The sequence below is a fragment of the Podarcis tiliguerta genome (genome assembly GCF_965153285.1).
Source record: "Podarcis tiliguerta genome assembly, chromosome: 4".
Taxonomy (NCBI): Eukaryota; Metazoa; Chordata; class Lepidosauria; order Squamata; family Lacertidae; genus Podarcis; species Podarcis tiliguerta.
The window spans coordinates 35,701,481-35,762,428 of NC_139537.1; the positions used below are offsets into that span (position 1 = coordinate 35,701,481).

Below are 60,948 nucleotides of genomic sequence, written 5' to 3' on the forward strand. Positions count from 1 at the left end.
CCCTCCTGGTTTGAAAACAAGGAAGTTGTTTTTGCCACATGCTTGCTCTGAGGCCATTACAGAGGCTTCTGAAACCTGCGGCCTACTTCTCCATATTGCTCACCTGGCTACCAACAAGACCATCGCCACTGTCTCTGCCGAGCGTACAACGTGTTGTGCACTTGGAGGTGTCTGTCTTTGTGCCTTCTTTCTGTTCTTGCGCCTGTCTGAGGTATAGAGGACATCCAGTGAACTTTGTGTGCCACGTCTCACTCACAAAGCTTCTGAATACCGGTTGCTAGGGAACAAGAGCTAGAAAGGTCTGTCGTCCTCTGGTTCTGCTTGTGGGCTTCTTGGAGGAATGCTGGTGGTGACCACCATGAGAACAGAACACTGGAAGAGAAAGGCCTTTGGTCTGATCCAACAGGGTCTTTCTTGCATTCACAAAACCTGTGAATTGCTATTCTTGACTCCGACTCTTCGTCCATCTCTCTCTCACACACACACACAAACTTTCCCTGTGGGGTACGTGAAGTAGCTTAGACTCAAAGATTATGGCTCACTAAATGCCACCCAGGGATTTTCATGGCTGAGCAGGAATACAAAACCAGAGCTCTTCGATCTAAGTCAGGGGTCAGCAACCTTTTTCACCATCCCTCAAAGCATGTGGTGGGCTGAACTATATATATATATATATATATATATATATATATTTGCTTTCGTAGATTTTCACGGGTACAGGAATGCAGGTTTTGGTGTCCTCGGGTGTCTTCCCGTGTAAAAGTTGGGGTGTCTAGGCGACGTTTCGACGAGGTCTCACTCGTCATCTTCAGGCTGGTGCTTTCGGCTTCTTGTTACTGGAACAGAGCAGGATCTTAGTGTTTGAGTTCCTATAAATACTGTTGAGGAGGTGTGGTGTATAGCCTCCAATGTTCTGGGCAGAGAGGAGGTTCCCAGGCTAGTGTGCCTTTTCTTCTTTTGTTCCTTAATTACTTGAGGGATATCTTGAGTGATTTCTTGAGTGATTTCCTGAATCCCACTTAGGTGGGTCATTAGGTGTGGATTAGTTGCTAAAGCCTTCGTGTCTTGAACTCTTGAACTTTGTGAAGAGTTTTTCTGAGAAGATGGCTGTACTGCACTTGGTTGTGCTCTGGCTTGGCTTCGTGTATAGGGGCGAGCTGTGGTTTTGTGGCCTGTGCCAGCCAGATCTGTGTAGGGATTGCAGGGGGGTGCAGCATCCGGAGGTGCCACCCTGGTTTGGCTACTGGATGGTGTCTGTAATTTATCTGTGGAGAGGGTCTGGGTTTGGGTCTGGTGTGGTTGATTGGTGATGGCGTTCTGTGTGCCTCTGGATCTGGTGTCAGATTTTGTGGGGAGGGCTAATTTCCAGATGTCTGGCAAGCGGGATGTGTCGTCACGCTTGTTCATGTTGTGAGGGTGTTTCTCTATCTCGATGGCTTCCATGATTATTCTCTTGTGGTGATGTTCCATGTTAAAGAGCAATTTGGAATCTGCAAAATTAATTTCGTGTCCTGTTTCTTTCATGTGTTGGAAAAGAGAGGAAGTTTTTTCTTCTTTTTTGACGGCATTCTTGTGTTCTGCGATACGTGCATTTATTCGTCTGTTTGTTTGTCCAATGTACGTGGCTGGGCAGACTTTGCAGGGTATTTCATAGACCCCTTGGTTTTCCAACTGAATTTTATCCTTGGGGTTTCTGAGGATATTGGCTATTTTTTGGTTGGTGCAAAAGGCTGTTTTGATATTGTGTTTATGGAGGATTTTGCTAATTTTATCTGTAGTGCCCTTGATATAAGGAAGGAGGGCTATGCCATTGTTTTCTTCTGTGTCTTGGTTTTTGGGGGGTGTTTCTTTTTGGATTAGCTTCGTAACCCTGTTTTGCTCTTTAACATGGAACATCACCACAAGAGAATAATCATGGAAGCCATCGAGATAGAGAAACACCCTCACAACATGAACAAGCGTGACGACACATCCCGCTTGCCAGACATCTGGAAATTAGCCCTCCCCACAAAATCTGACACCAGATCCAGAGGCACACAGAACGCCATCACCAATCAACCACACCAGACCCAAACCCAGACCCTCTCCACAGATAAATTACAGACACCATCCAGTAGCCAAACCAGGGTGGCACCTCCGGATGCTGCACCCCCCTGCAATCCCTACACAGATCTGGCTGGCACAGGCCACAAAACCACAGCTCGCCCCTATACACGAAGCCAAGCCAGAGCACAACCAAGTGCAGTACAGCCATCTTCTCAGAAAAACTCTTCACAAAGTTCAAGAGTTCAAGACACGAAGGCTTTAGCAACTAATCCACACCTAATGACCCACCTAAGTGGGATTCAGGAAATCACTCAAGAAATCACTCAAGATATCCCTCAAGTAATTAAGGAACAAAAGAAGAAAAGGCACACTAGCCTGGGAACCTCCTCTCTGCCCAGAACATTGGAGGCTATACACCACACCTCCTCAACAGTATTTATAGGAACTCAAACACTAAGATCCTGCTCTGTTCCAGTAACAAGAAGCCGAAAGCACCAGCCTGAAGATGACGAGTGAGACCTCGTCGAAACGTCGCCTAGACACCCCAACTTTTACACGGGAAGACACCCGAGGACACCAAAACCTGCATATATATATATATATATATATATTTATATTTGGGGGGATGAACAAATTCCTATGCCCCACAAATAACCCAGAGATGCATTTTAAATAAAAGGACACGTTCTACTCATGTAAAAACATGCTGATTCCCAGACCGTCCGTGGGCCAGATTTAGAAGGTGATTGGGCTGCATCCAGCCCCCGGGCCTTAGGTTGCCAACCCCTGATCTAAGTTCAATATCACATTACACTATTTTCAGAAGGGGACCCCTAAGTATGTGCACCACAGAGGATGACTCGGGCACAGAATACACACAGTAACAAGGGTGACGGTGCCTCTGAGCATGTGCAGGGTGCCTTTCGTTTCCCATTCATTCCCCTACACAGGGGCATCAGGAAGTGAAGTTTTCAAGTAAAACAGCATTGCACTCAGCCTCTGCACTGATTTTTTTTTTTAGGAACCATTGTTTCAGCAGCTAATTGTTCCATCTGGAAAAAGTTATTTTTAATGCCATCAAAAATACAAGCAAACAGAATAATACGTATTGCAAGAATCGAATCCCTGTCAGTCAGCAGATAGCCTGCCTATCTCGTACTTCTGGCCAGCCAAATATAAATGAGAGACAAACCCTGATCTTTAGACAGCAGCTGTATTTCAGTATGGGGTGAAAGGCACCAGTGAGTGGCATTCAGGGTTAACCTGGTCAGCACTAGAAAACAGAAGTCTGTTTGTGTTTCATTTGTTTTCACATGCCCAAGAGGAACAGATAAGCAATGGCACCATTGTCTGCAATCTGTGTGTGCCCATCCAGTTGAAAACACAGGATGGCATGGTGAGAAAACAATTAACCCCTGGTTAGATAATAATCCTGGAAGCGCTACACAGGTTAGCCCTCCTCTGGCATCCCATCAGCATGTTAAATGAACACACAAGGAGCAGGCAGCTGTGAGGACAAGTATGCTAGCACCATCCTCCAATGTATTGGTATTCCCATCAACTTCCCTGAGCTGGAGGGCAACTTTGCAAAGCAAGAGCTCATGGAACCTCCCAGCTCATTTTAGAACCCTGATTTTTCAGGATTCTAAAATGTGCAAGGCGCCTCCGTGAATACAGGAGGGGGGCTATTGGGTTGTTGTTTTTATTTTTATTATGTATTTTGTGGTTTTAGATCTTGATTTTATTCTGTGAACAGCTCTGAGACCCCCGGGTATAGGGCAGTATACTTTAACAGGCACTCCCCAACTCACAAACAGTAATATGAATTGTGGGGCAGAACTTGCATGCTCAATCCAGGACCCACCTTAATCTGTTTCCTGAACAGGCTCACATAATTTCTGAAAATGCTACAGTCTGAAAGCAATGAAAGACAAAGGCTTAGAATATACAGCGATGGTTAAGAAATATGCCTTTGAGAACTCATGGTGATTATTACCCCTTTTCAGTTAAATATAAAGTTGAACAGCATCCTGTAATTACTGGAGGTGCCAATGGTTTCTCACTAGTCCAAAATATATATTTGCCCAAATCCATCAGCTCAGCATCTTTCTCTCACTTCAGAAGCAACTTGGGTACCTGCGTGCCATTTATTAATTAGGAGCAGAAAATCACCCACTTTGTCTTCCAGCAAAATTCTAATTTAGGCAATTATTATTTGTTGTTGCTTTTGTTGTTATTAATCCAAATTAATTGGAACAGATGGAATTTAGCAGCATTCGCTCCATCTCCAGAGTCAAAAATTGCTACATGTAAGTTGCTGAAAGGTTTGTAAGTCTCATGGGTAGACAAAGATCTGTCTGGTTTTATTATAGGTGTGATCAGTCAGTGCGCTGTTTCTCAGATATCAGTGGAGTTTTGTTGGTGCCTGAGGGTTTCCAAATATGGAAGAAGAGAGGAGCGATGAACATACAGGCCAAGAAATAAATAAGATGGAAGAGGCCAGAACAGATGAAAAAAAAAGATGTTAATGTTTCCCCTCACTTTTAAAACTGACTTTACTTCTTGCAGCTTTCCCAGAGCATTTCTGTGGGAATACGCACCTACAAAGACTGCAAGCCAAGGCTATTTTCCTTAAAAACTATGGCTGATGGGCCTAATTCCTCCCCCCCCCCCACAGCCCCCTACCCACACCCCTTGCTAAAACAGGGAGTTCCAAGAGGGGAACTATTACCGGTACTTCTCAAAGCCCCCCCTTCCTTATCTACCACTGAGCAAATTCTGCAGGGGCAAAACAAGCCATGCAGAGAGATGTTACCGGAAAAATCCGAGGGCTCCCTTGGACAAAAAGTAAAGACACCAACCAGAGTAAATTGGAGCAAATCAGCAGCCTGTAGGCTTGGCCTTTATTGTACTGTTGCAGCAGGGTGTTCCCCTCACTCGCAGGAGAGAGGAAAGACACAGAAAAATGGTGTGCAAGACCTTATAAAAACTTTTGAAATTCCCCTCCTCTAGGTCAAGCCCACCCCCAGAAACATCATGCATACATTACAGAAAGGAGGGGTTGAGGGAGGAGTTGTGGTGGTAACCTGAGTGTCCTGTCACCTGGCTCGTTCCCTTCTCCCCTTCCACATGAGTCATTTCCTGAAGACAAAAGGTAGTCGCAGTTTCCTGCCCCCTGAGGGAAATCTGATCATGCTGAATCCACTCCCATATGCAAGTTCTTTGTGATTTTTCATTGTCTTCTGTCTGGGACCATCAGGGTTGGCATAGCAACTGGGCAGGGCTCCTGTGGATGTGCTGCTATGCTCAAGGGATTATGGTGGCCTGTATCAAACCTTCCCCATTTTGTAGTCCTTCCTTCATGGAGTAAAATAAAAGTGGAACAGTACAAATCTGATGTATGGTTGATTTTCTATGAATTTATAACAGAAGTGTAGCGTATGTGGTGTGTGAGTGTGAGTGTGTGTGAAGTCTGTACAAACTGAATGATGGGGGGGGGGGGTTCCTGCTACAGAGGAGGACCCACTGAGAGCATCTTGCCCCAAACCTGGAATTGGCACGGGCTATGTCAGTAACCCTCATGCGGGGTTTGTTATGTATACAGTGGTACCTCAGGTTACATACGCTTCAGGTTACAGACCCCGCTAACCCAGAAATATTACCTTGGGTTAAGAACTTTGCTTCAGGATGAGAACAGAAATTGTGCAGCGACTGCACAGTGGCAGCAGGAGGCCTCATTAGCTTCAGGTTAAGAACAGTTTCAGGTTAAGAACGGACCTCTGGAACGAATTAAGTACTTAACCCGAGGTACCACCGTAATTGGTTTAATTCACACTGAAATGTGAACGCCTGTGTGTATTGCAGAAAGGGTTTAGCTGGAAGATTCAATTGAAGCCAAATGAAAGCAAAAAGGGCTCTCTGGGCTGCCTTGATGGGTTGATAATTAACTGTTATTGTTCTCTGGTAGCTCTGAGGTGGCTTTTAACCTTAGCTCACATGAGAGGTATTGAATTGCAAATTCACCACCTTGGAAGGGAGGTGGCTGAAGGTCTTTGTTCCCAGGCTCTGTGAGAGTAAGGATGTAAATGAAGATCTCCAGGTAAACAGCCTAAGCTAGGATGCAGGCTGGAATGCAGGCTGTCGGAAGAGAAGGACCTCTGCTTTTAGGTCTGTTGGAATTATTAAGATGCTGAGGCTATGCCTTGAACTGCCATATGTCTTATGGAACTGTTTGGATGTATTGTTTGATGTTTCCCTTCTGTTTTGAAGAAAGTTCTGCAAGTAAAGTTTTGAAATAAACTCATGGGCCTTGACAATGTTTTATTTCCAAAAGGGCTCAGTTTTTATGCCTCCAGTCGCTTCAAACTGTACAATACTAATATCCGCAATAGGGTTTCGCGTGTGAATTAAGCAACACACCTTTCTAAACTAAAACAATGCCTGGACCCTATGAATGGGATACAAAGAGAGCTCTTCTTACTGACAGGCCAAACTCATTGACAGTCGTGTGAGCAATGCTAGTTCGTTGAAACAAATGAAAACTGTGCCTAGGTATATGGATGCAGAAAGTGCGAGCTAGCCTGTTGCTGTACAGCATGTGAAGTGCATTTCCCCCACTTATTAACACAGAATGGCCTCTTTATAGTATGCAGACCTTTTAAAACAGTCTTTAAATAACGGCGTTTTTAAAGCTCTTGGCAACATAGAGATGCTGTGAAAACACTAAGTACCCAAACAGAATAATCTTAAGAGGGAAAACTTATGGTGGCAAAGCAGCCAGGAACGAATAGCTTACCAGAAATTTCAGTTTTATTGCCAATACATTGAAATGCCAGAAAATTGTGCTGAATCAGCCCCCACAGAAGAGTAACTGAGGCCACTAATATCATATTGGCCCCTCCATACAGTCATGGCTGTGCCTGCTGAATAATAACATAAGACCCATGAGATTTACAAACCTTTCAGCAAGTTACATGTAACAGCAGTGGTGGGCTTGGGTACTATGGAGCCTTGTAGATGTTGAATTTGGCACCCTCCTCCCAGTCTTTGTGATTCCAGAGAATCTACACAATGCTCACCCCAAACTTTTGCATTCCTATATATTCCCCCATTTCTGCCCCTCCCCCCCCCACAACCCAAACACAGATTTTTAGCTTATATTCAATCTTAGGCTAATTTTCTGTAATTGGAAGGATTTATCCTTGCATAATGACACTCCCCACCCCCTTGTTCCCAGCTCTTAAATATCTTCTGCAGTTTCCTCCAACCCTCTGGAACAGATTAAGTGGTAGTCATGCATGAGGAGCACTACTGGCAATCCTTTTGCATACTGAATGCCACCAATAATCTTACGTAACTGTAGCACAATCTTTTTCTGGTGTCCACAAACTCTAGGGATATTGTCTTACCTAGGGACAGAGAAATGAGTTGTGTTCTTGGTGAGAGCACAGAATCCCACCTCTCCCGTTCTAGGTAAAGGGACCCCTGAACATTAGGTCCAGTCGTGACCGACTCTGGGGTTGCGGCGCTCATCTTGCTTTATTGGCCGAGGGAGCCGGCGTACAGCTTCCGGGTCATGTTGTCAGCATGACTAAGCCGCTTCTGGCAAACCAGAGCAGTGCACAGAAACGCCGTTTACCTTCCCGCCAGAGCGGTACCTATTTATCTACTTGCACTTTGACGTGCTTTCGAACTGCTAGGTTGGTACGAGCTGGGCCGAAGCAACGGGAGCTCACCCCGTTGCGGGGATTCAAACCACCGACCTTCTGATGGCAAGCCCTAGGCTCTGTGGTTTAACCCACAGCGCCACCCGTGTCCCTAACCCGTGTCCCTAACCTCCTGTTCTAGTAACCCCTGAATTTTCTTTTCCACTGCCATTTTCTTCAAAGCAGTGTTGCATCTGACAACAATCCCTCCCAACCCAGTCTCTAGCACTAGCTCAGGGGCGGCACTTATTTCCACTTCTGAAACGAAGAATTCACAGGGAAGGGAGGGATCATGTGGGAAACATGTACTAACCACAAGGCTCCTAGGGTTTGTTTGGGAATTTCTCACATGGTTTGCCCCTCCTGTTTTTATATAGTATGGTAGTAGTATATAGTAGTATGGGGTGAATCATCTGGAGGCTCTATCTATACTGCCAAGATGCCATACTAATCCTTTTCCCAGCTGATGTCGATTGCTGGTCATAGTTTAGTGGTAGAACTCAGTGGCAGAGCATGAACTCTGCATGCAAAAGGTCCCAGGTTCAAGCCTCAGCATCTCCACATAGGTCTCGAAAAGACTCCTGTCTGTAAACCCGGGGCAGTCAGTGTCAATAGTACTAAACTAGATAGACCAATAGTCTGACTCAGTTCAAGGCAACTTCCTATGTTTCTGAATGTTTCGAGTGTTACAGGCTCAGAATCAATAAGAGCATAAGTCCATTGAACTTGCGTGACATAATTGTTTTGAATTTGGAAAATAATTATGTAGCTCACCCCAACTGGAATTTTGCCCAGAACCAAGATAAAGTGAATAACCTTTCAAAATTATAAATTATCTCATGCTTCAATGGTATTAAAATGGAACGAGATGCCAAAACACCCAAGATATGTGTGTGTGTGTGTGTGTGTGTGTGTGTGTGTGTGTGTGTGTTAGTTAATGACTAAGAAAACTGGTCTTTGGTCTCTTTAGTGATCAGAAGCGATTTTTTTTTATTGAATTCAAAAGAGCTATTAGAGTCTATTCTCATAGGAAACAGCTGCAATCTCTCCATATTTTTCCATAGCAACTGCCCAGAGCTGACTGCATAGCTGTTCCAAGTCTATTAAGAGAATGAATTTTCAGATATCAAGAAACCTGCTTGTATCCGCCTTGCATTTGATGAGCCTACTGGATTATGCTGGGCCTTGTAAACCATCCAGGAAAAAATTAAAGTTGTGGATATACCTGGAACCTATCACTGGAATCTGTTTCACAATTTGAACTAGCCAAGGAAATAAATCTTCAAAAGGATAAAATTCAGTAAAAATCTTAACATTTAGAATATCTGCATTTGAAATCTGATCATTTCAGCCTTGGAATTCTAAGATCATTTGAACAGTGGTCCACAGAGGTGACGTCAGGACTGAGTTGTGGGGAAGACATCTACCCATTGCCAGCATAATGAGTACGAGGCTGTCCCACCCCACCCCCACCCCCCACCCCCAGGCAGCAGGGCTCATTTACCACATTGTGAAGAGATACACATTGCCATCTAAAGAGCTTCCTATTCCATAATATCAATGTTGAATGTCTAAAATTTCCTGACTGTACCATTGATGGCCAACATTGCTGGAAAGTTCCAGGAGATGGATTTTTGGACTGTACAAAATGATACGAGCCACAAACAAAAATCATAATTGAACTGGTAAGAACAGAGGAATCTCTATATTAGAGGATACTTGGTTCCAGATCTATGTACAGGCAGTAAAGCAGCACACACCATTCTTGGGAAATGCAAGTGCACGCAAAAAATGGTTTTAGTGGGCAACAGTAGAAAATAGCACCTAATATGGTGTACAAGTCCTTCCCAGGGTGGAGGTCTGGAAGTGAAGGTCAAAGTCTGGTTTGCAAATGTCCCTAAAGGGAGTTTGGGGGCATGCCTGGGTTTGCTTTTTGTGTGGTTAAGAGCGGTGGACTCGTAATCTGGGGAACCGGGTTTGCGTCTCCGCTCCTCCACATGCAGCTGCTGGGTGACCTTGGGCCAGTCACACTTTTCTGAAGTCTCCCAGCCCCACTCACCTCACAGAGCGTTTGTTGTGGGGGAGGAAGGGAAAGGAGAATGTTAGCCACTTTGAGACTCCTGAAGGGGAGTGAAAGGCGGGATATCAAATCCAAACTCTTCTCTTCTTCTTCTTCTTGGCAGCAAGAGTGTGTCTCCAGGTTAGGTGGCTCCTGGGAAGTCCGGCTTTGCCAGAGTCACAGTGACGTAAGGGATGTGGTATGGTGCACATGAACTGGACTGGTTTATGCTTGTCATTGGAAATGCACTAGAAATGGCTGCATTCCATGAACCTTCAAATTCATTCAAACTTGCAAATCAAATATGGAGGCCAGTGTTTCTATCAAGAGCTATTTGTCACTGGGTTAGGACAGGTCTGAATGGTTTAAATCACCCAAAGCAGGAAATATTCAGCCTACTGTAAATGTATTTTGTCTTACCAAAATGTGCCTTGAGTATGGAGTGTATGTTTGATCTTCTGCGTGTTTTGATACTTGCATTAAATAAATTAGATTTTTAAAATGATACTAATAATTGGGCTCTTTGGTTCTATACTTTGTTCAGAGGACAGGAGTTAGAAAGCATCTGCCTGCCATTAGATAACAGAGGAAGGATGCTTAGTTCATATTGCCTTGGAAATGTATGTGGCAGTTTTCTCTTTCTTTGCTTACAGAACAACGTATTGTTCCTTGATCTGGAGTCATCATTACCCAAAGAGTCCAGCTATTGCACATCCCTGGTTGATCCTCCGGTTGACCCCTATATGGTGCAAGCAGAATGACAAACAATGAATGGGGCAGACTTGGAAAATCATTTGATTGCCAGATACTGCACTAATTGCACAATATCTGCTCAGATGTAAGGCCCACTGAGGACCTTTCACATGGGTATGATTAGCTCCCTGTAGTTTTTTTAATAAGCCGCTTATGTTCTTCCAGATATCTCTGTGTTTTCCTTAAGCTTTGATAGTATGTTTCTTTTCAGAAGCAGATCTATTCTTTCCCTTGAAAGTTTTGTCGCTTTCCTGGTGATTGACTGCGGTTTAGCGTTAGGGCGTTTTTCACACCTGGCCTTTCAAGTCGTTCTTGTCATGCCGGCGTTCAAGCTATATTAGCCAGCATGCTCATTTGAATTACAAATGTAACTTTTCCTGCTTTCTGTTCTGCATCAACAACAATCAGATGTTCACACAAATGAACACACTTTCAAAGGCTTGAAAGGCGTTTAAGTCTCTTGTATGAAAATGCTCTTCATCTTGAGATGGGGAACTCTTATGGAGTGATGCCGGTCTAGACTCTCTTTCCTGCCTATATTGTTACAAAAGTTGCGTGCCACCCCAACTTCTGCAGAGCGGTGCATGAGATTCCAGGGGGTTCCAGGCCTTCACCCAAGGTCAAGATACAGCAGAGACTGCAGTGCCTCTGAAATATACAGTGGTACCTCGGGTTACATACACTTCAGGTTACAGACTCTGCTAACCCAGAAATAGTGCTTCAGGTTAAGAACATTGCTTCAGGTTGAGAACAGAAATTGTGCTCCAGCGGCGTGGCGCAGCAGCAGCGGCAGCGGCAGCAGGAGGCCCCATTAGCTAAAGTGGTGCTTCAGGTTAAGAACAGTTTCAGGTTAAGTACAGACCTCGGGAATGAATTAAGTACTTAACCCGAGGTACCACTGTAGTTTATTAACACACTTAGGAATAGGCAAAGTGAGTTTACAGCATTCTCAGCTCAGCAGCAGCTTGTTCTTCATAGCAGCCCAGCATTGCAGACAGAGACATTCTTCTTCTTTTTTTAATTAAAGATTTTCTTGATTTACAAAAGTGTGTGCAATGTCTCTCGCTCGTATTTTTTTCCTCCATGTAACATTTTTACAAATCTGTTTCATTTGTTGATACATTAGGAGGAAAAGGGGGAAAGGGGTGGGGAGATGGGTGGGGGTGGGGTCGGGTGGCGATGTTTCTATTTTACTTACTATATGTGGGATTTGGTGTCAGCATTGCTTGTGCTGTTCACTTGTGTTTCTTTGGTGGTGAGAGAGGTTGGGGTTGGCCTAGGGTGTGGTTGTTCATTTGTGGTTGGCTGTGGTGGTCTTTGTTTTCATGTGTGAGTGGGGTGAGTGGGTGTTTTGGATCCGATTAGCCATATTGATTTGTATGCTGTTGGTGGATTTTTGTCGTTGTCTTGTTGTGCTGTGTATTGGATAAAGGGGAGCCATACCGGGGTGAAGGTGTCTTTTTCTATTTGTCCCCTTGCCAGTTTCAGTCTATTGGTTAATTTTTCTAGTAGGGCTCTTTCCCAAGACAGAGACATTCTAAGCACCATCCCTGCTTCCCAGCCAGCTATAATAGCTACAGCTCTTCAGCCCCCACCTGGTATTCTCCCTTTGCTCACCTTCTCCTTCCCAGAAAACCCCTGCCAAACACAGTCCCTTCTCTTCGGCCTCAGCCATTCCAAACCTGGTGCAAAAGGCCAGATTTTCCTGTTACAACCACGCCCCTTCCTGTCACCTTGGCAACCCCTGTCCCCCCCCACCACCTCAGGATTCTTCTTGGAAGTGATAGTAACTTCCTGTGGTAAGGCTAATTGCTTCCTGGTCCAGGAAACTGGTCTCACCTATATTTTAGCACTTTGCTAATTCCAACATCTGGCTCCAAGCATTTATTAAATTTACAAACTTTGGGGAATCTGCCCACCACCTCCAGAAACCTACACCACTTTATTCAGGAAGACTATGGCTGTGATACATTATAAACATAGGTTAAAGAAACAATATCCCCAGGGCCTAATCTGGATCCTTGCAAATGGAGAAGATGCTGATGATAATAATCACTGCCACCACAACTATTTCTTAAGGAGCACTTACCCAACCCCAACCTTACCTAAAATTTAACTAATGTTAAATGTGTTTTGAATTAGTATATACTGTATATTGTTGCATGCCACCCCAGTCTCTGAGCAGTGCAAGATTCCAGGGGTTTCAGATGATTTGCGATGAGGCACAATGCAGACTGCGATGTCTTAATGATATATACACATGATATATGTGTATATATAATATATACCTGAGCCTGCAATGGAGGGATTCCAGCATCTACACCCCAGGTGAGTCTTGCTTCTTCCTAGGCCATAGCTTTTGATTCCAGCAGAAATCCAACATGGCGCGCTCTCTCTCTCTGTCACTCCAGCATTCTGATTCTGCATCCAGCTTTTATCTCACATACCGGTAACTCCAGCCTCCACTCTGGCCTTTTGACTTTCTAACTGACAGGTCGAGGGACGGGGACCCCTTTGCCCTCTAGCACAGATCCACTCCCTTGGTTACCTTAACAACCTATATTTAATATGCCAGCTACGGTGGATCCAGGAATTAGAGGGGGCAGGGCTCGTGCATACAGCCTACCCCCCCGTAAACTCATAACAATACAGAGCATTTGGAAATGTCTAAGGCTCACTTAAGACTGCCACCCGCTCTGTATGCAGCACAAAGATAGATTGGATGACCCATTATTGTCTGACTCTTCTTTCAAAAATCTCTGTAATTCTATTTCAATAAAGGTTTGAAAAAAAGCTTACATTTCATAACTCCATCTGAAATTCAGGGGATAAAAACGCTTACAAGCAATTTACAAGAAAGCAGCCGCTACTCTTTTAGTGACCCAGCCGCAAAGTATTTTTCACAACTGGAGGGTTGTGGAGGCAAAGTCATCCTAGGGTAAGAGTAAAATTATTCCAGTCACAGCAGGAATACCCAGTCAAAGACTCAATAAAGTGTGTACCAAATAGTGTGTTCACAACACTCTCACAATTATAAGATTTCAGTGTGCATTAGCTGGTGTTTGGTGCCATAAACAACGCAATCTGTGGTAGCATCTGTTTTTGTTTTCTGTAAACTTGCTTGGGTCACATCTGTGCCATGCTTATAGTGACCTGGAAGACTTGCCATTTTAAATATTTTAATATGCATAGTTAATTTCAATTTAATTTCACTCTGTTGGCACTGCCTTAATACTGTAAGTGTGAGGACCAGTGCATCCATTGGGCAGCTTAGAATGGCGTCCAAGATGCTCAGTCTTCAGATGGCTTTTCTTCCTCTTCCTTATCTTCTTGCAATAGATGGTTTCACAGGTTTTTAATAGTAATTGCAGACCCTCATATTCAACAGCTTCAGTGGCTCCGGAGAAGGAAGGAACCAGAGGACTCTGTGCAGCACAAATGGGACCTTCCGACAAACTGTGGTGGTAACTCAACAGTTAAGAGAATTGCTTTGGAAAGAGTGACAGGCTGTTGACTGGAGCCCGATGGCAAGTATGTGATTCCCAGGTTACAGCAACTACATAAATCCAAGTGCTGGTTATGCCGTATAAACAGTGGCAGACTTTCAACAATGCCCAGTGCGATGCTAAAATTTGGCACCCCTGTGCCTCACGCTCCATTCTACAGCATTGTTGTAACACTCCCTGCAGTGTGGTGCCCAGTGTGGCCAAACTGCTTACACTACCCCAAACCTACCTCTGCTATGAAGTCCTAAATGGCTTGGACCCAGGATATCTGAAGGATCACCTTCTCCCATACAAGCCTGACTGGGTGATGAGCACTTTTGGAGAGTCCCTTCTCTTTCTCCCAATAACATCTGATGTGTGTGTTGGTGGGAACTTGATACAGCATTTTCTCAGTGGCTATGCCCAGACTTTGAAATTCCTTCGCAAAGCACCTTTCTTGATAGCCTTGGCTGTTTATTCCAGCTGCTCTTATCTGAACTTTACATTATTTTACATTATTTTACTGTGATTTATTCTTATGCTACTTAATATTTATCATGCACCAGGTTTATTGTTAGCTGCCTGGGGCACTTTTTCATGAAAAAGTGGGATATAAGTGTAATAAATTCTCACTTTCTTTGGAGTGATTGACACTGGCCATCACAGTTTTTGAAATACAAGTCGCACACCAAGTACCATTCTTGAAGCAGAGACTTACAAAATACATACTGTCATCGCATAATATACATGTAACAAAAGTAATAATATTGCAATGCTATGTGCTGTGGCAGCGGCATAGCTTCATAAATGTGAGATTGGATTTGGAAAATAAGCTGGTGCCAACCGAATACGTGGAATGATAAATAGGCAAGGACCCCGACTTTCTTTAACTCAAAACAGGAACTGCTAGAGAAAGGGTAAGTGCTGCTTTGTTTTGCTTTGAATGATGAACACTTAAATTACTCTGCATTCATCTTTTCATTTTCATTTAGTTATGTTGCAGGGACTCGCTGAAGAAAGAAAATAAAATGACAACTCTGATTTTTTTAAAATAAACCAACAACAACCACGAGCCAAGACATTATGAAAATACCTTGTGCATATTTACTCAGCGGGTGGCGCTGTGGGTAAAAGCCTCAGCGCCTAGGGCTTGCCGATCGAAAGGTCGGTGGCTCGAATCCCCGCGGCGGGGTGCGCTTCCATTGTTCGGTCCCAGCGCCTGCCAACCTAGCAGTTCGAAAGCACCCCTGGGTGCAAGTAGATAAATAGGGACCACTTACTAGCGGGAAGGTAAACGGCGTTTCTGTGTGTGGTTCTGGCTCACCAGAGCAGCGGTGTCACGCTGGCCACGTGACCCGGAAGTGTCTCCGGACAGCGCTGGCCCCCGGCCTCTTGAGTGAGATGGGCGCACAACCCTAGAGTCTGTCAAGACTGGCCCGTACGGGCAGGGGTACCTTTACCTTTACCTTTAACTCCCATGTGTGCAATGGGACTTACTCCCAAGCAAGCTTGCACAGTTCCCAGTATAAATCATGACATTGCAAACAAAAGAGTAACTTCCTGTTGCACAACAATCTCTGACTTTTCCAGTTTTCAACAGACGCTTCTTCTTCTGAAGAGGTAATATAGATTAACTCTGTTGACCTCCCATAGAAGCCAAGATTTTCAGAAACCTTTTGTTTACCTTGAATAAGCCTCACATTCCCCTGTGGGTTCATTAACCGGCTTACCTCTATGGGTATATAAATGCCCACAGATAGAGATAAATCGATACATTTCTGTCATGTCTGGCATGGTATGTGCCAAGTGTGAATAGCAAATGTATAAAGGGTATTGACTGAGGAAATGTACTTGATAAGGAGGGTTTTAAGACATATTTATATATGTATGAAGTTGGCTTACACTGAGTCAGTCAGTTGACCCATCTAGCCCAAGTGTGGGGAACTTCAAGACTGGTTCCCAGATAACTGACCCTCATAACCATACCCAGACTCACATCTCTTGCTGGCTCTTCTTTGCATTCAGAGTGTTTTCTTTTGCTGGAAAGTCTCCTTGAACTCTGTCCTACTTGCCTAGATGGAGCCTAGAGAGGCCGGTGTGTGTACAAACCATCTTACCATACAAAGACTGCTCCGCCCATTTTTGCCCCTGGCCCTGCCCACCACTGGCACACGGCCCTCAGAAGTTTGCCTAGAAAGGAATGTGGCCCTTGGGCTAGAAAGGTTCTTCCCACCAGTGAACCGAAACACAGACATCCTTTGACATTCACGCTTCTCTGAATTTTGCAATATGGTTTGCCAGCTAAGTAAAAGGTAAAGGGACCCCTGACCATTAGGTCCAGTCGTGACTGACTCTGGGGTTGCAGCACTCATCTTGCTTTATTGGCCAAGGGAGCCGGCGTACAGCTTCCGCGTCATGTGGCCAGCATGACTAAGCCGCTTCTGGTGAACCAGAGCAGCGCATGGAAACGCCGTTTACCTTCCCACCGGCGTGGTACCTATTTATCTACTTGCACTTTGACGTGCTTTCGAACTGCTAGGTTGGCAGGCGCAGGGACCAAGCAACAGGTGCTCACCCTGTCTCAGGGATTCGAACCGCCAACCTTCTGATTGGCATGTCCTAGGCTCTGTGGTTTAACCCACAGCGCCACCCTCATCCCTATTGCCAGCTAAGTAGCATGTACCAAAATACATATTCAGAGGTAAAGTTATGCACATAAATGCATACGTCAGAGGAAATAACTTACAAAAATGCATTAGATATGTGTCTATTGGGCAAATACGCATACAAACATATTTCTGTTAGGAGCAATTCACACCTGAATGTTGATGAATTTTTATGAGGAGTGTTTCCATTGCAAACAGATACACAGAGAACTGAATTTACAAGTGGAAGAAGGAGAAAATGAGGGAATCCAAAATTAACAAATTAACCAATCCCACATAAAAGGAGACCTGCTTGATCAGACCAAGGACTTGTATAATAAAGGCTCAGGAAGCAGATGAAGCAAAATAACTTTGCCTGAGACTAAGGGGAGCTGTTGTCAGTCAGAAATGCCCCCAATTTGCATTTTGTGTGTATGCTTAATTCTAATCTTATTTCAGTCGTATTGTCTGTCCTTCTGCCCATCCTTTTCTGTCTATCTTGCGTATGTCCTTTCTTTCTTTTTAAAAAAAGTAGCTTGGCGATGTTCTGATGTTAACAGGCTCCATGCTGTGCCTTTCTTCAGCTGCTAATTTCTTCCCCAAAAGATGCTCTGGAATGCTCAAGAGCAAACCAGGCCAGATTATTTTCTGCTTCGTTGACAATGCTCCTTTGTGCTGCACCTGTCACAATTCTATCTGTCACCCAGTAGTTAAAAATCAACAGCAGCCAACCCAAAATCGCAATATACAGGCACGGCCAGCTGAACAGACTTTCAGCCGAAAGAGAACAATCCCCAGTCCCACCGCCCCCCCCCCTCCACCCACTTCAGTTCCTTTTAATACTAAATTATGCCATCCCTAGCCAGATTAAGGCCACCCCATTGTGCCTTAGGCTGAAAACGGAGTCTAAAGAGCAACAGCAGGTGGAGGTGGAGTGCAAAAATCGTTACTACTGATGGCCGGCCACCTGTGCAGCTGGGCTGCTGGAGGAATTTTAAAGATGAAAGGATTCTGGGAGGGAGGGAAGGAGAGAGAGAGAAAAAAAATCTGGCTGTGAAAATGTGCAAGACTTGGACATGTTGAGGATTGATTCCCCCCTAGTGTGTGTGCGACAATACAGTTAAGTGCTTCCTCTGATGTCTTCCATTAGCTTCGGGCTGCAATCCTAAGCATATTTACTTGGAGACAAATCCCACGGAACTCAATGTGATGTATGTCTGAAGAAACGTGGTCAGGATCAGGCTATTAAAGAAATGGCAATCATGCATCTTTGGGACCGAGCTGCACCGAATACAGCTGGACTTACTTCAGGCTGAACACGCAGAGGACTGAGCTGTCCTTCTTGCTTGTTTCATTCATTTATTTATAAATCTCTATGCAGATTATAAAACTTCACTCTGCCCTTCTGATGCATATGCATGATTCAAGGCAATTTACATAGGTTCGAATTGCAACCTCGCAATAGAACGTCGACATCAATAAAATATTATAGATAAAGTCATGAGATTTTTTTAAAAAAAATCGAATATTATCTACACAGTAAGGATTTTTTTAAAAAAAATAATTATGGTAGGTGTTCTGAAGTTGGTTTCAGGACTTATTCCCACTGGCCCCATATTATTGACTGACTAAGCAAAACTTAAATAATAAAAAGACGGAGCCACACGTCTGATCAGACTGAGAAACTTTTGAAACTTGGACTTGCTGACATTCTTCTGCAATCGCTTCTCAGGAAATAACCTGAATGGCTGTTGGGGATGCAGTTACTGCAAGCGAAATACTTGTGACGAAAGGAATGCCTCGGGGATGTGTGACTTTGGGCGCAGGGCACTGGCAGCAAAAATGCTCCCCAGCTGCCAGAGCACAAGCGGATTGTCTCACAGTGTAACAGAGGACTGAAGTGTGTCATCTGTTTCTCCCTCCCTCCCTCCCTCCCTCCGTGTGTGTTTCTGCACTAACACACAGCTGCACAGAGAAGACAGCACAGCACTGACATACTGTGTAAGAAGTCAGAATTTAAACAAACAGCATCTTGCTTGCTTTTTTGTAAAAAAAGTTTTTTAATAACCACATTTGTCAAATTTTGGCAATAGGACCCAGCCGTACAATAGAGATCTGGATTTCCCACAGTTGCAGTTTTGTTGGCGCAAAGGTTCGGTGATGCAGTGCGCAGCTGTTGCTCCTTGCATTTTGCAAATGGCAGCTTTCGTAACCGGCTAATCGGTGCACCAGGAAGAAGGCTAATCGAGTGGCATCACTTTCTCTGAGCTTGTGTCCCCCCCTCCCTTTTGTTGCATCAAATGGTACATAGTGGCAAAATAATATTCCACAAGATGTGCCTTTGAGATACGTGACTTTCAACACAGGGGCACCGACAGTGTAATGCTTTGCAGCTGCCAGAACACAAACAGGACTTCTCACAGCGTAGCAGAGGGCTGGAGTGTGCCTTATGTTCTGCGTGGCCAGGGCTGGCAGGGACCTTTCTGGGCAGCCAGCTTGGCATCAGCTCTGAATCAGAAGCAGAGTCATAGCACTTGGTAACAGAGGGCATCATGTTAACACATGCTGATGAGCAACCTCCTTCTATGTGGGCCTTTGGCAGACACACACACACACACCATGAAGAGCAGCAGAGAGAAATCTGCAACTCCACTGGTGTGGGGGGTGAACAGATGGAATCAATACAGTTGCTGGGTGACATGCACAGAATAGATGCTCTAATCCAATATATCTCGCCCCTGACAAAACCCTGTTCCAGAAAAGGAAGAAGGCCCTGCTGGCACTATTTGGTCTTCCTCTTGATTCACTTGATATTCAGTTATGGAAACCACTATTTACAATGAGAGGAGTAATAGCTACACGAGGCAGCATGTGCTCCCTGAGCCAAGGTCTCCTCCTAAGAGGCTATGGCCGTATGAAATCTTCATTCGTTATGCACTGACAATTTGATAAGTAGAAAGCTAATGTGACTTTTAATCTGTGTTTAAAAGGTAAAGGGACCCCTGACCGTTAGGTCCAGTTGCGGATGACTCTAGGGTTGCGGCGCTCATCTCGCTTTACAGGCCGAGGGAGCCAGCATTTGTCCGCAGACAGTTTTTCCAGGTAATGTAGCCAGCATGACTAAGCTGCTTCTGGCGAACCAGAGCAGCACACGGAAACGTCGTTTATCTTCCCGCCGGAGCGGTACCTATTTATCTACTTGCACTTTGACGTGCTTTCGAACTGCTAGGTTGGCAGGAGTAGGGACCGAGCAACGGGAGCTCACCCCGTCGTGGGGATTCGAACCGCCACATGCCCAACTCCACTTCTCTTCTCACTGCTACCATCTTCTCCTTGGGCTGGAAGAACATCAGTGGGGAAAAGAACTTTGATGATCCTAATAGCCTAACACAGGAAGAAACTAATGGGATTAAAAAGAACATCATTGTCAGATCATGCTTTTCAGCCCCGGGGTAAGTACAGAAGTCAACAGAGGTGGAGATGTGCCACACTGACATAGTTTCTAGTTTAGGACTCTGGAATTTTCAAGGTGACCCGCTGAATTCCTATTGGTTCATGCACATTTGTGTCATCCCATAGAATTCTGGCATGTGGATAGTGCTAATCCAGTCCTAAATTTCCCATGAGCAGAGATAGAATCATGTTGATCTATTCTTGCCATACACGACATCTCCCTAGGGTTCACATGCAGAAGTTGTCAGCATGGCCATCATAGGACCTTATCATGACTGTGACAGGCCTGTGACACAAACTCCTCTGCAGCCTCTCCAGTCTTCAGGAGCCAGGAAAGAATAACCTCTCTATTCTTAATCTGACAGAGTCCTGAAAAAGCAAGGCAGGAAGGTCCAGCACAATAAATAAGGGCTCTTGGAAACAAGAGGAAACAAGTGGAACTTGCAGCAAAGTATTGCAGCATGGAGTGCTCTTGTTAGTTAGTTATGCCTCTTTCACCACCACCCATCATTTTCAACTACAGCCACCACACATGCTCAGCCAACACTGGATTCCCCACCTCAAGGTATTTCTTCTGCTAAATATATTTTGGCACTGCTGCTATCCTGAGGATTCCTCAAAACCTTCCTTCCCCTTGTGTGGTGTTATTTTTTGCTAATAAGGAGCAGCACTCAAAGTCCGAGCACTGGGTATGTATGAGATGTAGCTGATTGAGATAGCTATGTTCATCTCAAACATATTTCAAGGTCGCAGGAGCAGATTAGAGATCTTCACCCCACTTTGCCCCAGTTGAACCTAGTGCTGTTTCAGAAACCACCAGTTTCAGCAAACAGATGTGGTCAGCATATAAAAAATGCAGTTCTGCTCTTTCTTGGGGAACTTCCCAGCTGAAAAGCTAAGTTGGCATCAGTTCCACTGGGCCCCAAGCACAGCTACTTCTGGTTGCCGTCACTAAAAACAGTAGAGATGGGAAGCCTGTAACAGCTTTGCAAGGACTGCAAATGAGCTGTTTTTCCCAAAATAGCAACACTGCCGTCCATGTGGCATCAGTCCAATTTACCGTACTGAAATCAGCTTGTATGGAGGAGAAAGCAAACATTTCTGCTGGCAAATAAGTTAGTTTCATTTTTAAAAAAGGAACAAGCCACCCTAACGTGTAACAAACATATGGAGAACTACAAGACATGCCCCCCCTTCTGCCTGGAACCCAGGTCCACTTGGTCTAAAGACTTCCTGTTTCATCCAAGATGCATAAGAGTTGGCAGAGGCTGCTCAGGAGTAAGGAAAAGGTACACAGCTATTGAGAGGCAGTGCAAGCTACACTATGTGTTGAGAAAAACAATCCAAGCTAACAGGAAATACAGGACTTCCAGGATGACTATGTTAAATCACCAATATTCTCTCCCACCCACCCTGCTTGGGATTGGAGTCTAGATTCCTGAGCTGCTGGATTCTCGATTCCAAAGCTTTCAGGTCAGGAGAAACCAAACTTACCGGCAACAGCACTCTGACTCTGTAGCAGGAACAGGGTACCAGTGGTTGCTCAACCACAATATTCATCATCCTTAACCACTGGCCATGCAGGAAGGAGATCATGCAAGTTGGAGTGCAGCAACATTGGGGACAAGGGCCTGAGCCTATGCATGTTTACTCAGTCCACTGAATTCAGATTCCTAAGTAAATAGGCACAAGACTACAGCCTCATCCTGCGTGTGTTTATTCAGAAGTGAGTCCCGCTGAATTCAGCCTGAAGCATTCCTGAGTTCATTGCCAAGCAAGCCTGCCCAAGGGTTCGGCCTAAGACAGGCTTTCGCCACCCAGCTTCCCTAATAATGCCAAATGCTCAGTGCATTATTTTCTTCTCCCATTTGTCTAGGTAATCTGAGCTGGATGATCACCTTATCCCACCAACATGTGGCCGCCTAGAATATTTCATTATTGCAGAGTGACAAAAATAGTTCTTAATTTTATTAATCATATGGATTGAATCCCTTCCCCTCAGACACAAGCACTGGGCATGAACTTAATCTGAAGTGACTGATTTAGCTTTAATGCTGCTTCTGTTTCCCACATTGATCCATCAGTTGAATAAATGACATGGATAATTGCTTTTTTAGAGCAGGCTTTTCTGCTGCTATGGCTGAGCCCACTGTTAAGCTTGTGCTTTTACAGAGCACTGTGTCTATTTGTTGGCTCAATAATGAGGAGGGGGGAAGACTCTGGTGCACCATTGTGCCATCTTACTGCTCTGTGGATGTGCAAAGCTATTTGCAAAGCCCGGATAGCAAATACAAAGTCATATACAGCTCTAGATGCAGCAGCAGTAATTACATCTATAGATCAAAGGCACAATAGGGCTCAGCTGTTTTATGGGCCTCGGCAATTACAAAATTGACAACAGTAGCAAGCAATTGTAGAGCTGCCTCTATTGATGAAATTACATTAAATGACACTTCCATATGAAATCTCACATAGACGGGCATTGCACCTTAGTCCCAGTTAAGAGAATTCCTACCAGACGCCGGAAGAAGCTTTATATAACATCCCCAGATCTGCTATAGCAGCCTTTACGAGGGAGAACATTTCCCTGCATCAACATCATAAAGGTGCATTTTCATGTTTTGTCAACTAGACTCCATTGGCCTCTCTCTCATTATGAAACTGGCCCCAGGTCGCCTTACACAAAAGATTCCCACCGATTTCATCAAGTGCGAGCTCACAATGGCAGCCACTGGTAACAATTGGATACAAGGCAGGGAAGCTGCTTCTCAGATGTTAAAAGTCTCCAGGGAGATAAACAGAAAAGGGCTCAAGACCTATGGAAAAAAGCTTGCCTGGCATTGATTGAGCTCTAAAGCACCAAGTCAAACCTTTGCCACCAACTTATATTAACAGTTTTCAAGGCCACTGAGGGCCCCCTCCATACCGGGCTTGTATTTTTTCCAGGGAGGGAGGTATTCTGCAACATGTCCTTGGTGCAGTTAGAGTGCCCCAGTGATGGATTTATTCTGGACCATCCACACATTGTTCTGCATTGTTGGTTGTGCACTGATGCTTCCCCAACGTTATCTCTTTACTGCCCTCTGGAGGGGCACTCTTGCATTATAGCGCAACAAAAGAGGAATTGCAAATAAACGGGAACATTGTGGTATAAAAGGTTACAGGATTTCAGCACCAGTGTACCAACTGAGAACAAAGCAGTAGGTCCACCCTGAAACATTTGCAGGCGCAGGCAGTAGCGAAAGTGGGATCATGTATAACCTTCCTGATACCATCATGAGCACATGTGTCATGAGTGCACAATGGAAAAGATATTTGAAAGGGCCTTTGCTATGTCAACTCCTGCAAAATGGGGACAATCATACTGACTGAGACAATAGATGTATAAAGCACTAGACATCTGCTAAATATTATTTTAAGTGGTCTGACTTTTCCAACATTCAGAGTATATTATCGTTAAAAAGACAAGACTGTGATTTAGCCTGCTCAGCCTTAGCAGAGGAACATAACTGTGTCCTATAATACAGGAGATGGCTGAAAGAGAAGGGAATGGCTCCACCCACTGTCTGCACAGGACCTCCGAGGGAACACGCCAAGGTTATGTAGCCCTTGATAGGAAAAAAAGCCCCCACCCCTGGAGTATAAGATCAGAAGTCTGGAGCAGCCTTCCTGGCTGGCCTTTAATGCTCACATTTGACTCTTGCAACGTATCGCAGGCTTGGATCTTTCACCGCTTCCTGCTTTGAAAAATGTAGGTAGGCAACATTTCATTGCTATCTTGCCATTTCTCCACTGCTTGCCCATGCAATTTGTTTAGTTAGCAAGATTTATATACAACATAATCAACAAAAGGAAAACTTTGAGGTGTTTGCATAATATAAAATATCAATTTTAAAAATATCAACAAAAGCAAATGTTAAAAACAGTAGACATAGTGTTATCAAAGTATAGATTTAAAACCATGCCTAATCAGATTACAGCCCTGTGCACACCATACATTAAAAGCACATGACATCCCCCCCAAAGAATTATGGGAAGTGTAGTTTACCTCTCACAGAGCTATGATTTCAAGCACCCTTAGCAAAATACTTCCCAGGGGAAGCTGTGTACTTTAAATGTATGGTGTGTGCACAGCCAAAATATATGGGTAGTCTTGCCTAATCAAAAAGGGTTTTAGCTGGAGTCGAACCCAAAACAATGAACAATTTCATCACATTGGCTAACAAGTGTTATGCAATGTTAAGCTAAGAAGTGGTGGTATGGTGCAAGTCGTTAAAAGCTATGCGTTCCAATAATTACCTCACATGCAAATCAATTTGAGCTGTGCACTTGGGAGAAAACTGTGCCAATGTCACAAAGCTGGAGGTGCAGCTGTCAAGTACCACCATTCAAGTGCTTAAGATTTCCCTGAAGTGAAGCAACAGCTGTATGCTAGGAGGCCTATGTAGCTGTATAGCAGGACAGAAAAAAACCTATGACTTTAAAATTTTGATATTTTAATCTTCTGAAAGCTTATTTGTATAGTAACCTGGTGTTTGGGTTTGTTTTTTTTAATATAAGACTTGATGATATTTGCATTTTTGTAGGCTCAAAATGAGATACTTGCAAATGAAAAAAACTGTAGCTCTCCGTTCTGCTACTGCCATTCTGTTCTGAAATACAGCTGACTTTGGTTTTTAGTACATTTAGTTTTAGGAAGATAGGAAATGGCTTTGTTGAAATCAGGTCTGAATATACATCCATCTAGCCAATTTCAGGGGTTCAGCCTGGGGGGGGGGGCAGGACGACAGATGTATGCCCCACCCCAAACATCCCCACACATACGAGCTCAACTTCAGACTTACCTGTGCTGGGCATGGAAGCATGAAGGGGCCTTGTAAGTAAGTTCAACTCAACCCCCTTAGAAGTATTCTCTCACAGGGTTCCCAGTTACCAGAAGAGTTCCAAGCATGAGCACACCTTTGGGCAATAATTGAAGATTCTGTCTTAATATCTGTGTTTGTTTTTTGCTTATGGCATCCAAAGTAGCCATAAGCCACCAGTCTCCATTCTCCAAATCTATACAGGGCAAATAGGCAGTTATTTCTATCTTTGCAAGAGCTGTTTTCTGTCGTGCACAGGGTCATAACATTTGAGGGAGCTGGATACGTTTAGCCTAGAGAAGAAGAGACTATGAGGTGATGGAATAGCCACCTGCAAATATCTGAAGGGCTGTCAAATGGAAGGTGGAGCAAACTTGTTTGCTGCTGCTCCAGAGGGTAAGACCTGAACCAGTGGATTCAAGTTATAGGAAAGGAGATTCCGACGAAACATCAGGATGAACTTTCTGACAGTAAGAGCTGTTAGACAGTGGAACAGACTCTCTTGGAAGGTGGTAGACTCTCCTTCACCAGAAGCTTTGAAGCAGAGGCTGGATGGCCATCTGTCAAAGATCTATAGCTGTGCTTCTTCCATTGCAGGAGGTGGGCCCTTGCAGTTCCTTCCAACACTACAGTTCTATGATCTATGATTCTATATGTGCTCAGTCTATTTAGACCCAAATAGGAGAGGCAAATGTCTCCCCTTCAGATGTTCTGTGTTACATCTGCCAAGAGAGAGGTCCAAGAGTTAACACTGATTTTGTGAAGAAAAGTCAAGGCTCTCCAATCTACAGCAAAATGTTTGGCTGCTTTCAGAGCCTTGAGATAATCTCCCTCTGTAGCCAGTGTCCACTTGCTGATAAGCTAGGTCTCAGAAGCACAGACCTTCTCATATCCAAAACAAATTATTTGAGAACAGTGCAGATAGAAATGAAATAATATTTCAAGAAGCCTTGTTTTCATGCTCTTTCATGCCGCACCTCATGTAGCAAATAAAAAATGCCGCACCTCATTGCATCTTCTCATTTTATGAAAATCAAGTGGCGAAACAAGTCGCCCAATACACGCATGCTCTATCTGGAAATGTAGTGATAGCGAAAGAAGGAAAAAAGCCTATCTAGTTCAGTCCTGCTGTCTGGAGGCCAGTCAAACGTCTTGGGGAAGCCACAAGTAGGAAATGCATCACAATAGGCTTTTCTTGTGGTTGCCTCCCGACATCACGTATCCAGGGGCATATTACCTCTGAACTTAGAGATACAATACAGAATATATGGTTATGGACCCAGTAAGAGCTTGGAGACACCATACACCCATCATGAGCTGACAGTCTTATTCTTGTCAGATTCTGTTTCAGAGCTATGCAGGTCGGTGTCTGTCACCTTATTCTGTGGTAGCAAATTCCAGTTTGCTTGTTTATTTAATGGAGACGTATTTCCTTTGATCTAGTCTGAAACTTCAACCACTCAGCCACACTGGGTGACCCCGAGTTCTGCTATCACAACAAATGGGGAAAAACCTCTTTAAAGTCAGCAGGGAACATTGTACATTTTTGTGTCATCATCAACACATACAATCGGTGGAGCTGCTTGTTTGTGGCCAAGGCTGTCAAGTGCTTGTCCTTGTAGCCACACTGATGGGAATATTGCATTTCTTCACAGCCAGCGCTCATAACCTTCTACAGCGCAGGTGGAGAGCTGTTTCTTTGGCTAAGAGCATTGCCTCTGTGCTGTGCACAGACTCCAAGAACAGAGGTTGCCGACTGTGGGACGGTACCAAGACCAGGGAAAAGCAGGGGGAACTATGTCTATGCAAGTCGTAGGAACATATGAAGCTGGCGTCTACCAAGTCAGTTCTCTGGGGTCTATCTACCTCGGTGTTTTCCAACCTTGGGTGCCCAGATGTACCTAAACTACAACTCCCATCATCCCTGGCAATTGGGTAAGCTCACTGGGGATGATGGCAGTTACAACATCTGGGGATCCAAGATTAAAGAACACTGATTCTTGCTCAGCAAAATTTTAGTAGTATTAGTAGTAATAAGTTACTACTTGTATTCCACCCATTGCCCCAATTACTCTTGAAGGCTTCCAACAACAATAATAATTAAAAACACAGCAAGACATTTATCATTAAAAGCTTCCCAATACTTGCAAGGGCTGGCAGCATCTCTCCTGGAGATGCAATTCATTGAGTCTGCGGCCTTCTGCATGCAAGGCAGATGCTCCACCACTGAGCTGCAGCCCTTCGTCAAGTCATACTTGGGCACGGTAAGCCACACAAACGCCAGCGATGTTAGATCAAAGTTACACAATAACCTAGGGCTCAAGAAATGCAATGTGCTGGATGAGAAACAGAAAGTTGTAGCCATTTGTCACCGAAAGGCTCCAGCAAGAAAAGATCCAAGTCATTTAAGGACAGATACATTCATGAAAAAATGGGAGTATAAGAAACCAAAGATTCATTAATGCCCAGTTTACTCTTAGCCAGATCACATCATTAGATGTTAAGAGTCAAGCAGACCTGGAATCCTCTACCTCTGCAGCTGAATTCACATCTCCAGCACAGAATGGGGAAAAGCCCAAGTGTCATGTTTGATTATGAAAGACAACCATTATCATGTATATTTCAGATTATTTATGATGTACTTCACTTTGCACTTACATTAAGGCTCAAGTGTGTGCGCACATACGTTTTAATCTTCAATTTAGAACCCCAAGTGTGATTTGCGCTATATATATATTTGCCCACACAAGCTGTCCAAAATTCTACAAATGCACACTCAGACGGACTGACATAATGGATTAACTGGGGGCCAAATGAGACACAGCAGATTTATTAGGGTTTTTTTGTTTGTTTGTTTTACCAATTAGAATCTACAGGCTTTGAAAAACTGTGAAGAGGCGCTCTGGGAGAAAGTGTTGAATCCTTTCCCTGGTGTAAATCTCCCACCGCCAGCTGCTACTAGCCCAACTGGGATGGATGAGAGAGACCAGAAAGAGCATATTTATCTGTCTTCCCTTCCCTTCCCCTCCTCTCCCCAGAGGAGAGAACATGGAAAATCTGGATCACAGATTTGGGCCGGCTGTGCGCAGTCCACTCTTATAGTATGCAGCAATTCTGGTGATTTAGTCTGCTAAAGAATCTGCGGCTGCTTTTAACATAACCTTTTATGGACTTGTAAGCATAGCCTTGCAAAATACACAATGAATTGAACTGATCTGGTTATGGAGGCACCTAATCATCCATGCAACGCATGCTTACAGGTTTTCTGCTCAAAATTCATTTTTTCTATATAGGGTGAGATTTGGTATTCAGAATACCTAAGCAATCACAAATAATATGTAAGAATAAGAAGAATAATCATCATCTAGTACTAGTGATTAAGGAGAATGGTTGGAAACAGGTGCACAGCTGGTCTTAGAGCATCGGATAACTGCTAGGAAGTTAGTCAGTATGTCATAGGGTGGAAATCACCAGAGCACCATCAACAGCTACTATTTCCCCCTAAGACTTGCCATTTAATTCTTGTTGCTCAACCAAGTTTGGGAATAGTAGTAGTAGTAGTACCCTGCCCATCTGATTGGGTTGCCCTAGCCACTCTGGGCAGGGACCACTGAAACAAGCTATTGTTGGCTTTAGTGTAGAAAAATACACCATGATCCGTACATCAGCTATTAAGGTACTTTAGCTCTACTTCATTCTATTGTGTAGAGATATTTTAAGCTTGGAGTGGCACACCTCTGCACATTCAAGTACGGCAGAGGAAGGAGAGATGCTTCCTTACAAGGAACTTTTTTTAATCATCAAATGATTCTCCAAACTCATTAAGAAACTTCTTTCTGACAGTAAAATACAACCACGTTTAATGCAGATACGTGGCAGCAACATTAGTCTAAATACAACAATGGAGCTCAAGAGTGAACGTAATGAGCAAGTTTGTGTAATGAAAGTGGGAGGATTTAAGTAGGCAGCAAAAAAAGAAGTTTGAAAATTAATTCCTGAAATTAATTCAATTACTTAGCATGTATTGTGGTTTAATCCACAAAAGTTTTAATACAAGCAGTGGAGGGGAGAGACTGAACGAAGGCACAAAAGCGGTAAATGACTTGCCAAGCAACACACACCTTGAATGGATGGATATGGCTGTGGCCCCACTGCATCCCAATTTAGGAAACAGCCCAAGACATTTAGATACCAAATCAGAAAATCACAACAGACCCTCTTATGTGGATGAAGATGTAGACTAAACCAATGTCAATCTGCTGCCCTTTAATGGTTTCCACAATCTGTTGTTTGACACAGGCAGCCTGCCTGATGTTAAGGCCAGCCTTGCACCAATTGTGTTTGACCAGATGAGCTACTTGGCCACGTTAGGAACATCTGATGCACATGATTCACCACTTCACTGTCTATTGCCACAGAAGGAGTGAGGACATAGAGAGCCCACGCCCTGCAGTTCATACAAACTGTTTCATTGTAGGAAATGGCCTTCACATATGTTGCTTTTATCATTATGTGATAGTATTATTGGGTGGGAAAGTTTGCATGCTGAGAACTCGCTTAATGATCACCCAAGAACTAGTCATGCGAATTCAGCCCCAAGTCATTGCTGACCTACACTTGGCACCATTTAAACTCTACTGAAGTCAGCTGAGCTACACTCCAAAGAGATGTGACCTAAGCACTGAAGCAAAGGATTGCTTGTAGTCCAGAAACTACCTCTTTTTAAAGCGCTACATCAACAAGAATGCATTCTTGCTTCAATCTCCAACCAATGAATGCTTAAAGGAACAGGACATGGGACTTTCAACTGAGCAACTATAAGAGACTAGGAAAATCAACAGCAGCTGGATGATGTCAGTTTTCCTGGAAACCTGGTGGTAAAAAACAAACAAAAACCCCAGACAGAAGAATGTGTTGGGGAAAACCCACTATAGGAAAGGATCCAGGAAGCAAAATTATAAATGGCTAACAATGAAGCACATTGTTTCAGTGGACACACCTCACCGTTAGGCAAGCCACATGAATTTCAGTTACTTTGGAAGCGTTCATTTGTTCTGAACATTTGCAGCCGCTACACAACCTCCTACACCAATCCTAAAACTTTTCTTGCTGCAAGGATGTAATCTATATTAGTGAAATAGGTTTTCTAGAAAGCACACGCAGCACCCTGCCCAAATTGATTAAGGAAGCTATTGCAAGGTTAAGACAAGTTCCCAGCAATGTCAGAATTTGCATGCAGATAATCAAGAGAAATTTGAATTTTTTACTGTACATAAGGGTTTAAAAAGAAGCCTTTAGTGCATTAAAAAGGGCCTTTAAGATAGCAATGCTGAGCTCACTTAGCTGGAAGCCCAACCACAAAAATATCTGCCTACATTTGGGGGGGGGGATGACAGTCAGCAGCCTAAAATCAGCAATAATATTACATTAATAAATCAAGTGCAAAATATATCACAAATCAGTATATCAGATAAATACATTGACATAAACGACTCACCTCTCAGTGAAAGCTTGAGTTTAATGGATGAGTTTTAAGCAGGTGTCTAAATGCTTATACCAGTGTTCTTCAACCTCAGGTCTCTGGGTGTTGGATTAAAACTCCCACCATATCCACCCATCGTAGCTGTGATGGCCTGGGACTCGGGCTTGGACTTGGAGCCAGAGGAGACTCAGTCTGCACCGGATCCTTTGCCCCAGGCGGCATCTGAACCTAGTCTGGGGCCTGATTCTGAAGAGCCCCAGTCTGCACAGGTTCCCCTGCAACAAGCACCAGCTGGGCCGAGTCAGAGGCCTGAGCCCACCCTGGTTCCAGATGCGAGGATTACCTCGTTTCCTTTAGCTGGGCAATCACTTACAGCTGCTCCACTACCAATTGGGTCAGAAGAGGCTGAGGTGGCCTCTGGGTCTAGTAACCCACCAACATCTCCCAAGCTGCAGAGACTGAGGTCTGAGAGAAGGAGAGACCTGAGTACTCGCAGGAGGAGTGCTCACCTCTGGGCGAGACAGGGAGGTGAGTCACCGGGGGATCAGGACCAGCCGTTACCCCAACAGAGATAAAAGACTGCTGGACCCCGCCCCAGGCTGCGGGATCAACGTTGCTGCTTGCCAGAATCTGCCTGTGATCCTGTGCCTGACCTTGCCTGCCTTGTGTCCTGCCTTGGCCCTGTCGGACTGACTCCTCGCGGAACCAGACTTGGACCACATTACTTGGGTTAGCCCTGGGCCCAGCACAGAAGCCAAAGGTCAAGAACAAAGGGGGTTGAATTCCTGCAACATCTAGACACACTGGCCTGTAATGTAGGCACCTTCCTAATGTTCATTGGGAGAATATTCCAAAAGGCAGGGACCACCACACTAAAACTTCTAAACCAGGGGTCAGCAACCTTTTTCAGCCGTGGGCTGGTCCACTGTCCGTCAGACCATGCGGTAGGCCGGACTATATTTTGGAAAATTTTTTAAAATGAACCAATTCCTATGTCCCACAAATAACCCAGAGATGCATTTTAAATAATAGGACACATTCTACTCATGCAAAAACACGCTGATTCCTGGACCGTCCACGGGCCTGACTGAGAAGGGATTGGGCTGTATCTGGCCCATGGGTCTTAGGTTGCCTACCCCTGTTCTAAACGGACATGTATAGGATTTGCACTGTAAGCATTAGGCAAGTTTGCCAAAGAATGTGTAGATTGACTCTGAGCACAATCCCCTCCCTGGCTGTAGCTCTCCAGGTTGCTTTCTGGCGCATGTAATCATGTTTAGAACAAAGGAACAATGTTAACCCACTTTTAAAAAACTTTTTTTTAAAGAAATAGGCCTGATCAGCCAAACTACAGTGGTGCCTCGCAAGACGAAAAGAATCCGTTCCGTGAGTCTCTTCGTCTTGCGGTTTTTTTCGTCTTGCGAAGCAAGCCCATTAGCGGATTAGCGCTATTAGCGCTATTAGCGGTTTAAGGGCTATTAGCGGCTATTAAGGGATTAGCGGCTATTAAGGGATTAGTGGACCAGCTGATAAGCAGCTTAGATCAGCTGATAAGCGGCTTAGCAACAGCTGTTAAGTGGCTTAGGGGCTGGGGGAAAAGGGGGGGGAGGAGGGGAAAAACCCCCGCAGAACTCGCAAGACATTTTCGTCTTGCGAAGCAAGCCCATAGCAAATTCGTTTTGCGAAGCACCTCCAAAACGGAAAACCCTTTCGTCTAGCGGGTTTTCCGTCTTGCGAGGCATTCGTCTTGTGGGGCACCACTGTACCCTGATGTCACCAGTAACTAAGAATCTTTCCTTCATGTTTGCAGCCCATACAACCTCAAATAAAGCACAGACGACCATGCAATAGGTTGGCCTGCCCCTCACTTCATGCAAGGCATCAAGGCCTCCAGTTGACAGGGCAAAAGGGCTGTATCACACCCTCACAACAATACTGGGCATTGGGCTCATTACTGGAGCAGTGGGTGGGTGCCAGGTATCTGCCATGGCCTGCCTTTTTCAGCCAGCTACTCTAGAACAGGTGAAACTGGGCAGCTGATGGGGGAACCAAAAGGGAGCAATCAACAGACCCCTCCTCACTGCTTTCAAACAAGAAGTGGACTCAGATAGGAGGAAAAACAGCAGCAAGCTCAAGTGAGTTTAATGACATGTCTCTCTCACATAAGGACATACCCAAGATCGAAATGTTGCAACGCAACGCTCTGCATGTTTGCTGAAAATCAAATCCCACTGACTCCCAAGTGAGCTTCTGTAAGATTGCAGGTTTAATGTATGTTGCTGAAGAGCCAGCAAGGAGTTTCTCAACAGAGCCCAAGGTTACCTTGGACACAGCGGGAGGGATGCTACAGTGTTACATTCATTATCCTCCACAGCTACAGATGCACATTTCATGGTTCTGCTGACAAATCCCATACAAATCAGCCCAGGCATTGCTTCAGAGTCTCTACTCACGTGCCTATCTGTGAAGTCAATTTAGTTGACGAGCCCAAGAGACAGGGGCACTTCTGCAGCGGCTCCCCAACTGTGGAACCCTCCCCCTCAAAGGTGTACATGGCTTTTATGCTGCAGATTAATAATTGTTTAATAATAATTAGCAGCTTTTAAAATATCTTTTTCAAACTGTCTTTTGCTAAATGCTTTTTCTGCAGAACAACGTTACAAAATATAGTTTTTCAGTTGTTTTATTAGTCTCTGAGACTGTTTTAACTGACCTTTATAATAATTTTGATTTATTTTAGACCATTGTATTTACTGTTTTTTATTATATCCTGAACTGCCCTGGGTGGGCTATGTCCAAAAATACAACATATAAATTTTATAAAGAAAGAAAATGAGCAACATTCTTTATTAGTGAGCAAGGATGTTTCAACTTTGCTGGTCACTGTTTGAAAAAGGACGCTACAATTAACTGGGCAGTTTCCCAATTTTTTTTTGTAGAGAGATGTGAGAACCTCAATCAAGAGGCACTACACCTTTGACTCTGCTTTATTTTTGTCCACTCACCCATTCAGTTTTTTGTTAGAACTATGTGGTTTTTGCTCTCTCTCTGTATAGTTTATTGTCCTAATATTTTAGAAGCCGAACATACACGGCTTTCTTTTATCTTTTCTTGATAATATGCACAAAAATTAATATGTCTATTTTATTTACAAACCTACAATTTATTAGTAAGTGAATTTGAATGATTCTATCTACCAATTGACTAAGCATGACAATAAATTAAAATGTGTTTAATCAGGTTAACAGCTGCATTAAAAACCCATTAGACTAATGGGGCTTGTGTACAAAAGGCATGTCAGCTCAAGCTACAACCCCTTCACTCTGAACAGGAGAGATTTAGGATCTATTCTGTAGACAGGTTCCTGGAAATAGGCATTCAACTCAAGGCAGAATACAGTGTGCTTTAATTCTGAGCAGACTGCATAGGATTGCTCTGAGTTTATTGGTCACCTTTAAATCAATGAGATCTGAAAAATGCTTGACTGGACAGTGGCATAATTTTTGAGGGCTCATTGCTAAACCAGCTCCTTTATACTAACTAGGTAACTAACCCTGAAGATAGTTCAGTACTCTGTATAAAGTAGACTACAGCAGGTCTCAAAAGGCTTAATACAGTCCCTGGGCCTTATAGTTTGATAGCCCTGATCTGAAGCCTATGAAAGGACATCATCTGCCTTACTGATTGCTTAAATTTTTGAAACATTGCATTTCCACCCCAGATTTTTGCTTTCCAATACACCCACCACGTTCAAGCCAAGTCCTTTGGCCTAACATATTAGAAGCTTGTGTATAATTTTTTTATTAATACTTTTTATTTCTTTTCTTTTTTTACAAAAAGTGTTGTGTAATAAATCTTAGACACAAAATGCAATATGACTGCATTTATACAGACAGAATTAACATATCTGTAACATTCTATGCAACATGAGATACATAATGTAAAAAAAAAGTACAAAATCAGATTTGCCTAGAATAAAAAAGAAAATCAAATAAATTTAATAGGTACCAACAATGGAAGAATCTGGAATTATAGTAGCATGCATATCTCTAGTCATATTTGATTTTTCTTTCAGCTTTGACTGGAGTAACGTGTGTTCCACCACGCCAATTCGTATGTCCATCTGAATAGTTTCTTGCTTCAGTTTGGTTAAAGCTTGTTTAATTTTTACTAAGGGAGCTGTTAAAAAAGAAAATGCAAAGCAGTAGAGTTTCCTGTTAGCTTTCTACACAAAGAAAGGTATTGTTTTTTCTTCCTAATTTGCTCTCTTTGTTAATCGGGAGAGAGACTTAAATGAACAAAAGAATGACAATACTCTGGAGGCATGACTTTATGGATTCATAATTTCACACGGAAGCTATATTAAAATAAGGTTATCAAATTTTTGACATTTTGGATCTCAAAATGTGCATTAAAGGGTACATACATTTTTTAAACATAGTTATAATGACAGTATTACATTTTGCACTGGGGAAGGAATATATCTTCTACAGATTTATTTTTCTGCACACGCTAGTACAGATTCAATCAGTTTCTCAGAGTACCAGATGCAGCAGCCTGACAAATCCTGAGGCTACAGCTATATACAATAAGTTTTCTCTCCAAGAATGTGATGCAAGCCCAGGTAAGGGTTTAGGCTTATGTGGATTTTAAAATGGAATTAAGCCACAACTGACAAGTCCTATATGCTTTATCTTTTTACCAGCTGTGAGCCTACCTCTCCCCATATGAATGATAGAAAATGCTCAATTAATCACTCCCTGTCTTCACAAAGGCCCCAGCACAGGGTTCCACGGCCCAACAGGGCAGGAAATCTTTTGCAAACCTGCCATTCTGGTTTTGTTGCTCTACATTAAGAGTTTTTGCTTACTAAGCTGCTCAGAAGGTGGGAGCTTTGCCTGAGGAAGGACCTGAAAGGCGAGCTTACCTCCATCAGTCATACTGCTTCCCTTTTCTTCCATTTCCTGCTTTATCTTCTCTAATTCTTCGGTAATCTTAAGAGAAACGTAAGCAATGAATCATTTGCAAAATCTAGAATACTCTGAAACCAAAGATATCTCCACTTGTTTTACAAGGAGCAACCTGAATTTAAGCGCTCACAGACATAAAAAGGTGAGAGATGGGAGGGTTCATTGTTCCGTGTGTGGAATAAGCGTTAAGACAGGCATAGGCAAACTCCGGCCCTCCAGATGTTTTGAGACTACAATTCCCATCATCCCTGACCACTGGTCCTGTTAGCTAGGGATGGAAATTGTAGTTCCAAAACATCTGGAGGGCCGGGGTTTGCCTATGCCTGGGTTAAGATGTAATTGTGACAGAAGGCCTTTTATTCTTCTTTTCTTATGTTTCCATTTCTCTACTTTCTTCCTTTTCTTCTTCCTGTTTTTTCCCCTTATTTTTCTTCGCTAGATTATTTTGGCTTTTATTGTATTTTATGTTGAAAACTTTTAATAAAAATTGGTAATATTTTTTAAAAAGGTTTCCCGCGATGCCACTACCCTAATTTTTTAGTCTCATGGCTTTTGTAAAAGGAAGGTACCCATGCAGATTTTAATACTATGAGCCTCAGAATAATTTAAATACAAGCCAAAAGTAAAGTGACCAAAGAGAGGATAGCATCATTGCGCACAGATAGCTCAGTTGGCTGGAGTGTGGTGCTGATAATGCCAAGTTTTCAGGTTCAATCCCTGTATGAGGAAGCTGCATATTCATAGCATGCAGGAGGGGTGGAGTAGATGATCCTCAGGGTCCCTGCCAACTCCACAATTCAATGATTATGATTGATTAATCTCTCTAGGCTACTAGTTGCTGATTGTTAAGTGCATGTCTGAAATGAAGAATGGCTAAACTCAATGTGGCCTCAGGATTAGTATCATTTTGCCATATTAATTATATATCAAGGTCTGCATAACTGAGGTGGATCTATCCAGGATTCTGTAAAAGTGAACTAAACTTGGTGGGAGTTGCCCTCCCAGCCCTGCGATAAGTGGAGAAGGGAGTGGGAGAGCACAATGTTTCTCCTGGGCTTCTCTGGGCCTGCCCATGTATTGGAAAACACAGCCAAAGAGAGACGGTTATTTGGCTTTCACAAGGACATTTTGCTTTATCTTGAGACACAAAACTCTAAAAAATATTTGTCTGAACTTCAACCCTCCTGTGCAAAGTAAGGGTCATTTTCCATCCTCATATTTTGTGGAATAAACCTCAAGCACCCAGTCTCAATGTGTGTGTGCCCTAAGCTAAATGAACTAACAGATTAGCAGATCACTTTGAGAGATACTGTTGCCAGTGATGTGTGTTTACTCAATACAGTGGTACCTCGGGTTACAAACACCTCGGGTTATAGACTCCCTAACCCGGATGTAGTACCTCGGGTTAAGAACTTTGCCCCAGGATGAGAACAGAAATTGCGGCACGGCAGCAGCAGGAGGCCCCATTAACTAAAGTGGTACCTCAGGTTAAGAACGGTTTCAGGTTAAGAATGGACCTCTAGAACGAATTAAGTTTGTAATCACAGATACCACTGTACTATCCCAGCTGGATTTCATATACAGTTTCATATACAGCCAAGATTTTCATTTACTCATTCCATAATGGTCAAAAGGCAAGAGCAGAAAAGAAAATATAAATATTCACGAAATCATGACAGTAGTGCAACCAAACCATTATTTTGCAGTTTAGCTGGAGGTCTTGAATTGGATTCTGTTACTTTAATTACCTGCTCTTATAAGAGCCCTGGTTAAATGAAGGCTTCATACCTATCATTTCTTTATTGTGCCAGGTCTGGCATGCAGCCAAGATGAATATGCATGCTTATTCACTTTTCCATCCAGTATCATCAAGAATGCAAAATGGATTAAGGGAACAAATTCCATTAACTGTGATTTGGTGCAGATGAAAACACTCATCTGTGGCCCATCTTGTCATACAAAGTTATGCACTCCTGTCATTTAATATTAGTCATCTCATAAAAATAAAGATTAAAGCTTAGTGCTTATAAAAAAGTAATTTGAAAAGGAATGGCAACTCATTCATCCTGAAAAACTTTACAGAAGTCAGCAAAGTAAACCACTTAACTAAGGAGTTAAGTGATATTACCTCAAATGAGAGAAATGTCTGATGAACTAGACTGATTAAGTCTTTGCTCTCAGTTTGTTTACAATTTCAAACATAAAACTTCTAAAATACCGAGTCTGTGTCCTTACTTGGGAGTAAGCCTTACAACTAATTGCATCACAAACGTACTAACACACTAGATGAAGATTGAAACGCTTGTCTTGTCATTATTTTAAGATTTTCAGATTCTGGAGAGAAAACACACACAAAACATCTGGACTGTAAAATACCACCAAGAAAAGTTCTACCTCAGAAAGAATTCTAGCCCGCTCTGTTACTCCTCCACTTCCTTGTTGGTATTTCTCTTTGGCCTGCGAATAAAAGAAACAACTTTTTTGCCTTGAGAGGAAAATCAAGAACCCCTGAGATATGTCCTATTCCACACAAGCAACTTAAATGAAAGACTTGTATGATCTGATCTATAATTAAAAGGCCATGAGAGCAACCTAGAGAATTCTTTATGTTTACATCATTAATAGAACATGAGCAAAAGTCACAGCTTGAGCTTTAACAGTAGAAACCTAGAGTTAATGGTGGAAGAGGCAACACTACAGCCTCTTAACAGCAATCCAAGACTACAGAAAAACAAAGAGACAGCCAGCTTGTTACCTCACTCAGAAGTGCCTGTGCAGAACGATACTCTTGAACCAAATGCTCCAGCTGGTTGTTGATATACTTTTCTCGACTGCTCACTTTTTCCAGAGTTCTGCTTATTTCATTGTGAAGTTTGTCCAGGTAACCCTGTTAGAATTTGAAATGGGTCAGTTCTCACTGAAGGCTAGCAAGGATCTAAAGATCTACTCAAGAGCTTGGGCATGCCCAGTAGGACTTCAGACTCTCTTTTCCATTGATCCTATACACAAGCAAACTTTTGGAAGTTCTCTCACTTTCAAAACCAGCTTGCATAGTTCTTTAGACCATGCCAATGCATTACTGAAGGAACATAGAGAGTTGGCAGGGAAAATATTTCGACTGCTCCTCCAAAACTAGATCCAAAGTTCTTAAGCAACAGCACTTCTGTTACAATTCAAGCTTGCATGTACCCCAAACTTCTACTGTATAAGAGGAGTGGCAGCTAACAGAAAAAGTATAGCACAGGAGGAAACCAAATGCCTAGCAGCAGTTCATTTTACTAACTAGTGAATCAGAAGCACTTGAGACCGCACATACGCACAAAGGGGAAGTTCTCCAGTGAGAATCCCCTGAATGGTCGGAAACTCATAACCACCTCCATTGTATGTGAATTACTTATATGTATCAGAGACTCACCCTGGTATCTTTTAAAGCATATTCAATTCCATCTTGGTGTTGGTGCATTTGATCTACATGGATTCGCCAGTCCTGCAAGTTAAATAAAAAGGCTTTATACAAGTGATATGCAAGCTTGTAATTTACTTCAGACCTGTCAAATCATGGCTTAGCAAGTTTGAGGCATACTTACAAAAGGTAGCATGATTCAACCTTTGGATTGGTGCCTTAAATATTATCTAAATACATGGGGCATCTTCTTGTTCCAAAATAAACTTCTGAACATCACTGTTCAGCTGTTGGATAGAAGCGAACACTGTCTGCAAATTGTTGTTTGTGACGATTCTTGTTCCAGAAATAATTCTAGCCGAGTTCTCTGAACACTGACATTGATTCCAACTCCACTCCTTCTGATACAAGAAAAGAGGTTGAGATTGCATTTACTATGCAATCAAAACCTTCATTACAGCCTTCACTACAGAATAGTTCAAGTTTAGCACTGGCAGAATTTTAATCACTTTAAAACAACATACTATTGTATGTTGTACCAGCACCAAGAAATCTCTGAAGGGAAAAGGATTGGCCAAGAGTAACACACAGCAGGCAGCAGAAGAGAAGCTCTCCCAGACATAGAAGATGGATGCATATGGACAATTGTCAGATCAAAATAACCAGATAGAACTATGCTGTGTTGGAGATATCCAAATGTACTAGCTAGAGAAAAAGCGAGAGAAGAATAATAAAGGGGTTGCACAGTTTCTCTAAGAAGCCTCAATGTGAATTACAACACTTTAGTCTTACAACAAGTCATCACATTAAGATAGAGACAGACTGCTAGTGCCCTCCATAGCTCAGTGGAAATATGAACCTAGATTTCTTATCTCCAAGCTCAACACTCTAGTCATTGTGCCACAGTAGATGAACTTGTGTGAAACACAAAAACAAGAAGCTTACACTTCTCTCAAACAGCAGATGAGGCGTATAAGTCTGTGTCAAAGCTGAATACTCCTCGACTGTAAAGAAAATTTCTCTATACTTAGGTAGAAGGCTAGGCTAAACCTAGAGATTTTTTGTATTTAGCAGCATTCAATCATGCTCGCACACCCCTGTACACCAACCTGCACTTCTAATTGGGACAGGTCAAACACAGGTTGACCACCTCATGTCCTGCTTATGAAAACAAGGTCTCTCAGGAGGAAGCGGAGACTGAGGGAAATAACTCAAGGTAAAAAGGAGTCATTGCAGGCTTAAGAAGAGGAATCCTTATAGCAACAGGGAAGCTACAAGATTTTAGCAGATGTACTTCGGAGAGAATGTGGAAGAAAGAAGAGCAAGACAAGAACTGTATTTGTTGAAAGAGTGAGGTGAAATTAGAGAATAATCCCTTTAAAATCTGAAATTTTTACTCTGCTGCTGTCATAGTTTTGTATAGACTGTGAGAAGATGTAAACTGATTTCAGCACTTTTAATTTGGTTATTTTATCTCTATTTTTTCTATCTACATTAGTTGAGATAACTGCAGCAACCATGAAAACTGTAGAGGTGCGTGCTAAGAAGTAAGCTTGTATTTTTATATGTTTGAGAAACGGCATCAGTCGCCTGGCATCATACGGGATATGAGAGGAGTATCTGAAGACAATCCCAAGGTTTTGATGCCTTCCAGACAGGATGTGGGGGGAAAGATGGAGGAAAACAATTTGGATAAGAAGAAGAGCTCCATCTTCAGTTTGGAAAAACCCATCAAGGAATCATGAGTAAATGTTAGCAATACATTTAAACGTAGCTAGATAGAAGTGAAAAGTTACATGTAGGTGGATAAATGACGGTAATTATACTCATGTATATGGATGAATACAGCCAGAGTGTTCGTGTTGAAGAAGGAGAGTAGAACCCTGACAGATTCCAATGAAGTCTTACAAGTGTGAACAGAAGAATTCAGTCACATGTGTGTGTGTATAATACACAAACTGCAGAGCGATCAATACTACTAAAGACAGCTGAATCCAAAAAGAATACAGATGAAAAAGAGGCCCTAAGATTCGGCAGTAATAAAATCAACAGGAATCCCCGATGGCTAACATTCTGCTTCAAGCAAAACAGATGCTATAAGCAGAGAACTGGATGGAGACTGGAGGGCTACACCGGGAGAAAGCTGATATGGGGGCAGTAGAGCCAACTGTCCAACAGTGGGACTAATTTGGAGACAGCATCATTAAAAGCTGCTCTCCTCAGGAGAGGCTTAACCAACATAAATCTGAACATCCAAAGCATGGGTAGTCAACGTTGTGCTCACCAGATGTGGACAACTCCCTTCATCTCTGATTAGTGGCTATGCTGGCTGAGATTAATGCGGTTTGTGGTCCACAACACCTGGAGGGCACTACATTAGCTACCCCAATCTAATGTTTGGGTAGTTGAGGGAATCCATTTAATGCCCTCCTAAAAACTATTTGTTTATACATCTGCACCACTTTCAATAGGATCATTACATCTAAAAACTGTACAAACATGTTTATGCTGGGTTTCAAGTACTTTGCTTGTAGACACTAATCTATTTTAAGTGCTCAGATGTCAAGTAGCTTTAAAATAGCACTTCACATTGAACTGTGAAATTTTGCAGAAGAAAAGGCAACTAGGATCTCTAAATCAGATTTGGAAATGACTGTTTATAGTCATTTATAATGTGTTGATTACAGTCTCGGCCTTTAAAAACACACAAGGGAAGGTCATTTCAGGAATTTGGGTTACTGCATTAGTAGCAGCACTATAGATATTTATCTATCTATTGCATTTATATCCCACCTTTTCCTCCAACGAGTTCTCTCCACCCTTATTTAACCCCCACAACAACATGAAGTAAGTTAGGCTGAGAGGCAAGGTCACCCAGTCCGCTTGATGGCTGAGAGGGGATTTAGCACTGGTCTTCCAGGTCCTAGTCTGACACTCCAATCACTACAAAACACTGTCGTTACTCACCTTATTATCAGTTCTGATTGTGACTTTCAACTGCGGTAGTACCCGTTCCACTTCAAGGTTCCACTCAGCTGCATCTACTGTGGATTCTAAAATCTCTTCTTGCTTTGATTCAATCATGTCCTATCAATAAGTTTACATTATGCACATCAGCAAATGATGAAACTGCAAAATGCAGTAATACCAGAGAGAACACAAATTTCAAGACCTGCAGTGCCAGCACAAACATTGAAGATGATGCATACCAACATTTAAATGACTACTAATTCACATTATTATTATTATTATTATTATTATTATTATTATTATTCCGCCCATATGATTGGGTTGCCCTGACCACTCTGGGTGGCTCCCAACAAAATATTTCAAACACAATAAAACCTCAAACATTAAAAACCTCCCTGTACAGGGCTGCCTTCAGATGTCTCCTTTGCCACTGCTTGTAAAAACCATCAAATAATTAACATGAGCAAACTCCTGAAATTAACTTTTGTATTACTTAAGCACAAATTATAATGCTAGTTTGATAAGTTAGCATGTGTATACTTGATTTGTAAGAAAGTAAACATAAGAGTAATACTACAATGATGTCTTTAAAGACTATGCGATGCATAATTCATTGTGCATTCTATTATTATAGTCAAATTAAACATTGACTGAAATTGTTAGCACAGTCAAGATGCAATTCATAACTACTACTGAGAAGTTGTAGAATTTATGGTACATAGAATTAATGGTATATTGTAGAATTTATGGTATATGGTAGATGGACTAAGCTGTCATGTGTGCTTCCAATGATGCATTAAGTGAAACTCAAATTGCATGCTGAGGCTTTCCACATCCGCTAACTCTTGTGCTACACACACACACACACACACACACACACACAGGCAAATGGCTTGAAGAGTGTGGACATCCTTCAAAGGATTGTGAAAAGCTGTACACAGCGATGCAGCTGCAATGGGCACCATGAATGAGCAGAAGTGTCTTTCACTTGCACAATGTGAATTGAAGAGCAAGAACACTTACCGATTTGTAAGTTTGTGCCTTCAAAACGTTCAGATCAATGTAGTTTTCTTCATTATCTGTCTCTTCTTCCTTAAGAACATAAAAAATATTGTTCAGCAAAAATGCAGGATTCTGTTTTAAAAAGTTTCTGAACTGCATCGCAACCGTTGCCAAAGGAAAAATGAAAAATGGTATTATGTACTGACCCTGGGATAGCGTACAGCATGAGACTTAGTCACAGGGTTGTGGGGTCAAGCCCCACGTTGGGCAAAAAGATTCTTGCATTGCAGTGCACTAGATGACACTCGTGGTCTCTTCCAACTCAACAATTCTGTGATTCTACTACCCATAGAGCTTTTTAGGAGAACCACTCTTTTGGCACTAGCTACCACAACTGCATTGCCCCCCTTGCGTTAAAACATCACTGGTGGTTGGCTCACACAATAAATTTTGCTCCATGTATCAGCAATTCTGGACACCCACCGTACATGTATTTACATGAACAAGGCAACATGGCAAGGAAACTGAGCAATCATGGATGCAGCAGGCAGAAATTCCTATGATTATGACAGCTGGAAAATTGCTGCCACATTAACATGAACTGTTACAAGCTATATCAGTCCTTTTCATTCTATATACTAGCATTTGGTTCACGCAAGCATGTGCCACAGAATGGTTTGGACTGCTAATATACAGTACAAAACATACAACGCATTGAACCCTTTGATTTGCAGCAATTTAAACTAGAATTTTCACAATTGTTTAGGCAACAATTCTAGCCTACTCTGCTAGTTTCTAAAGTACTACAGAAAGAGCTAACCGTACTCATAAGCCTTTCATGTGGGACACAAAATTATTCCTTTACCTCATTTCCACTTCCTAAGAAAAGTGTCTTCACATTTAACAATAAAATTAATGTCAACAAAAAATTACCTATACCTACCGCAATTACTTCTTCCACTTTATTAAGGGTCAGTTCAGCATCATCTTCTGTTATTGCTTCTTCTTCTAGCTCCTCTGTTGGATATGTTGCTCTAAAACAATGAATGCAAGCCTCTGAGAATGTTACAACAGATATAGACAGACAGACAGCTAATGTAAAAATGCAGCTGTTTTGAAAGCAATGCTAGGCAGTGATATGGGATAGAAAAATCTTCTGCTGCTATATTTTTCTGTGGAAAGTTTCTAAAAATGAATTGTTTCATAAAATGAATTTGAAAAACATGATATCCATCAAATCGGGCAATTTAAAAGTTGTAATTAAGTTTTTCAGATGTTTATGCCTAGGAAGCATCTATGCAAATACAATAAACATAAATGTATAGCTCTTTTGAGTGTACTAAAATTAGTATGTTAATAGCTCCAGTGCTTTAATTTTTTTTGCTTAGAAATCTAAATAATATAAGAAAAATGTATGCTATTGAATGGTCATGCCTTAAATTTTTTACAAGCATTCCGGGGGGTGGGGGGTGGGGGAGAGATTACCAAGCAAAGCACTGAGTTGGTTTGAATATAATGTTTAAACTAAATTGGTTTCTTCTCTTAATCAAATACTTCAGTTCAAATACGCTGGGCTACTGGAAAGCTCTCTTAGATATTTATGCAGTATGTAAAATTAACATAATATGCTATAGTTTTATATTAATTATAAGTCAAACACGCCAGCCGAGCAACGCTAATTCCCAATCCGCATTGCCAGAGGGGTGTGTGTGTGTGCGTGTGTGCGCGCATAGGCTCCCCCAGTGCACAGGGTTCCCTGCATTCATTAAAAGAACGGGCTGCTGACAGGCTACTACTGGTGTAAGGGCCTGAAACAGGCTGTGAGGGGGTAGAGCAGGGTCAGCCATGGATCTGCTGGATCCTAAGCTACTCCAGTCCTGTCTGCTACATCAGCCTGGAACTGGTGAAGCAAATCTGGGTAAAATACTCCCCTCTTTGCACCCTGGCTGGTGGGAGCAACAGGGCTTTGGATGCAGCTGTGGGTCTGCCACTCCTTACAGCCCACTGTTCTCTGGTTAGGAGTTAGGATTGCTCCCTAAATCATATTCTGATTTAGAGCATTGGGAGGCCCAATTTTTTTTTTTTTTTTTTAAACATGCCTGTGTTGAACCAGGACCTTTCAAAGGCTGAGTCCTCCAACAACTGCAGTTCTGAGGAAGAGACTGATTTATTCCTATGTTGACACCAGAGCCTTCCTTAGCCCTGAGAAGAGACTGCTGCCACCAGATTTGGATGGCAAGACTGTAGATCAAGAGAGTCTTGGGAGATCACCACAGCTGGAAATTCTGTTACCCCAAAGGAACGATCGGTTGCAGCAAAAGGCACCAATCTTTTAACTAGCCAGTAGGCAGCACTTCAGAGGGTGGAGCCTCCAGACAATGGCTACCTAGCCCTGCTGTAAAACCCAGCCAGTTGCTTCAGGATATCAGTGAAACAGCTTGGAGGTTTTGGTTTCACTGGCAAGAGCACTATCCATGATCTTGAACCCACATTTTAGACGAACTCCAAGGTGGCTTTGGAACAGGAGACTACTGACCTTACCTTGCTTAGGCTATTACCTTAGTGGTGGGTTTTCCTTTTAGAATGACAGTGATTAACTTTTTGTGCTTCTGAAAGCTCACAGGGAAAAGGGAAACAAAAGCAGCTAGTTTGAAATCTGCATATAAATATTTCTATGCAATGCTCAACATTGCTCTTTTGCTATGAGTCATTTCTATTTTGAGAGGTGACAGAGACACCTGTTGTGGAAAAAAAATCCAGCCCATGCCATGTTATTTTTCATCAAATTCAAGTAAAGGTCAAGGTAAAGGTACCCCTGACCATTAGGTCCAGTCGCGGACGACTCTGGGGTTGCGGTGCTCATCTCGCTCTATAGGCCAAGGGAGCCGGCGTTTGTCCGCAGACAGCTTCCGGGTCATGTGGCCAGCATGACTAAGCCGCTTCTGGCAAACCAGAGCAGCACACGGAAACGCTGTTTACATTCCCACCAAAGCGGTACCTATTTATCTACTTGCACTTGACGCGCTTTCGAACTGCTAGGTGGGCAGGAGCTAGGACCGAACATTGGGAGCTCACCCCGTGGCGGTGATTCGAACCACCGACCTTCTGATTGGCAAGCCCTAGGCTCTGTGGTTTAGACCAGTGTTCCCCAACCTTGGGCCTCCAGCTGTTTTTGGACTACGATTCCCATCATCCTTGACCATTGGTCTTGCTAGCGAGGGATGATGGGAGTTGTAGTCCAAAAACAGCTGGAGGCCCAAGGTTGGGGAACACTGGTTTAGGACCACAGCACCACCCGCGTCCCTAAATTCAAGTACAATCCATTATAAACAACATTTGTGGGATATCTCTTAGCCAAAACCATCAACCAATCTACACGGTGGATCATGGGAATATCTGCTTCTTGGTTTTAGGGTTTATTTAAGTTTGCAGTACTTGCAGTTGCCAATAAAATCTTGAAAAATTAAACCAATTTGTTCATGTTTCGTATATTTGATTTCTTCTGCATGCATCTTTAAATGCATCTTTCTCTTTTTTAATGGGTACACCACTTTCACGGTCTCTGAATGGCCTGGTATACATTGCCTGGTGTGTATTGCTGCAGCTTGCCTTTAACTATTATAGTATTGTAGCTATTTTGTATTTTAATGGCACTTGTACTGCAATCTTTTTGTAAATGGTTTTTTATACTGTAGTTTAAATGCTTTGTACATCATTTTTAGTACCCTGGTATGAAAGAGGCAAAGAAACATATTAAATAAGATCTGGTGTGTGTGTATCTGTAACCGAGTGAGGCTGACAAATGTTATCATTTCCCCAGAGAAGGAAGGAAGAAGACATTGAGAAACAGTGTGACCTGCCCAGTAAGCTTGGCACTGAGCAGATATTTGAAATCAGAACCTACAACTCATGTTCTTAAGCACTGCCCTACACCAGCACCTGTGATGCTATGAGCACTAGTTGATTGTTTGCAGAGCTGTGGCTACACTGCATGTGGGTCTTGGACATGGACAAGCCAGATTCATGTCTCTGCTCAATATTTCCACATGAAGGTACTGAAGCAAGCAAGTCTATCTCAGCCCTAACCTATCCCACAGGGTTACTGAGACAATAAAATGAGACAACCCAATATGCTCCACTTAAAGTTCCATGAAGGAAGGGTGGGCTAAAAAATTGAGAGATATGACAGTCGTGGAAATAGGTGTTCTTGCTAGGGAGAGCACTACAGTTTACCCGCATCTAAAATACTATGATTCACATGGTAGAAAAACAAAACATATATGTAATAGAGCCTCCATCATGAGAAGGACATCTGGGTCTCACACAACAACTGAGTAAAAAGTGTAGACTGACTGTGAAAACATACAAGAACAAAAACTAAAGTGGTGTGGAAACTTAGGCATGTATCTCAAAAGACAGCATTAGAAGATGATAGTTGGATATGACCTGCTTGCATTGCTCTGGCTCTCTCGTTTTATACAATTAATGCCTGAATTCCCGGAAAAGAAGAAATGTAAGAGATTATCTTGTTAGGATACCTTTTCCATGCAAAGGATGTGTATTTTAAGGCTTCTTCAGCTAAACAATCCAGAACATAGCATGCTTGCTCTCCATAACCTGCCTTTAACTTTGAAGGAGGAAAATCCACAGATCTGCCCTAAAACAAAGATAGATATCATTACCAGAAATGCAAAATCATTACATCTACTAACTACATTTCTTCATTCACAAAAGGGTTGTTTGAGTGTGTGTGTGTACACAGCACCAAGAAGCAAAGGTTTGTGTGAATGAGTCATCACATATGGAGCCAGTTCATACATTCAGCTGGAAATATCAGGTGATGAGAAATCAATTGTTATACATATATGTGTGAACCAGACCTCTGATTGCTGCAATCATGATCCATACTGGCTTACATCTGAGTTTTCTATTTGGATGTACTGTCTAAATGTCAGAATGACAGCCAAAACATATAATAGTTTCTCATTGGCTTTTAAGAGACCTTTCCTGGCAATAATCCATAGCTACACTACTTGGATTGGTACTTATTCAGTTTCATCTTTGATTCCTGGAATTACTAAAATAGCAATTTATTCAGAAACTGGGTGAACATTTTTCTCCCAGTACTAGTCAATTTACATACCACACCAAACGGTAGTTAAATCAACTTAACTATGACTGGTAGGATGTCCAAGCTGAGAAATTATGGTTCTGAATTGGTTGGCAAACCAAAATTAGAAATAATAGTTTGCAGTGGGTTTCCCAACTACGGGTAGTGCTAACTATGATTTGGTGTGATGTCCGAATTGACAAGTCATAGTTACGGCCATCACTGTGCCTCCAGAAGCTCACTGCACCATGAAAGAAAATTAAAACCTAGTTCTAAAGTATATTTGTCTGCTGTACATTTGGAATTGCAATGCATGATCTCAGTTTCAAGCTATGGTTAATTCCAACCACATTTTTATATATTGTTTACATGTAGCCAGAGGATCACTTAACACATGAAAAAGCATCTGCACGGGCTTTGTTTCGAAGAACTGAAAACAGCATGAGAATAAAAAATTGTATTCAGAACCAACTCCCCCACCCACTTATTAGAAGCAACACTGAAATGAACTGGTGTTAATCACTCCCATACAAAGCAACTGCTGTTGCATCCACCCACCTGCTCCAGCGGAGAGACAGAATCACTCTTGTTCAGGAGGAGGCGGATGACAAGGCCCTGTCACTTTTTCCACCCTGCAACTCTATGATATGACAAATTGCACCTGCTGAGGTTCCCTCTTCCACACAACTATTCAAGGAACAGGAACTAGTCCTGTCTTCCAACTGGTTGTCCCAACAGTAATAGTGTGGTTTGGGTCTATTTTCTAAGAAAACTAATCATTTAGTCAAACTCTGTATCAGAACATGCACACACATGAGTGCAAAAGCTTTCAAGAAACAAAGTAAGAGAAGAGAAGCTCAATTCTTAGTCACCTTCCCTTAAAAAATATAAATTCAACTGCAGTATACAAGCATCTCTGCCGTGTTTTCATTCCCATTTGATCCTTAAAAACAATTCCATTTTTCTCTCCTCTCTTTAATTCCAAAATCTTCAGTAATCCAAAATGCAGCCGACCCAATAGAAACTCAGCATGATTACTTCCAAGTAAGTGAAAAGATGGGAAATGGCGTGTCAACCACAGAGCACATACAGTATGACACTTGGGTTGTATTGATGAACTTGGGTGTTTGACAATCATGATTTAAAATCAGCCCAACCACACATGATAAGAGTGACAAAACATATCCCTGGTCCTAGACCATGGTCTGCAAAACCATTGTAGCTGTTTAAAAATCAATATAGTTCTACTTAAGGATCAGTTAGAAAGAACTAGCATATAAGTCACCTACAAAGTGATTATGACAGACCAAAAAATTTCAGATACACACAAAATATGATCCACTTACAAATGACCGCAGTTCTGATAGTATGCTAGATATTGTTGCATTTGGGTCATCGTATTCCTGCGGCTGCTCAAAAGGATGCCCTGCTTTATTAATTAGCCAGGCAGCAAGGGTGCAGAACATGTAGAATTGTTCACCTGGGTTAATGGGCAGTGCAAAGTAGTGCCTGTTTTAAAAGGGAAAAAACAAAAAACAAAGATTAGCCTCCCTATCTTGAAAAATCTTGTCCTTCTAGCTAACAGAACTTATCTGTATTACTATAACCCTCTATGCCCCCAAATTGCTTTTCTCAAGGATGACATTAGGGCTGGTATTTCACTGACAAGCAATTTCCCCGAAAGATGTGCTATTTTCTTTGCAGTACTTTCAAAATGTTATGCCATAACGAGCCATGACTTCCATTGTGTATGTACACCCTGCAGATAATTAATTTGAGTCAAAAGCTGTAAATGCAATTCTCAAGAGTATTAAAGCTGCACTTGAGAGTTCAAAAGGGATTTGATTATCAGGTAGTTTATAAAACTTTTTGCAGCTTGACCTTCTATGGAAGTACACAGCAGTTCAGACAAACGCACAATACTTCATATCGTCAATAAAACAGAAATTTACTTTAGAAATATTGTTACAAATAATAAATGTTCAAATTGGGGCGTGAGGGGCACATTTGTTGGCATCCGTCTGTCTTGAGAGACAGAGAATGTGCCCCTGGTGGTAAAGGCAAGCCACTGTGTTAGAAGCACCAATCATAGAATCATAGAGTTGGAAGAGACCACAAGGGCCATCGAGTCCAACCCCCTGCCAAGCAGGAAACACCATCAGAGCACTCCTGACATATGGTTGTCAAGCCTCTGCTTAAAGACCTCCAAAGAAGGAGACTCCACCACACTCCTTGGCAGCAAATTCCACTGTCAAACAGCTCTTACTGTCAGGAAGGTCTTCCTAATGTTTAGGTGGAATCTTCTTTCTTGTAGTTTGGATCCATTGCTCCGTGTCCGCTTCTCTGGAGCAGCAGAAAACAACCTTTCTCCCTCCTCTATGTGACATCCTTTTATATATTTGAACATGGCTATCATATCACCCCTTAACCTCCTCTTCTCCAGGCTAAACATGCCCAGCTCCCTTAGCCGTTCCTCATAAGGCATCGTTTCCAGGCCTTTGACCATTTTGGTTGCCCTCCTCTGGACACCTTCCAGTTTGTCAGCATCCTTCTTGAGCTGTGGTGCCCAGAACTGGACACAGTACTCCAGGTGAGGTCTGAACAGAGCAGAATACAGTGGCATTATTACTTCCCTTGATCTAGATGCTATACTCCTATTGATGCAGCCCAGAATTGCATTGGCTTTTTTAGCTGCCGCGTCACACTGTTGGCTCATGTCAAGTTTGTGGTCAACCAAGACTCCTAGATCCTTTTCACATGTACTGCTCTCAAGCCAGGTGTCACCCATCTTGTATTTGTGCCACCAAAGTGACCTTCCTGGACAGTACTGTGTATGGAGGTCCTGGCTGCCCCAATGACAAGACTTCCCTCTCAGCCTTGCCGATGTGGTCCAAAAGAAAGTAGAGTTATACATCTGGCACCAGCTTGATGGCAGGAGTTGCCAGAAGGAGGCGTACAAGGTGCCATTCAACCGTCTTAGGGACTCCAGATCTGTGTAGGGTCTATTCCTCAGCCTTTTCTTCTCCCGGATATCCCACAAGGCAGCAGAGGTTTAGGATGAGAATTTTCCTTCTCCTAGATGGGCTACACTCCCAGGCTGATGAGCCCCATCTGTCCAACATTTCCCTCTGCAGCACATGCAGAGACTGCCTTCTTGACCACTGGACCTACCATTGATCTTGTCCGCTCGATCCACCAGAGGCCTGTGTTTGCATGCAGAGAAAGGTCCTAACTCACTGAGGGTTTGAGACCCTTCAGGTTCCCCCACCTGGTTTAGTTGGCCAGTCAAAAGCATTCTCAGGGTGTGGCCACTGTCGCATGTTGACAGATTCTAAGAGCCACAAGTGAGAGCTGAGTGCAGGGTGGGGACCAAAGGTGGACAAGCTATCCCCAAAGCAGCATTTTCTACCCTTCCCCTAACACCCCATACAGGTATCATTTCCTAAACTACAGTGTCCACAATTTACAAAGCAAAAAGAGATTAAATTTGGCCAACAAACCCTCCTATCTTAAAATGAAGTTCTATCTGCTAAGTTCAAACAGCAGCTTCGGAAGTATTTTGAAAAACCTGTTATTTTAGCTCACTTATGGATGCCAAGGTGATGGACAGTTGATTAATTTAGTACTAGTGACTATTTAAGGTATTCATTTAATGTTAACAGAGTCTAGGCCTTCAACATGGAGGATCCTAGAAACTTAAACAAGCAGAATGAAAAAAGAACAACATATTAAAACTCTTTAACAAAAATGAGGAAACAAAAGATATCACACACAGGGAACATTAATATTAACAGAAAGCCCTGCTAATGGAATGTTTGGAGACAGCATACCAGAGGCTACGGATCCACAGATCCAAAGCTCTCAGGTCCCCTGAGGTCCAATAATCAAAGCCCTTAGCTGTGCCACCTTGGAACTAACACAGCAAACAATTAAACCACCAAGTGACCTTCCACCATCTGCCCTGGCCTGCATGGTTTTGAATAAGATAGTGCAGCTACTCCTTTTATTAAATAAAATGTAGTCAATACAGTGGTACCTCGGGTTAAGAACTTCATTCGTTTTGGAGGTCCATTCTTAACCTGAAACTGTTCTTAACCTGAGGTGCCACTCTAGCTAATGGGGCCTCCCACTGCTGTTGCGCAGCCGCCGCGAGATTTCCGTTCTCATCCTGAAGCAAATTTCTTAACCCGAGGTACTATTTCTGGGTTAGCGGGGTCTGTAACCTGAAGCATCTGTAAACCGAGGTACCACTGTATCATATAATATAGTGGTACCTCGGTTCTCAAACATCATCTGTTCAGGAAGCCTGTTTGGCTTCTGAAATGTCTGAAAACCAAGGCATGGCTTCCCATCAATTGCAAGAGCTTCTTGCACTCAGCGGAAGCCGCATCATACGTTTGGGTTCCGAAAAACTTTCAAAAAGAGAAGCATTTGCTTCCGGATTTCGGCGTTTGAGACCCAAAACGTATGACAACGGAGGTGTTTGGGAACCGAGGTACCACTGTATAAGCAAGTGACACCTTTCAACATGCCAGTGTTTTTCTTTTGGGGCAAGTATAAAGAGTTCTATCAACTATAATAACAAGATGTACTTCTGCAGTGACAGTCTTCCCAAGAAACAGAAACAATGACTTGTCTCTTTAGGCAATACTTTAAACTCCAAACTCCCAAATCCTGCTAGTATCTTGAGAACAGGATACTGTATAGCAATCAGTAGTATTAGGGGGCTGTATTACTTGAATCTGATTTATTCACATGCAACAATATTGATTCAATTCTCATATTCTGAGTGTCTTAAATCTGCAATAAAAATGGATTATAATTTATTTCAAAGAATATCCAATTTGGAAAAAGAAAGTGTTTAATAACTTTACCATTTCATTAAAAGCATTTCCAAATTAATGCAAGTTTTCTATTTAAACTGAAGTAATGAAACTGTGCGACATATCTCAGAACTGTTAATTGGTAGATCTGCCATTTTTGCCCGCAACAAACCAAGTCTGCAAATCAGCTACACCAATATGCTAGTGAATAATATTCTTTTGAAAATCTGCTAATTTTTGGCACAATCCAAACCCTGGTTTCTGCCTGGTGGGGCTTAATGGAGCAGCAGGGCCACCCATCCCTGCTGTGCAAGCTGGCTGGGGCAGAAAGGTAGGGGAGGGCAGGCACATATCTGTGCCAGCCTGGAGTTGGTGCAGCAATTAATCCCAGATGGGGGCTGATGCCATTACACAGACAGCAGTGAGGCTGCCTTGAGATCCAAGGAATCTGGCTCAGCCCCATGCCACCCCAACACCCTGTGGAGGGGGGGACTTTCCAGTCACCCACCCAGTAGTCAGGCAGAAAGAGGCGCTCTGAGTGACACTGGCATGACTCTACAGGCAGAGGCTTGCAGGGCTGAGCAGAGGGACACCTCTCCACAATTCAACCCCCTCCTATTCTGGGGGCCTGGACTGCCCCCTTGCGTGTATGTGTGCATGATGTGGTGCAACATCAATGCTGATGCAAAATCATATTTTCTTCTGTGAGCCAGAATATTTTTTTTATTTCACAGAAGAGAATAGTTGATTTGATCTGGGTGTTATAACCTGGACTGAAGGGAGTGCATAAAGTGCAGTTTACTAGTTCAGACACCACAGGAAACTGTAGTCTTACGAATCAAAGACAGCTTTGGCAGAAGTGGACATGGGAGGGGAGGTGGGATGGGGCAAAAGGAGGACTACACAGCTCATTTCAAAACAAACAACTATGGTTTGTTTATCAAGTGAAGGATAATGATGTCTGGAACAAGCCAGCATCTTATTTTGCATTTTCATCAACTATGCTTTGAAAAGCCAACATGTAAAATGTAGTTGGAAGAATATAGCTCAGCAAGGTGAGAACAAAGGTTTTACCTTGCACAACAGAGAAAACATTTTAATTATAGCTGAGTAGTCCTAGAAGTTGTAACTTTGATATGGATTACACTGATGAACAAAAAACGTGCGCAACAATAATCAACTGATGCAACCAGGTGCTTTGAAGAGCTGTTCAAGATAAAGCATCGTCTTCTTCTTAACCTAAAACCTCATTCAGATAACAATTAGTTTCCGGCAGTGCAATTCCTTGTGTGTCTACACAGAAGTTCTGAGTTCAATAGGATACTCCTAGGTAAGTATGTATAAGTCAAGTGTACTACATATATCCTCAGGTATAAAGCCTAGGAACATTTAAAAAGAAATCATGAACACAGAAACTGCAAAAATTCTACTCTACACAGCATTTGAGCAACACACACAAGTTCTCTGAACACAGCTTTCATCCAAACTGCAAAAGGATTGACACTAACAGTCAAGCTGGCAAAAAGCCTAATTGGCCACGCTTAAATTAAATTATTCCATGTTTACAGCCACTCTGCTAGAGTTACAAGAACAATATGAACAAATCAGGCTGATTAATGAATGAATACTATTTTGTATTTTCTTTTATCTGTAGATGAAAAGAGTGCCACAATTTGAGGATGAAAATAAAACCCCTAAAACATGGCCTTGGTACTTCAAAGATGTAACAGACTCTAGTCAGAGCTAGAGCTTAAATTTCTGCAAAACTTTCACCAGTCACAGCACAAACAATTCTGAGCAGCAATTACCCTTAAGGAGTGATCAGTAAGCCACAGTCTGATAAAGTTCACCTTTTATAACTTAAGACAATTAACTTAAGATCCATTAACAGTGTCTCCCACTAGGACCTACTATCTTTGGTGCACTTTGGAGCACTAGAATTTACGGTGTATTACAGAGCAGAACAAAGAACAGGTCCAACGTTGTCTAAGGATCAGTCTTAGGGCTACAGATGAGGAAAGCGGAACAAAACAAATGGAAGCAGGGTACACCAAAGGTTTAAGACTGCAATGAACAAGCAAGTTCTCTCCTCATAAATATGACCAATTCTGCTGACTCTCACAGAGAGAGAATCTGTGCCTGATGCACATCCAATGTACAACCTCAACACCACTCCCAAACACTAGGCAAATTTAGGTCACTGACATTACAGGATGGAGCACTGTAAATGGAACACCTCAATGTCTAAAAACTACTTATTCACCTAATAAAAAAATGACATTGTTTATTTATCAGTCTGAGAGGAAAGATTTTTCCTCACCAAGCAAAATCTCAAAAGTTCATCTAGAAAAGTCCCATCTTAATACTGGTTGGATCACAACCCCCTGCTGCACTAGATGGCACACTTTTATGAACAGATTCCTCCAAAGAAAAAGTTCTTCACCTTCTAAAATTTAGAAGGGCACTAATGTCTCAAAACGCATACGTATGGGGGGGGGTATATAAATTCAATAAATAATAACAACAATAAGACATCCAACATGTTAAAAACAAAAATCACCAACTCTTGCAGCATAACCACTCGCGTGTTCCATCAGAAGGAAGTTCCACCAAGTTTAACATTTTAAGAAAACGTGCAGCCGTCACAGTCCTAACTCATCCCAATCACTTAGTTTCTGAGGGGCTGCAGAAGAAAACGCGTGCCCTGGAAAACGGACGAAGCATGCAGACATGCAGCACAAAGCCTATGCACGTTTTATCTGGCAGCGAGTTCTCTTCTGCTCCGGCGGAGTTGCTCACCCCGAAGTGAGCGCGGGCACAGAGACGAAGCACCCGGCGGCCCCGCTCTCCAAACAACATTATTCGTCCTGCCACAAACTTCGGCGTGCGCCGCGGCCACCAACCGAATCACCTGCAGGGGGGAATCGCAAACCACCAGAGTTCCCAAGAGACAAACTCAACTGCCAGCCACCAAGAGGAGACCAACCAGGGGCAGGGCTGACCCAGCAGGGCGCGCGCACGTGGGAACCATCCCTTGCCGCGGACACGTGTACGCCTCGCGGGCAGGGCCGAGCCTTTCGCTCTTCGGCCGGGAGCTTCCTCACCACCCCTTCCGCGCCGCCGCCCGGGCTGCTGGACGGGAGCGAGGCCCGCTTTTACCTGGAGGGCGGCCTCATGTTGTGGCTCCGCAGCGCCGCCTCCTCCTCGTAGTTGAGCAGCTTCAGCTTCTCCAGAAGGTCCTCCATCATGACGAACATGTGGTAAACCGCGCCGGGGCCCCGCTCCACGGCCCCCGCCGCCGCCGCCGCGGCGTCGTTTTCCTCAGCGGCCGCCATGACCATCCCTCAGCCAACCCGGAGTTGCCCAGCACAACAACACGCAAGCGGCGAGGCCGGCGGCGGCGTAGCCGGGGAAACAAACCCCGCCCATCCGAACACTCGCCCGCCAATCGCTTCTCCCCTGGTGCTTCGGACCCAATCGTTTCGTCGCCGCCTCATTGCGCGTGCGTAGAGCGGCACGGCGCTCCCCTCCCCCAGTCGCCTCGCGCGTACGTCTCCCTCCGCTTCGCTTCCTTACCTCCCTTTCACGTCTCGGCTGAGGTTTCATCGTTGCCAGGGGTCGCGAAAGGGGCGTGTCCCCGGAGGCGGAGTTCCGTGGGTTGAGTCCGCTTCGCCGACTCCCTGCAGAAGGAGAGGGAGGTTGCGGTGTCCGCGGCCAAAGGGCAGCGCCGAGGCGGAGCCAGGCAGGGGCGCCGTGGCGTTAAAGGGGCCGAAGGAAGGAGCCGTTTCTTTTCGGTCACGGCGGAAGGGAACTGGTTAAGCCCTTTGCGCGTTTATAACGGCTGGAGACGTGTGTACGCATCGCCGTAAAAAGAGGAAACGCATCAAGCACACGCGAACTCCGCAAAAATTAAAAAGGGGTGCACAGACTTGATGTGCGGGGTAGAAATAAAATTATTATTATTATTACTTATTATTTGCACGAGCTGCATTTTATTCCCATATGCAGATTTAGAAGTCATGATTGTAATTTAAATAGATGTATTATATATTTCATTGTAATAGGTCCTCTGTCCAGGCAGGCACTGTTAGTGTGCAGCTTTCAAAGGCCCCTGCTCTCCTCCCTTCCTATTATGCTTCTCTCTCCGCATTTCTTCTCCGCCTATGGAATGTTGCCACTGAAATGCCCTGTAGCTTTGAAGGGAGACTGACAGTTGAAATAAAAAGTTCAAGGTAGCTATTTTCTTATAATGCCTTTATGGGCACTTAAACCATAAGAATATAATTTCACATGTTTTAGACTGCACTTAGACTGCACAGTGAGCTAGCCTGTGAGTTCCATTGAACAAAGTGGGACTCCTTTCTGAGTAAACTTGCGTAAGATTAAAAATAGTCCTGATTTGCGGACAAAAATGGAGATACATACATCAAAATCAAGGCTTAAACCCATGCTTTTTAGTGAATCTCAACAGTCAGGCTAATACAATTCAATTGGCATTGGACTGAATACCACTCCGACACTACCAGCATTGTTGTAGTAGATGTCAATTAAAAATGCTAGTTGTACATTTTCCTCATCATTAGTGTCAGCACCCAGAGAATTTTAGGAACTCTTCAGCCCAATTGAATGCCATTCTCAATTCTAAACATAAATTTCCATCTGGGACTTGGATGCGCATTCTTTCTGCAGTTGACTTGTCAGAACATGGCAGTGCTGGTTGGCATGGTGTCAAATGACTTGGTTCAGTTTCTTCATTGCTGGAAAATGATGGACCACATCCTCTGCCAAATTTCTTCCTGGCCAAGTCAGTGACATTTGTTGGCCATCTGCATATGATAGCTAAACTGGCAGATAGCAAACTTCTGACTGCCTTCAAGAATAGTGTTCTGTTGTCAAGTCTCCATGAGCAAAGGATGCTTATCTAAGATCATATTATGAATACTGCTGAATACAAGCTGTTCATAGGTTTTGTTTTATATAGGAACATGGGAAGTTGCCTTATACTAAGTTAGACCATTGTTCCATCTTGTTCTGACTGGCAGTGGCTCCCCAGGGTTTCAAACAGACATGTCTCCCAGCCCTGCCTGGAAATATTGGAGATTGAACTCACAGTCTGCACACACAGCAGATGTTCTACCACTGAACTATGGCCCTTGTTAAGGATACAATTTTTCTCAAGAAAACTAATGGCTTGGGATGGCTGGTAGATGTTTCACTAATGGGAGCTAATTTTTGTAAGATGGCTTAATGATACAGAGTTTTCTCTGGAATCACCAGAGAAAACTGTAATGAATCCCCCAGCAGCCATTCAAACGGGGCTGAGAGCTTTATCAGAGCCAAGAATAGTCTTCTTCCTATGCCAACCTGGGCAGGACTAACAGCTACAAACATCAGAAAGGAAAGTGAAACTAAATAAAAGTAGCTGCTTTGCCCCTATGGGATAATGTCAGCGCTATTAAACTGTTTAGTTAGGCTTAGAGAACATTCCCAGGTGTCAAGGATATGTCAGGATGCAACGAAAGGCATCACTTTGGAGAAGGCATCACTCGCTCCAACTAAAGGAAAGTATCTGTGGTTCAGTTCAGGGTAACAACAGAAGCAGTTTTCAAAGTGAGCTAAAGCGTGAGAATAAACTGAAGGCACCTTGGGATGCAGGTGCCTCTCACATCCGCACACTCATACAGGCAGATATACCTTTTTGTACACACACACACCGTCCTTAGCTTAGCTGTTCATATCAGCTGGAGGGCACATCATCCCCTGAACACTCATTAAATGCTAATCTAATGCACAGGGGTGCATTGCAGTCCTGGGCTCAGCCTACTCCAGTGCTCTGTGTACTTGACTTTTATTTAATTTCAACCTTTTCACTGCCACTGTTAAAACATGGTTGGGTCTTTGATGCCAGAAAGGTTTGCTTGGGGCATATTAGACCTCCAAACCACCCCTGTTCTACATACATATTTAGAAATAAATCAAATACTTTGAACGTGTCTAAAGTCTCCAGCGATCTCTTCTCCATAAGGAAGTGAAGCCTTAGCACTGCTGCCCCTGGAACTTCTCCCAAATTTGGGAAAGTGGGAACTTTGGGGCAGAGGGGAGGCACAACATTTACTGATATTTCATCCCCTGTCCTGGGCAAACAAGAAACCAGGGCCAAACTGGACAAGACAATCTGTGATTTCTGATTTATTTGTTTTTTAAATGGTTGGGGCAGTGACTGGGGGCAAGACCTTGACCATACCTTTTTCTCATGCTATTTTCCACTTCAGAATACTGTTCTCCAGCACTTGTATGTTTCCATATATAGGTCAAGTAGCAGCAGCGGGGGCGGGCAGTTTCGATTTGGAAAATGACATAGGGTGAAAGAGGTTTGAAAAACCCACCTCGCTTTGCGCTATGGCCTCCCGGGGCTGCTTTTAACTCAAACCAATTGATGGCAGGAGATTCAATCACAGATCTCTCACCATTTTGTCTAGTTGAGCCCTGAGAATGAGTATGTGATGCAACTGAAGCAAGGATGATGCAACTGCCCCTCTCTTCCCCTTAATAATGTATTTTTAAAAGATAGAACGAAAAACATTATCAGAGCAGCTACATTTAAGCGAACAAACAGTTCCTCCTCTGCACCATTGCGTCCAGACGAATGGTTCTACTGGCAGGTTGCATTTGCAATTTGGGAAAGAAATGCACCATTTCTCTCTCTAAATATTTATATCTTTCTACATTGCCTTTTAAAGGCTGTAGAAAAGGAACAGGGCAATTGTCTGGAGACTATATCCTGCCTTGGTCTATTCTGGTAATGACAAAAGCAATTCACTGGAAGCAATGTGTGCCGCCACCATTACAAGCAAGATCAGCTCCTGGATCAAAACCCCAAGTACAAAAATTGAACAGTCCTTTTTCATGCAGAAATCCCTGAGGAAATGTACGTGCAAGCACATTAAAATTGCATAGCCCTCGGCTGAGTGACAGCAGCTTGTACAGCTGTTATTGGAACACAACTCTGGATACAACAGAAGCAATGGTTAAGCCGGGAAAACTGATAGCAGGCTGAATACACCTTAACTGCATTATACGTGTTGGCAATCGCTGCCACACACCTTGGGCTGTACATATCGCAGCATTTCAGGCATTCGGATAAAAGGAATGTAACTGGGGCGGGGGGTAGTGATACAGGAAGCACAGTGCACGGATTTTGGAAGGAATGCAATCTGCAAGGAATCCAACCGTGGACTTCCTGCTAAAATGTCATAGGTAGGGCTATTCTATGTAGAGAGTAGTCAAAATATATGCAGAACTGCCTGACAGCCCTCTGTTGCAGCCATGTCTGTGGAATGAGTGTAGGTTGGAGCCTGCCAAGGTGCCTCTGAATGGATGCTCATTCATAAAAGAGTCCTGTTGGGTCAACCCAAAGGCCCATCTAGTCCAACATCACAGGGCCCAACCAGAAGCCTTTAGGGATTCTCCAAGCAAGACCTGCTGTAGTTCTCAGCCTCTGAATAAGCCTGGTAGCTGTTGATACTTATCTGCCACAAATTTGTCTAATCCTCTTAAAGCCATCCATATTGGTGACCATCTTGTGGGAGTGAATTTCTTAATGCAACTATACGCCATGCAAAGTACAGTGGTACCTTGGGTTACATACGCTTCAGGATACATACGCTTCAGGTTACAGACTCTGCTAACCCAGAAATAGTACCTCAGGTTAAGAACTTTGCTTCAGGATGAGAACAGAAATCATGCTCTGGCAGCATGGCAGCAGCAGGAGGCCCCATTAGTTAAAGTGGTGCTTCAGGTTAAGAACGGACCTCCTGAATGAATTAAGTACTTAACCCGAGGTATCACTGTAGTGCTTTGTTTTGTTTCTTCCAGCATTCAGTTTCATTGGATGACCATGGGCTCTCAAGTATTATGAGAGAGGAAGAATAATTGTATGCACTTCTATTGTATTCTTCCCTACATTTTCTCCAATCTGAAAAACCTGAAATGTCATGTTTTTCCTCATAGGGGAGTTGCTGCTTCAGATCCTCAATCATTTTGGTTCATCTTTCCCACACGTTTCCAGCTCTACGGTATCTTTTTGAAGTAAGGCGACCAGAATTGACCACAGCATTCCAAGTGTGTTCTCACCATAGATTTGTAAAATGATATTGCCGGTTTTATTTTCAATCCCACAG

The 60,948-nt window shown here is 43.1% G+C and overlaps 1 protein-coding gene across 1 annotated transcript; it reads right to left on the minus strand.

Moving 5' to 3' along the window:
- Positions 1–34,358: 34,358 nt before the first annotated feature.
- Positions 34,359–56,186, minus strand: IFT57 (intraflagellar transport 57). Its single transcript, XM_083438853.1, has 11 exons — positions 55,928–56,186; positions 49,292–49,454; positions 47,374–47,492; positions 43,779–43,869; positions 42,857–42,925; positions 41,831–41,950; positions 38,876–38,947; positions 38,216–38,347; positions 37,855–37,917; positions 35,418–35,484; positions 34,359–34,669 (listed from the first exon to the last, which is right to left on the minus strand). Exons 1-11 carry the CDS (start codon positions 56,107–56,109, stop codon positions 34,488–34,490), a joined length of 1,260 nt encoding a protein of 419 aa, XP_083294979.1. The 5' UTR covers positions 56,110–56,186; the 3' UTR covers positions 34,359–34,487.
- Positions 56,187–60,948: the final 4,762 nt, after the last annotated feature.

Coding starts and splice junctions, on each gene's coding strand:
- IFT57 (XM_083438853.1), bottom strand. CDS start 56,109: ATGGTCATGGCGGCCGCTGAGGAAAACGACGCCGCGGCGGCGGCGGCG. Junction 43,870..47,373: donor ACATCCTTTGCATGGAAAAG/GTATCCTAACAA, acceptor TCATTGTTTTAG/AGCAACATATCCAACAGAGG. Junction 41,951..42,856: donor AGGCACAAACTTACAAATCG/GTAAGTGTTCTT, acceptor ACTTATTGATAG/GACATGATTGAATCAAAGCA.